This window comes from Scyliorhinus canicula, chromosome 13, assembly GCF_902713615.1.
Source record: "Scyliorhinus canicula chromosome 13, sScyCan1.1, whole genome shotgun sequence".
Taxonomy (NCBI): domain Eukaryota; kingdom Metazoa; phylum Chordata; class Chondrichthyes; order Carcharhiniformes; family Scyliorhinidae; genus Scyliorhinus; species Scyliorhinus canicula.
Window position 1 is genome coordinate 12,259,377 of NC_052158.1, and position 72,089 is coordinate 12,331,465.

The 72,089-nt window shown below is 45.5% G+C and overlaps 2 protein-coding genes across 8 annotated transcripts in view; one reads left to right on the forward strand and one right to left on the reverse strand.

Annotated features, from left to right (window-relative positions):
• Nucleotides 1-5,353, forward strand: part of LOC119976709 (zinc-binding protein A33-like) — a 9,645-nt gene extending 4,292 nt beyond the window's left edge. For all 3 annotated transcript variants that reach the window (XM_038817420.1, XM_038817419.1, XM_038817421.1), the window contains exon 7: nucleotides 3,290-5,353. In XM_038817420.1, the coding sequence (XP_038673348.1) occupies nucleotides 3,290-3,834 (545 nt within the window). In that variant the 3' untranslated portion in view covers nucleotides 3,835-5,353. The remainder of the gene's footprint in view (nucleotides 1-3,289) is intronic.
• A 13,007-nt stretch (nucleotides 5,354-18,360) lies between these two features.
• Nucleotides 18,361-49,470, reverse strand: LOC119976551 (zinc-binding protein A33-like). Of its 5 annotated transcripts, none has more exons than XM_038817126.1 (9): nucleotides 49,421-49,470; nucleotides 48,732-48,841; nucleotides 46,821-47,340; nucleotides 46,610-46,705; nucleotides 46,265-46,498; nucleotides 44,414-44,436; nucleotides 44,198-44,310; nucleotides 20,139-20,258; nucleotides 18,361-19,884 (listed from the first exon to the last, which is right to left on the reverse strand). In XM_038817126.1, the coding sequence occupies exons 3-9, from the start codon at nucleotides 47,304-47,306 to the stop codon at nucleotides 19,331-19,333; spliced, it is 1,626 nt and encodes a 541-aa protein (XP_038673054.1). In that variant the 5' UTR covers nucleotides 47,307-47,340; nucleotides 48,732-48,841; nucleotides 49,421-49,470; the 3' UTR covers nucleotides 18,361-19,330. The 5 variants fall into 5 exon arrangements, with proteins under 5 accessions (XP_038673054.1, XP_038673053.1, XP_038673055.1 ...); XM_038817125.1 differs by having other exon boundaries at nucleotides 48,711-48,841; XM_038817127.1 differs by lacking the exons at nucleotides 48,732-48,841; nucleotides 49,421-49,470 and adding an exon at nucleotides 48,444-48,462.
• Between the last annotated feature and the right edge of the window lie 22,619 nt (nucleotides 49,471-72,089).

Below are 72,089 nucleotides of genomic sequence, written 5' to 3' on the forward strand. Positions count from 1 at the left end.
CGTTTTCAAACCTGTATTTTTAACTTAATACAGGCAATTAAAGGACCACCGTGCAAAACACTCGGTAAGTAGAAGAGCATAGGAGACAGGGGAAGCAATGGAGGTGCAGTGGCCAAGTGTGGGCTATAGATCGCTACACACTAAAACAAGGAATCTGTAATGAAATATAAACGAACCTTTCTAGAACTGGGAAATAATTAACTTACTGACTCAAAGTAAGTATCTCTGCTACAATGAAAATATAAAGCCATGGAATAATGCAATAGTATAGTACAGAAGGAGGCCATTCGGCCCATTTCTCAGTGCACAATCGTTAAAAGAACCATTCAATGAATTGACCTTCACTGCCTCAATCGCATAAAATGTTTCCCCGCCAATTTATTTAATTTTTAAAAATAAATTTAGAGTACCCAATTATTTTTTTCCAATTAAGGGGCAATTTAGCGTAGCCAATACACATAACCTCCACCTCTTTGGGTTATGGGGGTAAGGTCCACGCAGATATGGGTTGAAGACCTTCCAAGTTCAGGATGGAATAGGGATTTCATTGTCAGAGGAGCGAATTATTTTTTCCAGGTGGGATCCTGGACGTGCAGGCAGACACAAAAGGTCCAAGGTGGCCTATTTCAAAATCTTTATTATAATATTTCTGTGAATCACCAAACGGAGGGAAACAGGTTTGAAACGGCCCTAAAATAGCTGTACACTCCCTATTTCTGGTCGAGTTACATCTGGCGCCAAATTTCCAGGCACATTTTACCGGGAGTCTGCCGGAAAATGAGAGTCCTCTGATGTACCTGAATGTTTGGCTCAATCAGTGGAGTTAATTGAACGGAGCTTACGCACTGCGTCCAGTTACTGTCTGTGCGGAGTCTGCACGTCCTCCCCGTGTGTGTGGGTTTCCTCCGGGTGCTCCGGTTTCCTCCCACAGTCCAAAGATGTGCGGTTAGGTGGATTGGCCAGGCTAAATTGCCCGTAGTGTCCTAAAAAGTAAGGTTGGGGGGAGGGGGGGGGGGGGGGTTGTTGGGTTACGGGTATAGGGTGGATACGTGGGTTTGAGTAGGGTGATCATGGCTCGGCACAACATCGAGGGCCGAAGGGCCTGTTCTGTGCTGTACTCTTTTAAGTTCTAGTTACATCGATGTGGTGCAGTGAGAGTCTCCAATACTGTGAGCATAGACTTTGTTTAGGTGTGATTAGAATTCCTCTTAGGGCTCCAGAAGAACACAGTGGACACAGGCTAACGAAGTCCACCTTTCCCTCCCCTCCCCAAACACCGCCTCCTATCGGCAAGCACGAGTGCTGGACTTGTCCATGCGTGGCTGGCCTGGAGAGGCTCCGGTCATGCGCGAACATCCAAGCAATGTGTGAACAGCGTTTGTGGCAAGTTGTTGAGGCCAAATGCCGGAAATAGTTTATATTCCCGGCCAGTGGAAGCATAGGAACGGCTTTCAACGAGATCATGGTTGATTGCCTACCTCTGCGCCATTTTCCAATACCTATATCCCATGATACCTTTAAGATCCAGAAATCAATCCCTCAAACAAACATCATCCATGACTGACACTCCAAAGCCCTCCAGAAGGGAGAATTTCAAAGATTCACCTCACCCTACCCCACCAACTCAGTATAGAAATTCATCCTCAACTAAATCCATTATTCTTGCAAGGAGGCACGTATTCCACCCATGCCCGTCCGTTCCACGCCTGCAGTTGAAATCTACAGCAAATTGCTATTTTGAGACAGCAAAAAGCTGTTCCCTTGAGCAACAATCCAACCTCAACCGATGCATACAACACAGAGAGCTGGGCGAACCTCAATTTGTCCAACACGCAAATCGGGCAGCAAAATGTTTACATCCGTGACAGGCCACCGTCCGCAGTTTTTTTTTGCATTGGTAGCAATGTAACTGAATATCCCATTGGGTCTCCGAGCAGTCTGCAGATGTGATATTGGCCGCCCCCGGTCCAATAAAACTTTTGTCCCTTTCCTGGTTATTCACCCAGGAACAGTATATGTTTGGAAAGTGACACATTTGCCTGTAAAACAGCCCCGGCCGCATTTGCAGAAGAATTAGAACGGTTTGTGTTGTCACCGCGGATTGAAGGGAATACAAATGAAATTAAATGAAAATGAAATGAAAATGAAAATCGCTTATTGCCACCAGTAGGCTCCAATGAAGTTAATGTGAAAAGCCCCTAGTCGCCACATTCCGGCGCCTGTACGGGGAGGCTGGTACAGGAATCGAACCGTGCTGCTGGCCAGCGATTTAGCCCAGTGAGCTAAAGCGGCCCCAATTGGTCCTTATGGAAAGCAGCCATAAGATTTAACATACGCTCAGAGTTATTTTGATACTTAACAATAGAATCATAGAATCATCCCCGCGCAGAAAGAGGCCATTCAGCCGATCGGAGCAGCGCCCGACAAAAATAAGAAAATATATATTAGCCCTTCATTTTAACGCCACTTTCCTGGTCCGTGGTCCTGCCCGTTATAGCTCTTCAGATGCAGATCTAGGTACCTGTTAAATGGGCATAGTTTCAGCTTCAATCACCAATTTAGACAATGCATTCTAGACCCCGGCGCCCCTCTGTGTGACAAAATAAATTCCTCACGTCCTCTCGAATCATTCTACCAATTATCTAAAACCTCCTGGTAATTGACATGATGTGGAGATGCCGGCGTTAGACTGGGGTGAGCACGGTAAGAAGTCTTACAACACCAGGTTAAAGCCCAACAAGTTTGTTTGGATCACTCGCTTTCGGAGCACTGCTCCTCAGGCATTCACCTGAGGAAGGAGCAGTGCTCCGAAAGCTAGTGATTCGGAACAAACCTGTTGGACTTTAACCTGGTGTTGTAATTACTGTGGTAATTGACAGCGAGGGAAAACAGGCCTTTCCAGTCTACACTGTCGAGGCCTCTCAGAATTTTGTTCTGCATATTAGTCTGTTCCTTAGATTCCTCCACTCCAAGGAAAACAACCCTGACCTAGCCAAGGCCTTCTTTACGCTACCACTCGTGAATAATCTATTACACATCAAATTCAAATTATTTCCCTAAAGAAAAAGTAACCGTTATTTGAAAACATATAACTGCTCATTTACTTTGCTTCTGGGCATCAGGTAGTTGTGGAAGGTCAGAATGTTCCATTTAGAATGCGCTCCCCAGTCGCCCACTGTAGATTGAAGAAGGGAGCAAATAGAAGAACAAAAATACATTGTGCTTTGCACAATAAACCCAGTTCTCTGCTTAAATCGTTGACGAAATGTTTTCTTTCACCTTCGCTCAGCTCCCGCCGCCCTGACCATGGACCCGAGCACAGCCCATCCCCTGCTCGTCCTGTCCGAGGACCGAACCAGTGTGAAATTCGGAGAGAAATCGCGCTCCGCCCCGGATGCCACGGAACCTTCCGAACGCGAACTGAGTGTCCTGGGATCCGTAGGATTCACGTCGGGGCGACACTACTGGGAGGTTATCGTGGGAAGTAAAACATCGTGGGAAGTGGGCGTGGTCAAAGACACCTTCCGAAAAAGGGGCTCAAGGGCGGCACAAGATGGAGGATGCTGGATACTTGGCATGAAAAATGGAAACGAGTATTGGGCTTCTACAGCCAATCCCACACGTGTTGTCTTAAACGCGAAGCCCAAGAAAGTCGGGGTGTATCTGGACTATGAGGGTGGACAGCTGTCGTTCTACAACGCGAACAACATGTCCACCCTCTTTACTTTCATTGACTCATTTAGTGGCAAAATGTACCCTTACTTCAGCCCTGGTTCCAACGAGGACCGGAAAAACACAGATCCTCTAATCATCATGCAACTGAAAACCCTTTAACAGCCAATGTCGTTATTTTTACTTCATAAGACCGCATTGTAGACGCTTTTTATTCTCAAGGTTTGTTTTGTGTGCGTGCAGCAATCTCAATTGTAAATTCGTTTCCAGTCAGTTTGGAAGGAATAGGCTCAGTGCCCATGTCTCCAGGCCACGTTCCAAATCACCCTCTGTGCGATCATGTCAATGGGTATTTCCAAACAGTCGCTCAGCGCTTCACAACAGAACTTGATCTTAACCCATGCAAAACCCCATTCCCTTACACACAGAGCAAATCGGAATTTCCTCCTCTGTCTTCTGCTGACTATGACGTGTGTATTTGTATTGCTTTGCTCCAGTCTTCCCATTATTACATCGTCACTGATAGTTCATTCATGTCTTTCTCCACACTTTTCTATTGAGCAGTTTAGGCCGACACTCTCTCGAGTTTAGAAGAATGAGCGGAGACCTAATTGAGATGTATAAGATGATCAGATTTATTGATCAAGTAGACATGAAGCTGGTGTTTCCTCATGTGGAGCATTCCAGAACGAGAAGTCATAGTTTCAGGAGAAACACAAATGCTTCTCTGAAAGGGTCGTGAATCTGGGGTATCCACTGCTCCAGATGCCGGGGCTGAGTAAATCTAAGGAGGAGATGGACAGATGTTTCATTAGTAATGGGTTGAAGAGTTATCGAGAACGGGCAGTAAAGTGGATTTCAGGCCGAGATGAGATCAGCTATCTTCTTATTGAATGGTGAGCGGGCTCGAGAATTGCCTATATTCCTGCTCGTAGTTCTTACATTGTATGTTCTTGTTTAATCCTAGAATCTCTCCGGGTCTCCCGCTTTGAGCATCTTCATTTCCCTTTCAATCCTTCTCTCGTGCGTTAATGCCTTCTTTAGTTATCTTTGGCGATGGCGTGAGACAGATTATTTAGGGAGACATAGTAACTGCGGGAGCATGCACATTTGCATCTATGTATAGCGATAGTAGAAGCTCCATGAAACTAGGAATCTCTCACCCGCTCTTACCGCCTGCCATTGGAGTGTGCGAGCGGGATCAGCAGGGTCATGTTCAAACTGCTTAGCCACGTTATCAAAGCACTCTCCTGGGGAACTGGAAGCCAGAGCTGCTTAGTAAGTTCGCACAGGATGCAAAAATTGTGGACTTGGGAATAGTGAAGAGGATTGTCAGAGGATGCAGCAGGATGTAAACAGGTTGGACTCTTGGGCGGAGAAATGGCAGATGGAGTTTAACCCGGACAAGTGTGATGTAATGGCCTTGGAAGGTCCAATGCATGTAGGATTTACACAATAATTGGTAGAACTCTTGCAAATACTGGCAGGCAGAGAGATCTGGGTTTGCACATCCACTGATCACTGAAAGTGTGAACGCAGGTGGATAAGGTGGTCAAGAAGGCATACAGCATGCTGGTCTTCATGGTCGGGACATTGAATATAAAATGTGACAAGTCATGCTGCAGCTGTACTTAACCTTAGTTAGGCCTCATTTGGAATATTGTGCATACTTCTGGTCGCCACACTACCAGAAGAATGTGGATGCTTTGGAGAGGGTACAGAAGCCGTTTACTAGGATGTTGCCTGGTTTGGAGGGCATTAGCTATGAGGAACAGTTAGACGAACTCGATCTGTTCTCCCTGGAATAATAGAGGTTGAGAGGTGACCTGATAGATGTCTGCAAGATTCTGTGTGGCATAGACAGAATGGATAGCCAGATGCTCTTTCCTAGAGTAGGAGAGTCAAGTGCTAGGGGACATAGGTTTAAAGTGCGCGGGGGAAAGTTTAGAATTGATGTGGGATACAGGTCTTTTACATAGAGGGTGGTAAATATATGGAACACTGCCTGGGGTTGTGGTGGGAGCGGGTACGATAGCAGAATTTAAGAGGCATCTCGACAAATATACCAATTGGGTGGAAATGGAAGGATACCGGCTGCGTAAGAGCAAGCGGTTTTACTTTAGGCAGGTACCATGGTCAGCGCAGGTTTGGAGGGCCGAAGGGCCTGTTCCTGAGCTGTATTGTTCTTTGTTCAGGCTCAGAGACTGAGAGGCCACTCCTCTGAGCCATGAGGCCCCATTCACCTGCCTACACGTTCTCCCAAATGTGTCCTTTCCCTCCAGTGAGACTTCTCTTTCCATGAGCGATTTCACTCAAACTCTACAGCCCAATAGGGCAATTTCCGGTGACAGCTGGAAAACTGTGGAGAGCGCGGCTGGCGTTTCAGCTGCTACGCTTCTGGTACATCTCATCTTTCAGCAATAAAAAGCACCGAGCCTGCCTCCCGATTTTTGGTTTTATTGGGTTTGTTTTATTTTACCGAATGCCGGGACTTGCTGACGTTAAAACCAAATCTCCGACATTACACAGTCAGATGTTCGCAATATGGAAAAACTTGACATTCTTCCTTCCAAGATTTTAAAGGTGGTGCTCAAGAGTTTCCATGTGCACAGGCCAATAGCAGTGACACTAATTTCGGAATTCTAGCGATTGACATCCTGGGCCGATAATGTAGGCGCACAGCATCATTGCCAATGGCCAAGACGTGCTTCAAGTTACCGTTGAGTTGTTGCACGGATAGATTTATCGGACTTTATCTGGTAGCTGTGTTCATAAAGCATTGATAAAGATTGAAAAATTGATTATCTCCATATTTCCACCCGAAAAGACCAAATATGTCATTTTGAAGTAGAAAGGATGACCTTCAATCTGTGCCAAGTGGTACTCGGGGGAAATATCCAATTGGAAAGATGTCTAAGATCTGACTGGGAGTGGTTGTGGCGATGGAAGAGATCAGAAGCATTGTCAAAAGTGTCTGGTTGAACATTTAACTGGAACGTCATTTCCGGCATATATAGATGAGATAATGGTGGCGGTGGGAAGGACAATTTCGACCCTCACTTGCCCAACGTGGAAGTATCGCGCTGGATTGCAACACTGCTTTCACCCCCCCCCCCCCCTCCCCAATCAAAATCAACTCGCTCTTGAAGCCTTTATAAGTGTGTGGTGGTTGGGGGGGGGGGGGGGGGGGCGGTCAGATGGCCTTTTGTCAAAGTGCTGCCCGCATCAATAAATCACTTTTACCACGAACAAAATTATTCAGGCATTTCAATCCGGCGAACTATCAGTTGGCTCGAAAACCCAAATGGATAAGAGAATGCTTTACCGCGCAAGTCAGCCGAGAAACCAAACCGAGTGACACATGTACAATGCACTTATTGTGGCCTTTACCTCCTTGGACTTTTCTCAAGGGGATACATGTTTGTAGATAATGCGGATACACACAATATCCAGAAACCCCATAATGCAGAGCAAGCGTTCTGATTAAGAGAGTGATCTATCTGAATTTCTCTGATAGCATTACTGAATGATGTTATTTCAAAAAAAGGTCGATTTATCGTTTAGTTTTATCGTACCATTAGCTGCTTGTGATTGTATTGACAACAATAAAAAATATCTTATATCACATTATTCAATATAGCTTATGAATGTTTCTGGTGTTTTTTTCCTAATTGGTCGTATAAATGTTTTTTTAAACTTTAGATTGAGATACTGAAAATGATGCGCTATTTTCATAAATTAATCTAGGAAATCGACTTGCTTTATCAGCCTGTCACCGAAAGGAATGACATTAAGATCTCCGTCAAAATTAAAAGGAGGTTAGAAGAACCCTTGTCTTCATTCATCGGCTTAGTTGTCACTGGTGGGGCTAGCATCTATCGCCCAACCCCGAAGTTGGTGGTGAGCCCCTTCTTGATCCACTGCAGTCAATGTGGTGTCGGTCCACCCACAGGGTTGATCGAGACGAATTCCCATGATTTTGAGCTTCTGATAGCGAAATAAAACATAATGTTTCATTTTTGCAGGCTTCGCCGCGGCTTTAATACAACCGAGTGGTTTGCTAGGTTATGTCCACGGGCAGTTAAGAGCCAACCACATTGCTGTGTGGGTCTGGTGCCACGTGTTAGGCAAGAGTTTCTATTTTTCTACGGCAATTGATGACTAGTTCTTAAGAATGTTTTTTACTTGCCAGTTTTATTAATAGAATTTAAATTTAATTTGTTGCTGTGGGATTTAAACCATCATCCCCGTAGCTGTAGCGGGGGATCGGGGTGGGAGGAGGGGGTGGGGAGGTGGAGGGGTGGGGTGGGGGCTCTGAATTACTAGTTAGGTGTCATTACCATTGCCAACGTCTGCCCCATCTATATAAATAGGGGTGGAGGCAGAATGCATCTGTTTAAATTGAAGGGTTGACAGGGAGGAAGTTTGCAGATTTCAGCTGGACAAAGTGAATAAAATCAAATCAGATTGTCAGCAATGTCGACATTGCTAAAGTAACTACTTTCTAATCTGTATAGCTCTGTGCTTTCGCATGAGTAGCACAATCCAGTACCTATATGTTAAATGTATTTCCTTTCTAAAATAACAAATTCCTTTCCATACATATCGGGATTTATGCGTCGTGTACTTTATTCCGAGATGGCAGTGGTTCAAGAAGGCAACTCACCACCACATTCTGAAGGGCAACTGGGGGTGGGCAATAAATGTTTTCAGGGCAGCAGGGTAGCATGGTGGTCAGCATAAATGCTTCACAGCTCCAGGGTCCCAGGTTCGATTCCCGGCTGGGTCACTGTCTGTGTGGAGTCTGCACGTCCTCCCCGTGTGTGCGTGGGTTTCCTCCGGGTGCTCCGGTTTCCTCCCACAGTCCAAAGATGTGCGGTGTTAGGTGGATTGGCCATGCTAAATTGCCCGTAGTGTCCTAATCAAAGTAAGGTTAAGGGGGATGTTGTTGGGTTACGGGTATAGGGTGGATACGTGGGTTTGAGTAGGGTGATCATGGCTCGGCACAACATTGAGGGCCGAAGGGCCTGTTCTGTGCTGTACTGTTCTATGTTCTATGTCCTAACTCACATCCCCTATTGTTTTTAAACACAGTGGTGAATTGGCTGTTAGCGACGTATCTTAGCTGTGTCCGACAGTCCAGGTTGACTTACATTCACTTTGCGTCGAATGGGACATTTTTGTGAGCGAAAGATTTCTCTATCTCGCTGAGCAGGAAACTTTTCATTCCTTACAATCTTAGCGCGGACAAGAGCAGCATTAAAGACGTTGTTTCGCGCCTCACCAACTCTCCTCCTAGTTGACGGCAGAAGGTGGTCAAGTTGAGTCGCATGAAATTGCTTTTATGAGGTTGTTGAGCGCTCATGGTGATACGCTTCCTGCGGCCATGGTAATATCATTGCCCTCCGCCCCACGTCCGCTCCAGCAAACCGGTCACTACCAGTTCTTATTTCTAACCGGAATTAACATGGGTGTGCGCGGTGCTGAGGTTGTTGAAGGGGGAGGATATGCAACAGCAGATGATGTACAATTTTCAAAATGGGTGCAGCTTGGAATGGTTAACTATTTAGAGCGTGCAGCAGGACACATGGGTATTGAGGGTCGTGGGTACAGCAAATGAGGCGAATATCGTACCACCTCAAACAGTTACTGGAACATCTTTTCAAGGTTGATAGTCATGGAAATTCATGTGTTCACGGAGAAACAGAGTTCTTCCTTCGGTCCTTGAAATAATCAATGCCCACTGTATTTCGTAGTGGCTCAAGCTACTGCATGGCATTTGACAAGAAGGAATAATTCCAGACGATTTCTACAACAGATTATTAAATGTGTAATAAATTCAGGTTTTTATGATGTCTGCAATTTGCAACAACCATCGACGCAAAAAGCCACTCTGGAGATATATTTCCCCCCTTAAGTGCAGGGTGAATTTAATGTCACAGTGCTTCACCGGATAGTGTTCCAGACCCTGAGTTAGAAGTTCCTAGATTCAGGTCCCAGTCCAGAAAGTTGAGCATATTTTCTAAACGGACACATCTAGTGCAATACACAGCTAGACCCTCGCTGCCAATGATGCTATATTTCGGCTCGGAGTGAAATCGACACCCCGGTTGTGTACTCAGGGAGGTATAGGGCGAAGATTCCCATGGCAGAAGACTAGCAGCGGGATGGACAGAAAGAGGAGGGGTCTCCCCAGCGTCCCAGGAAACATGTGCCAGGAGCCCCAGTTCGATTCCAACCCCAGGTAACTATCTGTGTGTAGTTTGCACATTCTTCCCATGTCTACCTGGGTTTCCTCCGGGGGACCGGTTTCCTACCACAGTCCAACTATGTGCAGGTTAGGTGGATCGTCCATGCTAAATTACCCCTTAGGGTAGGGTTTCAGGAATGGGACTAGGGTGATCTTTCAAAGCGTCAGTGCAGACTCAATGGGCCGCCTGGCCTCCTTCTGCACTGTAGGGTTTTTATATTGTGTCTTCTACCTAGACTTGGTTAATCCAAGGCAACACTGGCTCATCTCCCACATTCCCCTTCTGCAAGCACGGTGTCATCCAAAGTTCTCCCATCCATGACTTAATTCGCAGAAAATACCATCGCACCAGCAAAATATGGCACCTAGTCACAGAATGTGACATCATGTTAGATGACCAAAGGTTTGGCCAGAAAGTACCATTCTGCTATTGCCCCTGATCTCGCTGCTTCCCGCTCAAACAACATTAAATTTGAATATTTTCACAGTTGCTTCCCTGTTTATGCCATCTCCTCCAGCACAATCCTCCGAGGTTTCTGCACTCTTCTAATTCTGGCCTCTTATGGATTCTGAGTGATAATTGCTGCACCACTGTGGCCCTGATTTCAGTTACCCGGATTGCAAACTTTGAAATTCTCTCTCTACACCTCTCCGGCTCTTTACTTTGTTTAAGACCCTTCTTAAAATGTACTTATTTGACCAATCGTTTGGTTACCTGACCTCGTATCTTCTTATGTAGTTTGCTTTCATGCTTTGTTTTGTACCCTTTTGGAGTTTTCTTTTCTAATGTTCCAATGAACCGCCTTTGGATGTATCGTTGTGTTAAAGGCACTATAAACAACATGAATGCCTGTTGTTGCTGTTTACTATGCCTCTGCACCATTGGCTTCAGGCCCCAGACCAAACTTTAGCATTTGGATAGTGTGAATAGAGAGCAGGCTAATTCTCCGGATGCCATGGTCAATGATTTCCACCTAACTAACATCACGAAAGCTGATTTTATGTTAATTTCCACATTGGTGTTTATGGCTGCTTGCTACCTTGCTCTCTACATTATAACAGCGACTGCAAAATATACTGATTGAACTGCAATGAGCCATTAATGCCACCAAGGTGCCACAACAATGCAAATCTTTAATTTTCCATTTTAATGAAAGTCTATTGAAATCAGTTATTATCAGAAACCTCCAAGTTTGCGATTTTAGGCAATTTAATGTCCATGTAAGGTGGTTTTCCAGAAGCAGCACTCCCTAATTACTTTGTTGGGCCTCTTTCAAAAGCCAACTCTCAGGGTCGTTTTGCATGATAGAGTAATTAGATTTTAGTTGGCATGAGAGAACAAATCTAAGAGAGCAACTAATAAAACTAACTGACGTGTAATCTTTAATTTTACGTTTGACAGAAATACAAAATGAAGTTTTTAGATATGAACTTGGGAAAAGTAATAACAGCATGAACTTTACCACAATTCACTGGAGCACAGTTTTAGATGCATACAGGAAAATAATTATATAAAAACATGTTGGCTGCATCGACCTAAGAGTAAACAATGTTAGTGGAGAAAGAGCAGCGAGAATCAAAAAAGCCAGAGGAAACCATTTGCTTTATATCTGAAATAGTTGGAAAACTGATAGTGTCCGCTGTTCTGTGACATTTCCCTTCCTCTCCTTCAAAAGTACTTCATGTTCGATCGTCGCAAATGGTGCTCATAGATGAATCAACTGAATTTACTTTCCGTGCAGCTGATACATTGTACTAAAGTTACAAGGCCATCTCACTACTCTCAACAAACAACGTGTTCCCTTTCCAGAAAACAAAACACAAACCTCAGCATATTTTTTTTGGAAGAACATTTTGACCGTCGGTAAGTGCTGGTTTGCACATGTATTTATTATCTTCACACTGGCTTTACAACTTTGTTGCGATGCCCTTGAAATGAAGCGTTCCAGAGAGCTGTATTATCACTGAACCTTGAGGTTCATAACATTATTCTGATTAACAGGCAACAACGAGAGGACAGGACATCTGTTAATTTGGATCGCAACTCGTTGATTCCGCACAGGAACATCCTATGTTCTTCTATTTGTGCAGAACATTTTATTTTTTGGAATTTTCCCCTTCAAGCGCGTTTTCTTTTTATTTAAATCCGTTGTCAGCTGTGGTCACTCAGTAATTTAACAAAAAAGTATCTATGGTTAATTAACAGTTTGTTCCAGCTCTCTGACATCTCTGCACGCCTCAGCCTTGGCCTCCAACACATCTCAAATTGACATTGGCCTACCATTGAGGCTTTGTCCTCAGCCGCCTTCATGGAATCATGGAAGCAGAGAAAAGTTACAGCACAGAAGGAAAACATTCGGCCCATCTTGTCCATGCTAGCCCGGTGCCCTTTCTAATCCCACCTTCCTACACCCGGCCCATATCCTTGTAGCTTCGAGCACTTAAGGTGCAGATCCAAGAGCATTTAAAAAAAGTTGAGGGTCTCTGCCTTCACCACCGACTTGGCCAGTGAATTACCCTCTGCGTAAAAACATTCTTTCTCATGTCCCCTCTACACCTCTGTCACTAATCTTGAATCTATGCCTCCTGATTCTACAATTCCCCACCAAAGGAAACAATTGTTTCCTAACTTGGTCCTAAGGCCTGGGACCCTCCCACTAAATATTTCTGCCTTTCTGTCTCTCGTCCTCAATTTACCAGGCCCTTTATTATCAGTTTTTGTATGCGAGTCTCTTCAAGTGGTTTGGCAGAAATGTCATTCAATGTGGGGCAGTTCACGTTGTTATCTATCTTTGGGGGCCATAGCTGTGTTCTACAGTGCCCATCGGGTAATTAAATCCCATGATTCCATGAAGAACACCTAGCGCAACTGGCTGCCAACGTCATAGTCGAGTGCCCTGAATTGGTTTGCTCCGGCAACGTGGCAAAGCAACACGACGCTGCACCTTGGAGACCTGCAGCCTCACACATTTCAATCAGGCCAAATAAAGGCAGGAGTAGAATTGTGATACCTCTGCGTTGCATTTGCGCGTGTAGGATTTAGAAACTGCATGTGGGCCGAGGTTTCGGTTTAGATTTCTTGACTTAATAACTCTACCTACACTTTATGCAATCCTTTCAATGTTTGCAGAGGCAAGTCGCCATTTGTTAGCAATAGTTGACCAGGGTTCTCCACGCTTTCTGGGATCTCTCTCGTCCTTTTTTTCATTGAATAAAGCCTTTTAGTGAGAATGCCCACCTTCGCAACAGTGTGTGGTTCTGCAATAGGAAACGGGAACGATTAAAGAAACAGGGTTAGAAATTTTCCATAACCGATAATGCCAAACAACATTATCAAAATTGTCACTCAATATAAAATCCTGGTCATTCAGTACCGCTGATAATGGCAGGGCCATTCTGTGGCATCGCATGACGATATTCTACTCCTTAGCGTTGAGCCCCAATTCCAATTTTTTTTTATTTTCCTATAATTTGGCTAACAGTTTCATATTCTGAAACCCTTGGGATAGCATGCTCGGTCTACCTTCCGTAAACTTCAGTTCATCTAAACTGAAGTGTCCTTCCATGCGCCACGTCCCGCTCACCGTTCACCTCTGAGCTCGCCTTCAATGCTGGCTGCTGTCCTCGAAACACTGATTTCAAGATTATCACCCTCGACTTGAAATTTCTCCATGAACACACCAGCCTCTATCTCTGAAACCGCCATTCTTACAATCCCATCGAAAACTTCGTATTTCTCTAAATCTGGCATCCTATCGTTGTCCAATTTCCTTAGCTCCCCTATTAGAGATCATGCCTGCAGCCGCCGGGGCTGGAACCAATGGAATTCCACCTCTCCTTTCGCCAACCTATTTTAAATGCGTTGTAAAACGCAAATCTTTAGTGAGTCGCCTGACTGAATATCTCTTTATGTGCTTCAGTGTGAAATGTCTGATTATTCCCAAGTGAAGCTATTTGTAACACATAACCATGTTAAAAAGTATGACATAAAGGCCGGTTGTTGGGTTTTCTGTTATTACAATCCGAAAGCAGAAACATTATTCGTAGGCAAGTTATTAATGTGATGATAAACCTGACTTTCCAAAAAGGCATTGGAGCGCATCAGCTCCCTTTGAGTTTAAAATTAATTATTTTTTATTCAATTTTCTCGACTCATTTTGCCTATCCATGTCATGTTCACACTTCCCGCTCCTCCGGTAACAAAGGATTATATCCTTGGCTTTTCTGAATGACGCTGATACATTCCCATTAGATTCTCTGGTGGCTCATTGACCAGACTCATCCCACCAGAGAATACATTTTCGCGTATCCTATGGCATAAATGGATAATTATAAAACAATGAATACTTTAATAGACTAATATACTTAAATGGACGTTCAATCATTAGCTATTTTCTGGACGAAATCTCCAAGATCAAAATGTGCAGGGACATTTTATCATTGCCTCCAGTCAAGCAAAGGAAACCGCTATGTTCTGTTTCAAGGGCATCTAATTCTACCTCTGCCTTACCATAGTTCATTTTAATTGGTGAACGATCTCGGGCTTGGTTTGCAGAATTTTGTGACATGGGGTCACAGCACCGGAGGTGGGTTTCTCCTCAATAACCATACCTAAAGCCATGACTTGCAGGACATACCCGCCACAGCTGAAAACTGTCTGCTGTGAAAAGATCTGTTACATTGGCGCCTGTTGAATTCCGATATAATTTTCAACATGCATTGCAGCATCACCAAGGCACAAGTGACCAATGTGTTACTCGATACTCAATAAAACGAACTATAAAGAAGAATAGAGACTTAAAGGTTATCAAACACTTACCAATGAAAATGCAAAACGGACAAATTAAATTGGTTAGTATTTTATGATGTTTTGTTCCACCTGAGTTGGTTGGGAATAAAATAAGACATCTGGTGTAAAAGATTCAAATGGATGCGTAAAATTAACGCATTAGCTTGATTTCACAATACTGGGGTTCAAGATAGCGGCTCCACAATGCCTTCTGAAGGGCAATTAGCAATGGGCAATAACTGTTAGCCTCTCCAGCGGCCCTCGCATTCCGAGAACGGATTTTTAAAAAGTTATCCCCTAAAAGCGTTCACAACTCTTTATTTAGTTGCCGGAAACTTTCACTTTACATGTACCTGATGCTTCGGTTCAATCATCAGAAAGACACAATGGTGGGGAAAAAGCAATTGTTCAGTAAGTATCTGTGAATAGACGATATGGTCAATAATTCCTGTTTCAGATCATGGTTTTTTCTGGAGGAAACGTCTTGTGAATTAAAGCGAGATGCAAGTGGGCAACAGGCAACAGGATTGACACTGGACTTGGGCAATTAGAGGAGAGAAGGGGTATGAAGGAGCTCCCAAAATCACTGTGGTTGGATTTGTTTTTTTAACCAACCAAAGCCAATCTTGTTCCTTTGTTCATTTATTGAACGTTGCAAATATTTTCACAATCTGCCTCTTCGGCTCTCCCCAATTGGTCAGTGCATTACACACCCAAGAATAAAGGCTATGGCCCGCTCCATTCTCTCCCTAACAAAAGAGCTATTTCCACTTTTACTGCCAGGCCAAGGTCGATTGGTAAAGGATTGGCGCCAGGTGCGAACACTGCCAAATATTGACCTGTTTTCTATGAGCTTCAGTAAAGAATAAACTCAACCAGCATGTAACAAGTGAGGCTGAAAATGACCCTGCTAGTTTCTGGCGAGGCCAGCTGTATTAAAAGTACCTCAAAGTATAAAACAAATGTTGGGATGCTGCCTGAAAGAAAAAATGTGCTGCAAATTAGTCTCGCCACTGACTTGTTTATTTATTTTTGGATTTGTATTCATTGATTTTATTTATTGATTGAGGACTCGTGGGCTGAACAACCCCGTGTGCTTATCTGTACATATATTTATAGACGTTACAGAGACCAGCCAAGAAAAATATACTTCACTATACTCACAATATTTCCCAAGCTAATTGCCTCCCAAATTCTTTGGCTTTCCATGCCAGCGGTAACACGGTAATTAATCGCTGGAAAAACATTATAGAAACTGAAATTTTAATTTCCAATCAAAAGGGAATGGAGAGCATGCATAGCAACATCAATGTTCACCCAAATGGCAATAGAACAATCTGCGTTTAACGTAGACATAGAACATACAGTGCAGAAGGAGGCCATTCGGCCCATCGAGTCTGCACCGATCCACTTAAGCCCTCACTTCTACCCTATCCCCGTAATCCAATAACCCCTCCTAACCTTTTTGATCACTAAGGGTAATTTACCATGGCCAATCCACTTAACCTACACGTCTTTGGACTGTGGGAGGAAACCGGAGCATCCGGAGGAAACTCACTCAGACACGGGAAGCACGTGCAGACTCCACACAGACAGTGACCCAGCTGGGAATCGAACCTGGGGCCCTGGAGCTGTGAAGCCACAGTGCTATCCACTTGCGCTACCGTGCTGCCCAAAGATTTAAGAGTGATTTACTCTGATTGCTATCAACTGAAATATCCCTTGGGAATTTTCTATATCAATCATTCACAGCTGAAGATCAGCAGAATCCCCTGTTTTAAAATTACATCTTAAACATGAAGTAGATTCCCACCCTTGTCCGCATTCCTGCCTCTCCCCCCAATTTCAGGAGTCACCTTTCAAATTGGCTGAAATTTGCCGATTTTGAATTATATTAATACCAATTGCATCAGCATCAGACGGTGGATGGATTGGGCGGCTAACCCGCAACGTCAGCTGCACTCTGCGCGCCAAGGTGGAATATTTCACTTGGCAGCTGAGACTCCAGTGCAAAACTGAAGACGTGCCATTTAGCGAAAGTGACTTGCATTGCAATGGGGGCCCGTCAACCCGGCCTTCAGGAAATTCGGCTGGTTTTAAGATGCAATTACATTATGTGCGATGCATTAGGCAGCCAATGAGACTGAATATCAGTCGAAGCGTGGAAATAGTTAGCCGAAGAGATAGCATTCGTTATCCGAATCGCACATCTCAACTCCCGCCTTCCTTGACATATGTAGAAAACAGAATCTTGCCTCTATTTCACAGGAGCTGGTGATCTCGCCAAAACCCATTCTGGGGGAGACTCAAATACCAATTTCCCTTCCTAACACTTGCCCGATGCAATCAGTTCAAAAGAAGCTACGTTGCTGTATTCATTCGCGTTGTCTTTTTATTTTAACCTTTCTGTTACAAATTTCATAAATTGTACATCATCCAATCACAGGGAAAATTCAAACATCAGTTTAAAAGACTGAAGGGTCAACAGTTATCAGCCTTCCGTGCGGGTCATCATTCCGCCACCCACAGAGTCATGCTGGCTTACAGGATCTGAAGGCCCAAAGACATCCCATAATATAACACATGCCATCCCATAGTTAACATTACTGATGGAAACCTGGCTCCAAAGGAATATTGACGGGCCCCATGGCCACACGCACGGGTTACTAAACTACCCAAACTAGCCATAACTCAATTTGCTCAGTCGCAAATATTTTGGAACAAGGAGGTATTCACACTCTCATTCCTAACCCGTGCTGCCCGCAAGTGAGGAGACAGATGGGATTCGTCACAGCGTTGCTATTTCTCGAAGCCAAACAAACGCCTATAATGGATTTCCAAATGTCCAGATCTAAGACTGAGTGAAACCGGACTGCAGTGGACCAAGAACGCAACTCATCCACCGGCTTATCCAAGGGCAAGTAGGGATGGGCAATACCTGCTGGCCAACCCGCCGCCATCCACCTCCAGTGGACGAATACATTCTGTCAAAGCGCCCTCCGCCGGTGCTTTTCCATGGATTGAGCGGGAAAATCCTGCGCATGACCTCAGAGGAACCTGAGCAACTCTCAGTCTGCTCATTTAGATAACTAAAACAAGCTCACATCGGCTTGTAGAACTTTCAGTATTCTTTTTCCTGCATTGACGATGGTGCTCCGAGGAACCAGTGACTCCAGAGCCACAACAGGAAGATCTCCCCTCCCCCTCCCCAAATGAAGAACAGGGACAATCATGACAACAGTTAAGCGCGTGGGTATTTCCCCTAGGCTTGCAGAAGACATTTACGGCACAGAATGTGGCAATTTGGCCCATCTAGTCCATGTTGGCTCCACTTAAAGCAATCCAACAACCCCCCCCCCCCCCCCACCACCACCTCCCGTAACCCTGCAAGTTTATCTCCTTGAAATGTCTGAATTGTCATCCAAATCATCGATCTGCGCATTAAAAATCCATCTTCCATTCCCCATTAGGCTCGATATGCAGAGCCTTATATCTGTGTCCCCTCGGCAATGTACAATCCGCGAATGGCAAATCTTTCCTTGTCTACTTTATCCAGACCAATCACCCTATATCAAACTTCCCTTTTCGTACTCATGTTGCAAGAAACCAACCACCTTGAAACCAACACCCCCGTCCTACCTGCCCCCCCCCCCCCCCCCACATCCCTGTGACCATTCTGATACAACACTTATCCACCTTATCAAGGATCTTCTCATCCTTCCTGAAGTCTGGCCGTTCTGGGCGCAATACTCTGCTCGTGGTCTACACGAAGCTTTACACGGATTGAGCAAAATGCGCAGCTTTCGGGAATAAATACTCTTTCCAGGGATGTGGGCGACACTGGCAAAGCCATAATGTTCTGCCCATCCTTAAGTGCGCTTGAACTGAGTGGCTTGCTCGGCCATTGTAGAATCAACCACATGGTTGTTGGTCTGGATCATATATAGGTCAGACCTGTTAAGGACGGCAGATTTTCTTCCCGAAAAGACATTAGTGAACCAGATGGATGTTTACAACATGGTCATCATTAATGACACCAGCTTTAAATCAATATTGTTCCAGCTTCAAAGATGTGGTTTGAACCCGTGTCTTCAGAGGCCTGGACCTCTGGATTACTAGTCTAGTGGTAATGCCACTGCTGCTAGTGCTACCGCGCCTTTATTCACAAAGCCCGAGATCACAGATGTTCTGCTAACCACTTTATCGATATGCCCTACCACCGTGACAATCGTTTCTTAACAGGCACCATTTCCAGATCAGTGATTGAAACCGTTCTGGCCACAGTCCAACGGCACCAGTAAGAAAAGTGGAGAGAAGAGCCGCAAAACATGTCTTGGCTGCACTGAAGTGCCATTCTAGCACTGCCGTGGCCTCGCCAACTAGAATTACCCATCAATAAGGGGCATCGGATACATGCAAAGGTTGACCCAGTGGATGAGAACTTGGTGCAGTGCCGAACCCAGCAACGTGAAACTCTGTTAGACACTGATTAGAAACCAATCTACAAAACAACATATATTTTGCTCAGGTAAAAGAAAAAAGAACTAACGCCCGAGTGCAACAAAGGTAATCTGGCCCCTAAGAAAGGCACATCTTGTTGAAACAAAAGAAAAGTCATGTTATTCATCGTGACATTTGATTGGGAGGATTCTGAGCGGTTCCGAGTTTTCGCCGTCGTCATTGATACCGGGACTGAAGTAAGAGAAGAGTCTCTCACTGAAAGTGTCAATGAAAGTGTAGAGGTGGGACATGTTGTCCACATTGTAAAAGGACACCTGCCCACCCTCGTAGTCCAGGTACACCCCGATGGCCCTGGGTTTCCGAGGCACGGTCAAGCGCGTACGGGGCACGGTGGTAGCCTTATACTCGGTGCCGTTCCTCAGCCACACTATCCAGTAGCCCGTCTCCGGCGTCGCTGTGGTGTGGCCTTTGCGGCTGATGGACTCCTTGACCACGCCCAAATCCCACTCAGTCTTGGAGCCTACTTGCACCTCCCAGTAGTGCTTGCCAGAGGTAAATCCCTCGGAGCCCAGGACGCAGACGCAGGTGTCGAACCGCTCGGGCATCTCCTTGACCTCTTGCTTCACGTCCCCGTAGGTGACCACGGTCAGATCTTCGGACAGGACGAGCCGGGGATGGGCCGTGTTCGCGTTCAGCGTCAGAGACTTGGGAGCTGAGAAGACAAAAGAAAGCAGGGGGAAAGAAGCGCACGATCAGAAAAGGGGTCATTTCAAAGAACTCTGTTAATTTCAGGATAGATTCTACAAAAGTACATGCGGCGATTTAACGTTATAATTTGATGACGGCTCGAGGAGCAATCTCTAAAACCCCGAGGTTCTGGAGTGCAAAATCCCGTCAAGATAAGATAAAACGACATAGATCCCTGCTATCTATTACATTAGATGATATCGATATATAATTTATTACATTTTCTGTTATGCTCTTCCGTGCTATAAATAATGGAGCGTTTCCTTGGCGTGTCTTCGCTCGCATCAGTTCGGGAAGTAGGATTACTGGCTGGTTCTGAGCAGCCTGCATATTTATAATCTATAGAATAACGGAGCAAGAAATTAAAAAGAATCATGTATTATTGGCAAAGCATAATTCAGTTTCATGTTAATATCAGCGGCTTAAATGCACCCCCTCCCCCCCACCGCCGCCCCCACCATTCCCATAATCCCCCACATTCCGGTTCTAAATCAGGGTTTTATTTTTGGGGAGAAAGGGTTCAGAGAGGCGCTGGTCCCACTCCGAGACAAAGCAGGTGGACCAGAGTCAGACCGCCGGCCGGCCGACACGGATGGAGCTTTGTGGGCGCGCTTTCCAACCTCGTGCAGGCAGCTGACTGCTTGGTGCATGGGCGGAGCTCACAAACACTCAATGATCTTTATTGTCACAAGTAGACTCACATTAACACTGCAATGAGGTTACTGTGAAAAGCAATGCAATGGAAACACGCAGTTCCTCTGCTGGGAGACATTTCTCACTCTACGATCCCAAAGATTGGCCGAGCACATATGAAATGAAAATCGCTTGTCATGAGTAGGCTTCAATGAAGTTACTGTGAAAAGCCCCTAGTCGCCATATTCCGGCACCTGTTTGGGGAGGTTGGCACAGGAATTGAACCATGCTGCTGGCCTGCCTTGGTCTGCTTTAAAAGCCAGCGATTTAGCCCACTGTGCTATACTACATGTTTCATAGAGGGTCAGAGCTCTATAGGTACTGTGAAAGTAGAATGGGTCCAGTCTGTGTGCCAAATGTTGTGGCGTCTCTCATTGTAATCCCTCCTGGGGCAACCAATAATGTATTCGACCATCTGCGTATACATATTGGAAAGTAGGGCATTCCACATCATTAGGAAATCTTTTTTTTATTTGCTTAGAACTTTAAAAAAATAAATTTAGAGTACCCAATCATTTCCCCCTCCCCAATTAAAGGGCAATTTAGTGCGGCCAATCCACCTATCCTGCACTTCTTTAGTTTGTGGCATGAAGCCCACGCAGAGAACATGCGAACTCCACACGGGCAGTGACTCAGGGCCGGGATTCGAATCCGGGACCTTAGCGCCGCAATCCCAGTACTGACCACTACACCATGTGCCGCCCCTTCGATAGGAAATCTAAGTGAAATTTCGTACATACCAAGGCTCCCGACGGGCATCATATGGTTGGTAAAATATATATTGCATGCATATACCACACTAGTGCAAGGGGTAGGCTATTTGTATATCATGTGGCATCTAAAGTAGCGGCATCTAAACCTGTGGCATCCAAACCAGTGACAGCCAACCAAAAGGACAAGTTTTACCGCAATAAGTCGCAAAACCAGAGGCTCATCAGATGTATTGGAAAGAGAGGAGGGAGCGAGGTTGCTGTGGAGTGGACTGCTTAACTACTGGCTTTGTCTCTGGAACTGCTTATTTAATCCCATGAGCTTCACCTCTCGAGCTTAAAGACACACAATTCCTGAACATTCTGCAAAAGGCAAGTCAGCTTTACTGGGTGGGGAAGTGACGGATATTTTAAGGTTTCCTTCACCGTTAATAGAATCAGGTTTTGATAAACCGGGTGAGCGATGTGTAAACATTGATAGGTTGATAGGATTGAGCAGGATGTTCTTGCTGTGGAGGGAGAGCAGCGAAGGTTTACGAGGCTGATTCCTGTGATGGCAGGATTGTTACATGAGGAGAGACTAAATCGGTTATGATTATATTCATTGGAGTTTGGAAGAATGAGAGGGGATCTCATAGAAACTGACAAAATTCTAACATGATTAGACAGGGGAGATTCAGAAAGAATGTTTCCGATGGTAGGGATTACAGAACTAGGTATCACAGTTTGAGAATAAGGGGTAAACCTTTTAGGACTGAGGTGAGGAGAAATTACTTCACCCAGAGTGGTGAATCTGTGGAATTCGCTACCACAGAAAGTAGTTCAGGACAAAACATTGTGTAATTTCAAGAAGGAATTAGATACAGCCCTTGGGGCTATTGGGATCAAGGGATATGGGGGTGGGGGGTGGAGTCAGGCATGATTAGCCACGATCATAATGAATGACCGAGCAGGCACAAAGGGCCGAATAGCCTCCAACTACCTCTATTTTCTTTGTGTGTTTCTACGTATTTCTTATCTCGCCTCTGGAAGCAGTAACTGGCGCTGGTGAGTAGCTGATTGGCTATTAGCACCCCACTAAATTCCTTACGAATGAGTCCATGGATGAGTATGTTGCCCTATCTACAGAAAGCCCCCTCTTGATAGTCAGGCAACTGCAGGCTAATTTTCTGTCTCCACATCCCAGTGCCATCCAAGTAAATGGCAGAATCCAACCGCTAACCAAATTAGGCTAATGGTTTTTCCAGCCTGGGACTGCAAGGGTTAATACCACATGAATGAGAATCACTGAAAAACTAATCTAGCGTGTTAAAATCAGAATCCAAATATGCAGGCGAAGATGGATAATGAAAACCTCAGAGGATCAAGGAGGGTAACATTACACGGCAAACAATTCAATATCGAATGGCCTGAATAACGGGTGGGCTGTCCAGTTGCGCCAGTTCTCCTCCCCCACAAAAGCTGCAAGTTCATCCAGAGGATTCATGAGAAGAATGTTCACCTGCTCTGCAAATGGAAAAGAGTTAGAACCGCCATGTGTTTCCAAAGTGCTGCCTTTCGTTCAAGCAATGTTCCCGCTGCACATTGATTGCTGCGAAACTATCACCGCATTGGAAATAAAAGCAATTTTTTTGGGGGTTTGGCGAAGTAGGCTGAATTTTCCCTTGATCCAGTACCCGGCTTTGAGGTGCTTTAGGGGGAACAATGATAATTGCAATTGCATAAGCTGAATCAATATAGAGATCTATCTCAAAGAATCCTGCAGATGTTGAAGACTCATGTTCAGAATTTACAGCACTGCCACTCCCTCTTATTTATATGAATCTATTTCACATCACCCTTGAAATCTTTAATTTCACCACCAATCCAAACATGATTTAGTAAATAGGCAGATACTAAATTGAAGATTAACTGCAGTTGCTACACCTGAAGGTTAATTTCACTTTGTCTACACGTAATTACAGCTGTCCTGTGCTGTAGAAATTCTGAATTATCCTTTTTGCTCACCCATAAAGCCCTGTGATACAGTCCAGAGGAAGCCTTCAGCACCATTGTCAATTGATGAATTCTGCAGCACATCAGAATGATGGAGGGCCTATGGCGAAATACAGGGATGGTTGCAAAGGGACGAAGGAAGTGCTTCCATCCCCATGGCCTGAGTACCAAAAGAGAGTCATAATAATACCATAAGATGTCGGAGCAGAAGTGACCAATCGGCCCATCTAGTCTGCTAAACCATTCAATGAGATTATGATTGATCTGTTATGATAATCCTCAATTCGCCTTATCCACATAACCCATGATTCCCTCACTGATTAAAAATCTGTCTGTTTTAGCCTTAAACATACTTAACGATCCAACCTCTTCAGCTCTCTGCAGGAAACAATCCCACAGATTCATTATCCTCAGAGAAGAAATTACTCCTCATCTCTTCTTTTTTGGGCGATGCTTTATGATCTCTGGTCCTCGACTCTCCCACAGGGGAAAATAACCTCTCAGCATCTAACCTGTCAAGCCCTCTGAGAACCCAAAATGTCTGCTGCCTCTCAATCTTCCAAATTCCAATGAATCCAGGCCAAACCTACTCAACCTCTCCACATAAGAAAATTCCTCCATACCTAGGATAAACCTAGTGAATCTTCTCCAATGTCAGTATATCTTTCTTAAACTGAGGGGACAATCAGTTCCCAATATTCCAGGGGTGATCCGTATACTGCTTGGATCGTTTTAGCAAGACTTTCCTTTATTTATAGAACATAGAACAGTACAGCACAGAACAGGCCCTTCGGCCCTCGATGTTGTGCCGAGCAATGATCACCCTACTCAAACCCACAAATCCACCCTGTACCCGTAACCCAACAACCCCCCCCCCCCCCATTAACCTTACCTTTTAGGACACTATGGGCAATTTATCATGGCCAATCCACCTAACCCGCACATCTTTGGACTGTGGGAGGAAACCGGAGCACCCGGAGGAAACCCACGCACACATGGGGAGGACGTGCAGACTCCGCACAGACAGTGACCCAGCCGGGAATCGAACCTGGGACCCTGGAGCTGTGAAGCATTTATGCTAACCACCATGCTACCGTGCTGCCCTCCATTCCCTTTGAAATAAAAGCCAACATTCCATTTGCCTTCTCTTTGACCTACTGAACCTACACGCCAGTTTTCTGTGGTTTATGCATGAGGACCCCCATGTCCCTCAGTGCTGCAGAATTCTTCAGTCTTTCTCCATTTAAATAGTATTCAGCTCTTTTAGTTTTCCTACCAAAGAGCATAATCCACATTTTTCCAAATTATATTCCATATTCCAGCTTTTTGCCCACACACTTAACGTGTCTGCATCCCTCTGTAGACTCTTTGTGTCTTCCTCACTACCTGCCTTCCCACTATCTTTGTGTCAGTTGCATACTTGGCCATAGTCTTAAATATATTATGAATAAGCGCAACACCAGCATTGATCCTTGTGGAACATTGCTAGGTACAGGCTGTCATCATGAAAATGCTCCTCTCATCTCAACTGTCTGTCTGCTATCAGTTAGCCAATCGTCTATCCATATTCATTTTTTAAAATTTAGAGTACCCAATTATTTTTTCCAATTAAGGGGCAATTTAGCCTGGCCAATCCACCTATTCTGCACATCTTTTGGGTTGTGGGGGCGAAACCCACGCAGACACGGGGAGAACGTGCAAACTCCACACAGTGACCCAGGGCCAGCATTCGAACCTGGGTCCTCAGTGCCATAGGCAACAATGCTAACCACTATGCCACCGTGCTGCCCCGTCTATCCATATTCATATACTAACCACAAATTGTGGGCCTTTTTCGTATTAAATAGGCTTTTGAGCTGTACCTTATCAAAACATTTTTGTAAATCCAAGTATATTACATCTACTAGTTCGCCTTTATGGATCCTGCTTGTTACCATCGAAAATAATTGTCATAATTCTGTCGACATGCCCTTTTTGAAGCCATGTTGATGGCTTGATTATATTACTTAATTCACAATGCTTTGCTACTAAATCCTATATAATGGACCCCGTTAACATATTCCAAATGACAAATGTTAAACCAGCTGACTAAATTTGCCTCTTTTTTGCCTCTCCTCTTTCTGAATAAGGGTGTTACATTGACAGTTTTCCAACCCTCTGGGACATTTCAAAAATAATTTAAGGATTTTGGGAAGTTTTCTACCAGTGCTCCCAATATCTCTAGCTACTTTGTTTAATCTCCTAGGATGCAAAACATCAAGTCCAGGAAACTTGTTAGGTTTTTAAGCTCCATTTGTTTCTCTATCACTTTTATATCGGAATTGAAACGTTACCACTGTTTCTCTCTCCACATATGTTGCCAGACCTGCTGCGTTTTGCCAGCATATCCTGTCTTATTATATGAAATAAGACCTTGTAGGAAGGGCAAACAATGTGAAGCGGGACAGCCTACCATGGACTGTCATAGAGCCGGACTGACAAATGAGGATTAACAGTAAATAAAGTCACTTCATATCTTACTATTCTCTCCTCGTACCTTCAACCTCACCCTTTCCCTCCCATCCACAACCCACCGCATCCATGTTCACGATTTCTCTCCATTCCCGCTATTTGGCCGCCTCATGTCATAATGCAATGACTAAATGTTGCAAGTGCATACTTAAAATAAGCCTCTGCCCTCGGGTGCATTAACTTAGAAAAGCAACACTCAACAAAAGATGGACAACTATTCACTCTATTTACCATTACACCTGACTGTCTGGCTCACCCACGTAATTGGCTGTAAAGCGCTATATAAATGCAATCATTTTCTACCTCCAGGAAGAAGAAGGCGGCGCACAACCGCCAACAAACAAATGCAAGGCAGAAAAGCAAGAGTGAACGTGCGACAGATAGAGAGAGGGACGAGAGAGGGTGGGGATGCGTTTGGACGCTATGTTGCCAGAGAAGATTCGCTGTGTATGCGTGAGGATGATATACACATGACCATTCTCCATTTCAATTAGGTAACCCAAGTGATTTAATGTCACCGCTAAGTCAAGTCAAGGCTATCGAGTTCCGAAGATGCTTACAGTTTCCCTTTACGGAAATGAATATCCCTGAACCGCTATTCACAGTGCCAGAGTATCAGGCCAGAGACATTCTATTAGTGTTGGAGATTGGGACGAGAGCCCAATTTATATTGGCAATTCTTTTAGGAACGTTAAAGCTCTTCCTGCACTCTTTCTTAGCCCTTAGCCTGATGGTAGTTATTTCATAGAATTTACAGTGCAGGAGGCGGCCATTCGACCCATCGAGTCTGCACCGGCTCTTGGAAAGGTTAACACCTCCACCCTATCCCCATAACTCAGTAACCCCACCCAACACTAAGGGCAATTTTGGACACTAAGGGCAATTTATCATGGCCAATCCACCTAACCTGCAATCTTTGGACTGTGGGAGGAAACCGGAAAACCCGGAGGAAACCCACACACACACAGGGAGGATGTGCAGACTCCGCACAGACAGTGACCCAAGCTGGAATCGAACCTGGGACCCTGGAGCTGTGAAGCGATTGTGCTATCCACAATGCTACCGTGCTGCCCTTATACAGAAAATGCCAGTTATACTGAAAATGATTCCGTTTAATGGCCCGCCCCTCCCCCCAAATATGCTCTTCACCCCCCTCCCCCCCCCCAAACCTGGCGAATCTGAGGGGGGCGAAAGCAAGTTTTACACTCCTAGATTTTACTCTCCACTGAAAAAAGTCGCAAAATCGTCCAGTGATACGATGTTGTCAGTTTACCGCCGGCTGGGTTAAAATTACAATCGATGAACGCCTTTGCTTTGAAGTCCATCCGAGCAGCTACAACCATATTCTCATCAGATTTCCTACTCTGACTTCCGGTGAGGATGATGTGCTGAGCTGACGCACATCAGGTGGCATTCCTCCAGAACATAGTCAAATCGGCACCTTTCGCCCACATTAACCCTAAAATTCTGTCCTAACTCACCCACAATTTGAAAGGGAAAGGATAGAATCATCATGCCAGCAAACGGGAGCGGAGGGAAAGGCCATGAACAGTGGATGGGTCATCAGACCCACGAGGTGAGGGGGTCCCCGGTCACCCTAGCGAGATGTGGAGATGCCGGCGTTGTACTTGGGTGAGCACAGTAAGAAGTCTTACAACACCAGGTTAAACAACAAATGTTTGTTTCAAACATTAGCTTTCGGAGCACTGCTCCTTCCTCAGGTGAATGAGGAGCATGTTCCAGAAACATATATATAGACAAATTCAAAGATGCTAGACAATGCTTAGAATGCAAGCATTGGCAGGTAATTAAATCTTTGCAGATCCAAAGATAGGGATAACCCCAGGTTAAAGAGGTGTGAATTGTCTCAAGCCAGGACAGTTGGTAGGATTTTTAGCCCAGGCCAGATGGTGGGGGATGAACGTAATGCGACATGAACCCTAGAGAGAGGGAGACTGATGACCTGAACAACGACCTTCACGCCCCTCAACCCCTCCCCCAACCTGGAGATGGATAGAAGACCTTCCTGACGAAGGAACTTACATTGATGGACCAGAGCAACAGTCGTGGACCAGGAGAATAGGTCCTGGCACCAGAATATCTGGAGCGTGGGCCTGCCAGAGAGGATCGAGGGCAGGGAAGCGACGGGCTATGTAACCCATGCTGGGCAACCTAATGAGGAGGGAAAGCTTCCCAAATCCGCTGGAGATCGACTAGGTACAAAGATCGCTCCAACCAAAGCCCAAAGCGGCTGAATAACCAAGAGCAATATTGTGAAACTGCATTGCTATCAGGATCATGAGATAGCAAGGCGGATGAAGGTGAGAAGCTGGGGAGGACATAGAATCTGAGTCTACCAGGACACGGGGGCACACTTGGCAAAGTGCAGGGCTGAGTTCAACCAGGCAAAATGGGCACTGTGCAGGAGCGCAGTGAGAATTGGAATGCTGGTCCCAGTCAGGCTCTGGGTCACGATCAAAAATAAGAAACATGATTTCAACACCCTGGCAGATGCAGATGGGTTTGCTCAGATGAACGGTCTGGACAGGAGGCAGGCAAGACAATGCTGAGGGCGAAGTAGGAGAGGAAAGGGGGGGATGGTTGCACACTATTTTTCTACAGGACTGTACTGCCTCACTTTGAACAGAAATGTCAGACTACATGGAAGGGCGAGCATGGTAGAACACAGAAGAAGGTGCAGAAGAGACAGGGAACAGATATTTAGCGGGCATGGGAAAGGGGTAAGATCGCCCTGGGAGGGGAGCCACAACACAGGGAAAGCTAGCGCAGGAAGTATGAAAGAAGGGGGGTCACAATGCATTACCAGACAGGGAGGAAGCATCTGGCGTGAGGGGGAGGGGAGGAGGTGGATCATGGGGCAGGGATGGGAGTAAGCGGGGAGTTGGGGAGGGGGACACAGGGGGAGTATGGGGATCAGAGGGTACAGAGAAGGGAACATAGTGGGAATACAAGGATAAGAAAGGGATGGGTCTCACATTGGCTTCAGTATCATAATATTTAATCATCTTTATTGTCACAAGTATGCTTACATTAACACTGCAAAGAAGTTACTGTGAAATGCGCCTAGTCAAAACATTCCAGCACCTGTTTGGGTACGCTGAGGGGGAATTCAGAATGTCCAAATACCTAACAGCACATCTTTCGGGACTTGTGGGAGAAATCCGGAGCACCCAGAGGAAACCAAGGCAGACACGGGGAGAACGTGCAGACTCCGCACAGACAGTGTCCCAAGCTGGGAATCGAACCCGGGACCCTGGAGCTGTGAAGCAACAGTGGGACCCACTGTGCTACCATGCTGCCCTGGTAAGGTGCAGGTTGAAGGAACAAGATGGCACCACAAGCAGCCACCTTGGAGGGTCCCTAAACAAGGGGAGACCCAAGCATGCGGAGGTGTGCCCACGTGGTGTACACACAGTTGGCAGCCATGGTGAATGCCAACCAGGCAAAGGAAAACATCGGAGTGCAGGGGCCTGGCCTCATGGCGAGAACGGTGACCAGAGTCATTTTGGACGGCCCCCTAACAAAGGGAAACTCGGGGGTGCAGGGGTGCATCCACCAGATAAGTATGGTTGATCCCGCAGGAAGGGGAGAACAGAACCCACCACCAGGATAGTCACCTGGAATGACAGGGGACTTAAATGCCTGGTAAAAAGATCCAGAGTCTTCACCCATTTGAAAAGTTTGAAAGCTGACATAATCTTCCTCCAAGAGATACATTTGAGGGAGAAGGACCGACTGCGGGTAAGGAAGGGCTGGGTGGGACAGACCTACCATTCCTGCTGTGGGACGAGAGCTAGGGGTGTAGCTATCCTGATTAGTGAGAAGAAGGTGTTTACGGTGACAAGGATGGTTATGGACACAGGTGGATGGTACGTGAAGGCCAGTGATGCCCCAGACGGGGCACCGGTAGTCCTTGTAGATGAGTACATGTCGAACTGGGACGGCATGAATTTCACAGAGAAGACCAGGGCAGAAATCCCTGACTTCGACACACACCGACTGAACATGGGGGGAATATAACTGCGTACAGGACCCATTGACAGACCGATCGAACCCCAGAACTGTGATAAAGACAGACATAGGTCTGGAATTGGGAGCATTCATGGAGCAGATGGGGGCATTGGGCCCATGGCTGTTCCTAATCCCTGGTGAGATGGAATTCTCATTCTGTTCACCGGTGCACAAGGTATACACCCAGGTCAACCTCTTTACAGTGGGAAAATCGGTGCTTCCAGACATAGTAAGAGTGAAATACTCCGCGATAGTCAACTCTGACCATGCTCCGCATTACATGGATGTAATGGAGATGGGCCGTGTCCAATGACCCACTTGGAGGTTGAACACAGACCTCTTGGCCGACAAGGTCTTCCATCAGAAAACATCACAGGCCAGAGGCGAATACATCATTAACACCCACAGTAATAATAACCCTTATTATTGTCACAAGTAGGCTTCCATTAACACTGCAATGAAATTACTATGAAAGGCCCCTCGTCACCACACTCTGACATCTGTTCTGGTTCAGAGAGAGAGAATTCAAAATCTCCAATTCACCGAACAGCACGTCTTTTGGGACTTGTAGGAAGAAACCAGAGCACCCGGAGGAAACCCACGAAGACACGGGTAGAACGTGCAGACTACACACAGACAGTGACACAAGCCGGGAATTGAACCCCGCTCCCTGTCACTGTGAAGGGACAGTGCTAACCACTGTGCTACAATGCCACCCAGAATGGGTAAGTCTCACCTTCCATGTTCTGGGAGATACTGAAGGTAGCGATTAAGGGAGCGATTGCATCCTACAAGGTACGTAGAGATAGTGAAGAGAGGGCGGCCAGGCAGGAACTTATCAACTCCAGTCTGGAGGTCTACAGAAGGTACTCTAAGACCCCGACTGTAGAACTTCTGGTGGAGAGGAAAAAGCTACAAACAGACTTTAACCTGCTATTAACTAGGAAGTCAGTGCACCAACTCCGCCAGACACAGGGGACTTTTTATAAGCATGGAGAGAAGGCTAGCCACCTGTTAGCTCACCAGCTGAGAAAGCAGGCAGCAATGAGGGGGGATAGCGCAGATGAAGGACTGCAGAGGTGGGTTGGTAGCCCGACCAAAAAAAGTCAACCAAGCACCTGAGGCCTTCTGCCAGGAATTTTACACCTCTGAGCCCCTAGACAGGGACAAGAGGATGAAATGGTTCCCCAAAGGACTGTAAATGCTTTGTCGAGGATGATAGGCGAAGGGAGGTAGAAGCACCAACAGGACTGGGAGAGGTCATGACAGCATTAACTCCATTGAGACAGGGAAGGTGCCGGGACCTGCAGCTGCAGGGGATGTCCACAGACACGCTAGCGAGAGGCACCCTGCCTCCCACACAGGCCACCATATCGCTGATACCCAAGAAAGACAAAGACCCAATGGAATTTGGATTACACAGTCACATTTCACTAGTCAATGTGGACATAAAGATACTTGCAAAGGTCGTGTCCAAGAGATTGGAAGACTGTGTACTAGAGGTGGTTGCACAGGACAAGATGGGCTTTGCCAAGGGTAGACGGCTAACTGTGACCATCAGACGCTGCTGAATGTGATACTAACCCCATCCGGGAGGAGACCACCAGATGTGATTATCTCCCTGGACTCAGAAAAGGCCTTCGACAGAGTTGAATGGAAGTACCTCTCGACGTGCTAGAGCGGTTTGGGCTAGCGACAGGATTTGCCTCGTGGGTGAAGCTCCTGTACAATGGCCCAAAGGCGAGCATTCGGACCAGCACCACCAGCTCTTAGTATTCCAGTTGCACAGAGACTCCAGGCAGGGATGCCCAGTCCCCGTTCCTGTTCACCCTGGCAATTGAATCCCTGGCGATTGCTCTGCAAGACACGAAAGGTTGGAAGAGTATCTGAAGAGGAGACAGAGACCACAGATTCTCACTCAGCAGATGGCTTGCTCCTCTATATCTCGGACCGGTGTAATGGCTTGAAGGAAGTTATAAAGCTCCTGGAAGAGTTTGGGCCTTCTCGGGCTATAAACTGAACCTGGACAAGAGCAAGGCATTTCTGGGGAACTCGAATGGGGGAGTGACGGAGCTGGATGACCTACCATTCAAAATAGCCCAGAGCAAATTCCGCTACTGGGGATTCGAATAGTCCACAACTGGACATGGATCCACAAATGGAATCCGGTGGAGGAAGTTAAGAAGGACCGACAGAGGAGGGATGTGCTCCCACTCACCCCTGGTGGGGAGGGTGCAGACGATCAAGATGAATATACTGCCAAGGTTTCTCTTGCTGTTAGATCCCTACCGAGCTTCGTCCCCAAGGCCTGTTTCTAAGGAATAGATAAAATGTTCATGGTGTTTATGTGAGGGGTTGAAGAATCCACCAAACTACACTGCAGAGGGTAATGAACATGGGCGGTCTGGCCCTTCTGAACCTGCAATACCGCCGGGCGGCCACAGTCGAAAGAGTAAGAGGATGAGCAACGAATGGGTCAAAATGAGAAGTCCTCCTACACGGGAATGACCCTCTGACCCCTTGCCATGTCAGTACTCCCATCCAGCCTGGCAAAATACGCATCTAGCCCATGGTAGCAGCTATGTTAAAAACTTGGAACCAGATGAGACAGCATTTCAGTTTAACAGAGGTGTACACCAAGGGCCCTCATCTGTGCTAAACACAAATTCCCACCAGCCATGCTAGATGCCATTTTTATGAAGTGGAGACAGGACAGGAGGGATGCCAGTAATTAGGGACTTCTACATGGAGGACACATTTGCAACCCTGGATGAGCTGACAGAAAGACTGGAGCTATCGAATGGACAGCAGCTCCACCGTTTACAAATCAACAATATTCTCCACAAGGAGATGATGAGGTAGCCTAGAGCTCTAAGAGATACAATGCTGGAGGGACTGCTGGAGGTGGACAGGATGGAGAAGGGGAACTGTGGGGACATTTATAGACAACTGTTAGAAAGGGTGAAGACACCACTAGGTGGAGCAAGACAGAAATGGGAGGATGAACTTGGTACCGAGGTAGGGTGTGGACTCTGGAGGGAAACATTGAGCAGGGCCAACTCCACCTCTTCCTGCACAAGGCTCAGCCTCAGCAGTTCAAAGTGGTGTACAGACAGCACTTAACCAGAACCCGAATGAACAGGTTCTTCCCGGAGGAGAAGGACAAGTGTGAACGCTGCCATGGAGGCCCGGCCAACCAGACCCACACGTTCTGGGCCTGCTCCAGACTTGTCGAGTTTTGGACAGCCTTGTTCGAGGCGATGCCCAAGGTTGTGGGGGTGAGGATGGAGCCATGCCCGACAGTGGCAGTCTTCGGGGTTTCGGACCAGAACTTCACATTGGGATGAGGGCCGACACCCTTGGTTCTGTTTCCCTAATCACATGCTGGAGAATCTCCTCGGCTGGCGATCAACAGCACCACGCACAACTGCAGACTGGTAGGCCAGCCTGTCAGAATTTCTCCATCTGGAGAAGATCAATATACAATCTGAGGTTCGGACGATGACTTCTATAAAGCGTGGGGGCTATTCATCACTTACTCCGAGTCCTGTTCGAGGCCAATAGTGGATAGGAAGGGAGGGCCGGTAGGGAGGGGCAGTGAGGGCAGGCTGGACCATACAGAATAGTTAGTAACAAGGAGGGGAGGCAAGGGAGGAACCCTGGGGAACATCAGAATGGGATATGGTGGGACGGGCAGCAAAGTGGCACAGTGGAACAGTGGAACAGTGGCACAGTTCCTCCCTTGCCTCCCCTCCTTGTTACTAACTATTCTGTATGGTCCAGCCTGCGCTCACTGCCCCTCCCTACCGGCCCTCCCTTCCTATCCACTATTGGCCTCGAACAGGACTCGGAGTAAGTGATGAATAGCCCCCACGCTTTATAGAAGTCATCGTCCAAACCTCAGATTGTATATTGATCTTCTCCAGATGGAGAAATTTGGGGCAGCAGGGTAGCATGGTGGTTAGCATAAATGCTTCACAGCTCCAGGGTCCCAGGTTCGATTCCCAGCTGGGTCACTGTCTGTGTCGAGTCTGCACGTCCTCCCCCTGTGTGCGTGGGTTTCCTCCGGGTGCTCCGGTTTCCTCCCACAGTCCAAAGATGTGCGGGTTAGGTGGATTGGCCATGCTAAATTGCCCGTAGTGTCCTAATAAAAGTAAGGTTAAGGGGGGGTTGTTGGGTTACAGGTGTAGGGTGCATACGTGGGTTTGAGTAGGGTGATCATGGCTCGGCACAACATTGAGGGCCGAAGGGCCTGTTCTGTGCTGTGCTGTACTGTTCTATGTTCTATGGTTTAGCCCTGCTGCCTCACGACACCAAGGTTCCAGGTTCAATCCCGACTCTGGGTCACTGTCCGTGTGGAGTTTGCATATTCTCCCCGTGTTTGCATGGGTTTCACCCCCACAGCCCAAAGATGTACAAGGCAGGTGGATTGGCCATACTAAATTGCCCCTTAATTGGAAAAAATGAATTGGGTACACTAAATTTTTATATAAAAATGGATGGGACATGGGAAGAGATCGGGGAGGGGGCCAACAAAGCCATAGAGGCAAAAGTAACAAATTCAAAATGAAAGAGAGCCTACGATGGAAGAAAAGGCCCATTGTTCGGAGCCCGAACAATAAAAGGGGAGGGTCACTGGGGGGAGGGGCAAGGGGAAGGCCAATGAAGGAAACATGTAAATTGTACATACCAACCGTCTTGCTCACCTAATGTACAGTGTATAGATGTAAAAGTTCAATAGAAATATTTTTTAATGAAGTAACAAAACACATGGGGTCTGGGGGGGGGGGGGGGGGGTAGGGGCGTTAAGGTGGTAGGATCTTGTGCGTTATTTCCAATGTTTGGCTTTTGTAAATTATATCTGGACTACACATACTTGTTTATTTTGTATTGTATAAAATGAAAAACCTGAATAAAATCTTTTAAGAAAATAACTTCCTACTCTGAATCGCAAATGGGTTTGGCAAATACTTTCTGAGATTAGGCCATCCTTTGCCCTGTTGACTACATAGCGATCTTCAACCCCATCTCAAACCGAGGCTAATCTTCCTTCAATAGGCCCCTGCAATTTTACTTTTGGTAAATCATAGGAAATAGGAGCAGGAGTTGTCCCCTCAGTCCCTTGAGCCTGTCCCGCCCCACCATTCAATGAGATAATGACTGATCTGTAACCTAACTCAATGTACGTGCCTTTGGCCCAAATCTCTTAATATCTTTGCTCAACAAACATCTATCCATTTCAAATTTAAAATTAATAACTGAGGGAAGAAATGCTTCCTAACAACTCTCGTGAATTGTCGAACCCTAATGTTTAGATTATGTCCCCTAGTTTTAGAATCTCCTACCTGAGGAAATAGCTTATCTTTATCTACCCTGATTTTCATTGTTAATAAATTGAATATAGAACATAGAACAGTACAGCACAGAACAGGCCCTTCGGCCCTCAATGTTGTGCCGAGCCAAGATCACCCTACTCAAACCCACGTATCCACCCTATACCCGTAACCCAACAACCCCCCCTTAACCTTACTTTTATTAGGACACTACGGGCAATTTAGCATGGCCAATCCACCTAACCCGCACATCTTTGGACTGTGGGAGGAAACCGGAGCACCCGGAGGAAACCCACGCACACAGGGGGAGGACGTGCAGACTCCACACAGACAGTGACCCAGCCGGGAATCGAACCTGGGACCCTGGAGCTGTGAAGCATTTATGCTAACCACCATGCTACCCTGCTGCCCCAAATACTTTGATCAGATCACCCTTTAGCCTTCTAAATTATAGCGAAAACTGGTCTAAGAGTAACCTCACCTCGTAATTCAACCCTTGTAATCTGGGTATCAACTGTGTAAACCTATGTTATCCATGCAAGGCCAAAATATCCTTCTTAAAGTATGGTGCCCAGAACTATGCTCAGTCATTCAGATCAAACTAGGGCTTTGTATAGCTACAGAATAACCCCGTTGTCTTTCAATTCCAATCTTCCAGATATAAAGGCTAGCATTCCATTAGCCTTTTGGTTATTTTCTGTACTTGTTCCTTGCATTTTAAAGATTTATGTACCTGAACCGCCAAGTCACTTTGGACATCCACTGTACCTAATCTCTTTCCATTTAGGAAGTACTCTGCTCTATCCTTTTTGGGTTCAAAATGGATAATCTCATAGTTCTTTCCATTTAATTACATATGCCTATTTTGTCCATTCACCTAGTCTGCCAATATATCTCAGCAATTTTATGCTATCATCTAGGTTGTCTACAATGCCACCTAACTTTGCATCATCAGCAATATTGGATATACGACTTTCTCTGCCGTTATCCAAGTAATGAATGAATAGTGTCAATTGAGGCCCCAGCACAGATCCATGTGGTACACCATTAGTTACTTTCTGCCAATTAGAGTAGTTGCACATTATCCCTGCCCCTGTGTCGCCTGCCACACAACCAATTTCCTAACCATGTCGATAATTAGCCCTCAACTCTGTGGCCTTCTACCATTATCAACCAGCCCTTATGTGGGACTTAATCAAATGCCTTCTTTAGGTCCATATAAATAACATCCATAGACATTCCCCTTTGACCTTAGTCACCTCTTCAAAAAATTCTATAAGATTAGTCATGGATGACCTTCCCTTCACAAATCCATGCTGGCTCTCCCTGATCGATCGACATTTTTCAAGGTGTCCAGTTATCCCTCCCCTGATTATAGACTCCAGCAATTTCCCCACCGCAGATGCTAGGTTAACTAATCTGTAAATGTCTGGTTCCCCCCTTTCACCCTTGTGAAAAAGTAGAATGAAATGTACAATTTTCCAATTCATAGGGACTTCTCGTGAATCTAGGAATCTCTGAAAGATATAGTTAGTGCATCTACAATGTGCTCCCCTACTTCACTTCGCACCTGTGGATGGCAACTGTCAGGTCCTATGAATCTGTTAATTTCCAAATTAGTGTTGCTGTACATACATTAATTGTATTACCTTATTGTCCTCTATCAACTATTAATTTTTTGGGGGGACTTGTGGCAAGTTGTCATCCTGCTCAACTCCAATTACTGAGGCAAATTAATTGTTCAACATTTCTGCCATTTCCCCATTATCACTGACAATATCTCAATTTCCAGCTTTAAGTGCGCCTAAATTGCTCTTCATTACCAATTTTCCCTTTATATAACTAACACCCTCACTGGCTGAGGTTATTCATCAAGGCCGCTGCCTTTTCAACCTTTCCCCTTGCCTGAGGTGGGATGATCCTCAGGTTAAATCACCACCAGTCAGCACATCCCTCAAAAGTGGAAAACAGCCTATGGTTATCTGGGACTATGGCGACTTTACCATATTTACCTTTCTGGCAATAACACTTCCTCTTATTGATTTAGATTTCCCTTTCACGTTTCCTTTCATAATCCCTTTTAGTAGCTCTTATCAGCGGCTTTGTGACGCTTTCTCATATTTGTACCTATCCCATTCGTCGGGATCTGTGCTATGTTATGCATTTTTGTAAGCCCTTACTTTGACTTTTATGCGGTCCCTAACCTCTTTAGTTGATCATGGCTGGGTTTGTTTTTTGAACTGGCGTCTCTTCCTATCAGGGGTACATACTTTCTCTGTATCTCTTTAAATGTCTGTTTAAATATTCTCCACTGATCATCAGTCGTTTGACCCATTACCAAATCTTCCCAGTTTACCGTGGACAGTCTGTCTTATCCCATTAAGGTTCACCTTACCCGGGTCTAAAATTCTAACATCGGAAACGTGTTTTTGACTTTCAAACGCCACACTGAATTCAGTCACGCTATGATCACTATTTGACAAATGTTCACGCAGAGTTAGTCTGCTAATTAAAGTGGGCTCATCACTCATAACTAAATCTAATATTGCCTGCCACTTTGTTGCATCAAGGACATATTGCTGCAGAGAGATATCCTGGACACATTCCAGAAATTCACTAGCTTTCTGATAGGTGCTTGTCTGCCTCTCCCAATCTATGTCTAAGGTGAACTTCTCTATTTATACTACTCTGCCTTTGCTTGCCTAATTTCTGCATTTATACATCCTGGAACCTCAGAACTGCGAACGGGGGGTCGATACACAACACCCATTACAGTTTCAGACTGTTTTTGTTCCTCAGTTCCACCATATGGCATCCACTGGATGATGTCCCCTCATGATATCCTCCTTCGCCATTGAAGTGAGTCACGGGAAATCTATCCGAAATATCTGCAGCCCTTGCCACAACTATCAACTCTCCGCGGCCACCGCAGCAACACCTTAATGAGGGGTGGGAAATAGCGCCCCCTACTCAGTCCGCGATGGCAATCAGGGCTTTGGGGTCAAAGTTCAGCAGGTTAGCGGTGGAGTTACGTGGCCGGGCGCTAGCCCAAACCCAGCCGCTAACCTGCCACCATGTAGACAATTCAGCCAATCAGGTTCTTCGGCGTCTGAAAAGAAAAAAGATAGGTTAAAGTTTTGGGTAGCGGCCGGAATCTCCAAGATAAGGGAACCCTACTAATGCTGATCATATTTAATTGAGGGGAGCATTAGGCAAAGATCACGAATGACGTTTTCTAGTTTCAGTGGGAAGGAGGGTTTAAAACCTTCAGACAGGTTCCCCGGGAATTTGGAGAAAAAGGAAAGTGGCACGATCGAGCATACCTTTTCCATTCCTTCCCCTCTGGAGTGAGTAGTGGAGGGCGAGATGAAATTTCGGAGTGGGTGTAAAGTACCGCTAACAGTTCAAGCCTATTATGCAGGCTCCTCAATGACTCATGCATTGGGTTTAGGAATGGTATAGAATGGTAGTCATTGACCAAACTAGTATCGCCAATGTTGTGGCTTCTGGTGCAATTATATTTTGCCCACCTGGTTTTCGCCACGAGTGCAAGATCCTTGCTCAACAGATGAATCTGGCACACATCATTGGAAACGAAAACAAGAGCAATAACGGTCCAAACAGCTCTTCTCAAACCATTGTCAAATGGCCAAAGCAATATGCCTTCAGTTCGTACAGAGTCATTCTGGCACAGGAAAAGATTATTTGGTCCATCGAGTCCATGCCAACTCTCTACAGTCAGTTAAATTCCCCGTTCTATTTCCATGGCCCTTGCATGTTTATTTCTCTTACGTGATGTATAATATTCTCTGGAAATTCTTGTTCCAGTCTGCTTCCACCACCCTCAAAGACAATGGTCATTGCCACTCGCTGCCGAAAGTGTTTATCTCACATCCACACTGCATCTCTTGCCCAACACATTAAATCTGGATGACCTAGTCCTTGCACTGTCGGCCATTGGGTAGAGCTTTTTTTGTCTACCTTATCATATTTTTATGATGCCTCTATCAAATCTTCCTTCAATTCCCCTTTGCTCTAAGGAGAACAATCGCAGGTTCTCCAACTTAACCTTTATTAATATAATCTTAAACGATCGGCGAAGCTGAATCCAAGACAGAGACCAGTTCTTTATCGAGAGTTTATTAACTTGTAAAGTCTCGAGCCTTGTATTTCCCTAGTCTCCCAGCTATCCCCTACGTCTATGTACACGCATGCAATTAATACCCATTACCTGTTTCTCTTACATTTGACAACGCAATTGATATTAAGAAACCTTGAACATCTAGTTGATGGTACATTAACAAACCTGTAGCTAAATAAATCCTCATCCTTGAACTATTGGGGTAAATCTCTTCCTTGGCTCTCATGGATACACAACCAAACTAAAGTACAGTGACTCGAACTGGATGCATTGCTTTGGATGTGGTCTAACAGCAGTTGTATAACGCTTCGACATTACTACTCTGATTTACACCCAATACTTAGTCACTGATCCCGATACCACAACTGGTTTGCTGACATCTCGCTTAATATTTCCCACTACATTGACGCAGGGCCTAATGTCGCTGTGTCTCGGGCGCCCTCTGCAGAAATGTGCCTCTCTTGCCTTTCCCTATCCCACTTACCAAAATATATCACCACACCCGGAAGTAATTTCTATCTGCCACTTGTCTTCTCATTCCGCGAGCTGACCCGTAGTCTTTTGCAGTAGGCTGGTATCAGTCATTTACCACACCACCAAGTTTGGTAATCATCAGCATATTTGAAAAATAAAATGCCTTCCAATATCCAAGTTATTTATTTATATCGGCACAGCAAGTCCGTATTTGCTCAGTATATTCAGCTAACCCGTGGAGCGGAGGGGATGATTTCAGTTGAAGCCAGCAGAAAACATGCGGTGTTCGAACCCTAACCCTTATGCGCCCGATTTATTTCAAGGCAAACCAATAGGGCAGGCTTTCAAATCCAGAATGGTCGTAAACTGTCGTTGCCAACCCTTCTCTCTCCGGAATTGCGTTGGACAGGTTAACAGGCAACAGGAAGTTAACGCCACATGGATAACCCAGTGGTAAATTTAAAATGGATCCAGCAAAAAGGATTATATATATTTGTATACAGGAATAATGTCCGGAACCGCCGGAACATTTAAACTAAAAACAACCATTCTTGGCTTCCATCCCCAAGCTCCTTAAAACCGTTCCTGATTTGTCTTCTAAAGTAATTCTAAATAACCTTATTACAAACCAATTGAACAATGTTCTATAATCTATTACTCCCATGATCCGAGCAAGATTGATTATTTTCATTCCAATTTGACTGCGTATTTTTCTCGCGCCTGTGTCCTTAAATTCTCTCTTTTTTTCGAGCGGTTGGCACTATCCCCTTCGTTTCCCAGTGCCCCTCACTCTCTAATCCGCACATTAAAGCTCAAACAAGCCACAAGGCCCAGCTCAAAGTAGGCGACAGCAACTCGATAACTGGGGGGAGAAAGTTTGGGCGGGGTGAAAATCTGGCGGCAGATTCTCCATCATCCATCCATTCCTGCTACAAGGCCATTGAAGTCCATAATCACTTTGATCTACTTTCACTCTTTATTCAACCTTATAAGTTATGGTATATAGTTTAACTGCCTCCTTGTTAAACTATTTAAAGCCTGGGACTAGTTATCTATTGTCCCCCTCCAATGTTCATTTTGTTCAGTCCAAGCAAGGACATGCTGATCTTAAACATTCCAATTCTGGAAGCGTCTACCAAACCTTAATCCATGGGTTTATTCGCTGCCCTGAAAAAAACTTTAATTAAAAAACTTACATAAAAAAATATATATTAGTAGCCTTTTTTGTTTAGGAAAGCTTACAATCGATCTTTACTATTTTCTCTGCATAATTCCCTTCTAGCCTCTCCTTCCCAGATAAAGAGAAAGTCCCCATGGCTCGTATCGCAAAGCGAGCGATATTACAGGATGCGCCCGCCTCTCTTTCCGCCCACCTCATTCTCCGCCCACTATTCCATTGACATAATAAAGGGAATAAGATCTTGAGGTGGCGCCAACAGCAGATAGAGCTGATGATGGGAGAACCGAACAGGGCGAATGAAAAGGAGTATGAAGGAAAACTAACAGGGCAACAATCATCAGAGAACAACTTTGAGACGTTCACTGAGCACTGACGGAGCCGTGCGACGTTAGTTTTATCTCCATCCCAATTTTGTTCTTAATACGTGTCCCAAATTAGACCAATTTTCGGTGGGGTGCATAGCTGGCGTTCGGGGCCTTATGGGTTTCCCGCCTGGTATAAAGCGGGCTCTATCGGATTCATCACTCATTTCACCACTCGCTGATTTTTAATTTCATGAAATGCGATGGGGAGACAATTTAGGCGCCGTGGCGATGACATTTAGGTCAATATCGCCCCAAGACACCACCACAATGTTGAAAATAGCTCTAGCGAGAGAAACAAATGTACAGTCAATACCAATGACTCGCCCAACTGTCAATTAACAATGGTCTAAGAAATGATTAACACCTCCATCCCGCATGGTCAAGATTATGAAATGAATGAAATGAAAATCGCTTATTGTCACTAGTAGGCTTCAATGAAGTTACTGTGAAAAGCCCCTAGTCGCCACATTCCGGCGCCTGTCTGGGGAGGCTGGTACGGGAATCGAACCGTGCTGCTGGCCTGCTTGGTCTGCTTTAAAAGCCAGCGATTTAGCCAAGTGAGCTAAACCTTTGTCCATAGCAACTCTGCGGGGTTGCACCTACACCGCATTGACTGCAGCAGTTCAAGAAGACGTGTCACCACCAACATGAGTTCATAGGTTCATAAGATATCGGAGCTGAATTAGGCCTTTTGGCCCATCGAGCCTGCTCCGCCTTTCGATCATGGCTGATCCATTCCTGGCCTTAACTCTACCATTCTGCCCATTCTCCATAACCTTCAACCCATTAGAAATCTGTCCAACTCCTCTTTAAATGTACTCACTTGTCCCAGTATCCACCGCACTCTGAGGTAGCGAATTCCACAGATTCACAACTCTTTGGGAGAAGTAGTTTCTCCTCATCTCTGCTTTAAACTTGCTACCTTTTATCCTGAGATAATTACCTCCCATTCTCAAAAGCCCCACAAGAGGAATCATCCGCTCCACATCTACTTTATCCATACATGTTACCATCTTGTATACCTCAATTTGATCTCCCCTAATTCTTGGAAACGCGAGAGAGTGTAAATGAAATGAAAATGAAAATGAAAATCGCGTATTGTCACGAGTAGGCTTCAATGAAGTTACTGTGAAAAGCCCCTAGTCGCCACATTCCGGCGCCTGTTCGGGGAGGCTGTTACGGGAATAAACTGTTCAATCTCTCTTCATACAAACCCAGAATCAACCTCCTCTGAACTGCGTCCAATGCCACTACATCTTTCCACAAATAAGGCGACCACAACTGTGCACAACACCCCAGGTGTGGTCTCACCAATGCCATGCAGAGTTGCAACGACATTGATGCTGTGCAATAAATTCCATTCCTGACAGCTGTACCCATATCCGATGAACGAACATTAAAAGGACATGCACTGTTTAGGATTTGCTCACCGACATTCTGGCCAGTCCCAATCAGGGCAACAATCATCTTCGAGCCACCGCTGAACAGGTGGGCCCAGCTTTTCAAATGAGCCTGGAGGAGAATTATTCTCATAGTTGAGTCATAGAATCATCGAATCCGGACACTGCACAAGGAGGCTACTCCGCCCATCGAGTCTGCACCGAACATTTTGAATGAGCGACCGATTTACACTCCCCCGCCCACGCCGCCCTGTACCCATAACCCCATAGCCTAGCCTGCACATCAAGGGGCCAATTCACCTAACCCTCACATCTTTGGACTGTGGGAGGAAACCGGAACACCTGAGGAAACCCACGCATCTGATGAAAACGGGTAGGACATACAAACTTCATACAGACAGTGACCCAAGGCGCTGTGAGGCGGCAGTGCTAACCACTGTGCCTCCGAGCAGGAGTCTTGGGAACATGTTTCATTTATACTCACCCTACCTGCAATTCCAACTGCAGATTACCAAATGTTTTCTGTTCTGTTAGTATTCAATAATGTGAGAAAACTGATTGAGTACCGCCCCAACGTTAGCATAAAAGTTGTGTTATCTCCAGATCCTCATGAGGGATAATTCAGTGTCACCTACTAGTTTGTTGGTGCAGCATTTAGGCGACTGCTACGCTGACAATTGCGGAATATTTTAATGGAAACGCAAAGTTAAACAACCACCCAGAAACCGATTTTGTATTGTATCTCCACTGCCACATAACGAAGAACAAGTTACCCAGAGAAGTGAAAGGTTCTTCCGGCCTTTAGGACAGAAAGAAACATCAACAGCACATATTCAATTTGCAGAACAGCGCGTCACAGGGATCCGCTTTCAATCTGCAGCCCAATCATTTGAGAATAAAGGATTTCACCCCGTGTACTCCACCATTCACTCACCCCTTCCTTCCTGCAGTCAGCCATTGAAACATTCAAGGTTGTCAGTTAGCCACTGCTTACTAACGAGCTTCCTGGCCTCTCACTCTTTTGAATCTCTGTAGCCGCCTGCCCCATAGTTCCGGATCTCTAGTTTAGCTATGTATCAATTGTAGTTTAACGTTTGAACGCTCTGACCCTGAAACACAATGTGGCCACCAGGTGACGCCCACCCGGTAGGAACCCACAAATTTAGTCCCTTCGCCATCCATTCAGATCATGGCTGACCTGTAACCGAACTCCATATAGCCAGCTGCATAGTTTGAGCACCAGACTGACGTTAGTCCAAGACAAACGGCCGGACTTACAGTTTTCCACCCTTTAAGCGCGCTTTTCCGCAAAGGTAAGGCGGTAGACGGCTGGTAGCGCTACTGGATTTTAGAGCATTCTCCCTGTTTAAATCTAAGCGCCCCAGGTTGGTCAGGTGATTATACTTACTGAGGATGTTTTTTGGGTACAAAAAGACTTCCTTACCAGGGATTATTACGTCTATTACTTGTTTCCAAACTCTATACTGGACAGGCCCTTGGAATACTCCGATAGGCAGATTGCCTTCTGTTATAGTAGGCTGATAATCGTCTTCAGCACTGAAGGAAGTATAAAAGAGTTTAACATTGCAACATGCAAAGAAAACACTTTCAATGTCTTCCTTAATTGTTCTACGGAATTTCTGTGAAGAACGTGCCATACCTCTTCTCGTCGAGCGGCGGTTCCTAAAAGTAAAATAAAACTGGGATTTAAACTCACAGAATAAGATGCATCAGATAGAAAAACACACACGCGGTGAAGTATGGGAATCGATTCAAAAGTGGTCAACTCTCTAATTTCATTGAATTCAGCCAGATCATTTGCAATAACCTCGTGTAAAGCCGTCTTTGCATATGTCTCAAAACAACTTGGCTTTGGCTTATCCCACTAAACCAAAGGCAGGGGGAAATGAACTCATCTGACGCTGTGGTGTCGCAAGAGGTCATTATCGGTCGAGCCCACAGATTTCAAGATAGAACATACAGTGCAGAAGGAGGCCATTCGGCCCATCGAGTCTGCGCCAACCCGTTTAAGGCCTCACTTCCACCCTATCTCCTTAATCCAATAATCCCTCCTAATTTTTTTGGTCACTAAGAGCAGTTTAGCATGGCCAATCCACCTAACATGCACGTCTGAGGAAACCCACACACACAAGGAGAGAACGTGCAGACTCCGCACAGTGACCCAAGTCGGGAATCGAACCCGGGACCCTGGCGCTGTGAAGCCACATTGCTAACCCCTGGTGATACCGTGCTGTCCAAGATGTTAAAACAATATGGAGTAGGGGGATATTGCAGGAAAATGGTGTCGATTTAAAAGAAAGCCAGGACCTAATTGAATAGCGGAGTGGGCTCGAAGGGCTGACTGGCCTGTCCTCCTGATCCAATTTCTTCTGTTGAGCATCGAGGCGGCCGGGTATCGCGCAGACGCTCAATTACAAAAATAAAACAAAATAATCGGGTCGAACAGAGGAGAAATGATTTTGGACAATTCTCGAGACAATGGAAGAAATCCATCAGCCTGCGGCGGAGGAAGGGAATTGCAATTTCGCGCCTCCTCCTCCAAACCCGCCACCAATTCCCCGCCACCCCTCCACCTTCAACTCAACCCACGACGACCCCCCCCCCCCCCCCCCCCCCCAGCCGTCACTCTCTTACCTACCACGACTCTCTCCCCACCCCCTCGCCACTCACTCTCCTACCACTCCACCACATCCGATTTGGACTCTTGGGCAGAATCAACAGGTTCTGCCTAAACAAGACAGTTGGTGCAAAAGAGGGAGTGAAAACAGGCGGATGTATGCAACAAGCCAAACCCGCTGTCCCCGGCACTCACCCCATATACGCTTCCATTAATTTCTCCGTATTGTACTCATGGGGTCCCGGGATGTGGGTTTCGCTGGCTAGGCCACCATTTATTGCCTATCCCCGATTGCATCCGCCTCTGGAGACCCTCCAGTCCCTGTGGTGTCGGTCAACCCACACTTCGGGAGAGAGTTCCTCGATTTTAAGCCTCAATTTTGAACTGCATATTCTGTGGCACCTACACGCCCATCCCCTTCCCACCCAGGACCCCACACGGCCACTGCCTCTTCTTTCATTTCACCCCCTCCCCCTCCACCCATGTGAGTTCTGACGCATGCGGCCTTGTCTTTCATCGAAAAAGCCTTCAGGTTCCACAGGCTCACCACTGAATGTATTGTACCTGGGGAGGAGGGGGGTGGGGTAAGGCGGGGTAAACAGTCCTGAGGGCTCTGCCCCATTTGCAAAGCTGCTCCTGTTTTCCTCTCCACATCCTGGGGATGCGGCGGTGTGTTCTGCTTCGAGTGAAGGGGATGAATCGGGCGTTTTCAAAAACAGAAACGGCTGTGAAAATTGAGCCTGTGATCTTCCGACCTGCGGAAGCTCTTACGAGGTAAATTGAGGTGGGAGTGGCGGTGGCGGTGGGCGGGGGGAGGGGATGGGAGGACCGAAGGAGTGAGCGGGGTCGGCGGGCCAGCAATGGCCAGCTCACCTTCAGCATGGTATAGATGTCCTGATAGTCCAAGCGTTTCTGCACGTTGGACAACACGTGCTGAGTGCGGTTCAAATTGTCTTGGATTTTCCGAAGGTTGATCTCCATCTTGCTCAAGACTTCGCTTTCCTGCGTGGAGAGGTCAGTGAACATGTTCTGCTGCTTCTCTTCCAGGACGCTACGCATTTTGGTGAACTCGCTGGTGATGTGGGTCTGCAACTTGCTCGATTGGTCCTACAACAACAATGACACAATAATAAAGTGTGATCGTTACCAAACAATGTGAAGATTCAGGCGGTAGGTTAGCCCAGAGTCAATTGGCTCGGGAGACACTGAGACAGCTACCTTGATCTCTGTGATCTTTTCCTGTTGTTTAACTTCGAAATCTTGGTAATAGCTTTTCTTCTGCTTTAGGTTGTTGAGGCTCACTCTCATCTTTTCCTGCAATGAAAACCGACATTCTTAGCGGGATCGTGCATCAGCCACTTGGCCTTTCAGGAAATTGACAAGTTAAGGGGGCCTGAGCTCGTTTGACTTTGGTCCCCTGCTCGCTTACCTTGTAAATCTCGACCGCCTCGTTGATCAGCATGAAGTTGTGCGCTTTGTGACTCCGTCCGTCTCTCCTATCCAGGCACATCACACAGATCAGTTTCCTGTCAGTTTCACAGAAGAGCTTCAGCTCCTCCTCGTGTTCGATGCAGTAAGGCTTGGTCCCCTTCAGTTTCAGATTCAGGGTGTGATTCCGGCTCTTCTTCACCAGCTTGCCCAGCGCGCGGTTGGACTTCAGAGTTTTGTCCTGGAAGACCTGGCCGCACTCTGGGCACGTCTCCCGGTTCTGGTTGTCCCAGAACTTCAGGATGCACAGCCGGCAGAAATCGTGGCCGCAGTCCAGGATGACCGGGTCCGAGAAGAGCTGGAGGCAGAGGGGGCAGTTTAGCTCATCTTCCAAATTCAGGGTGGTATGGCCAGAAGCCATTGTCGGCGGCGGCGGCGATTCCTGCTTCTGGGGACATCCACCTTCTTTCAGTCCGCAATTCTGCATTCGCTGTTCCCCGAGGCGGTATCAGAAGTCAGAGCTGTTGGGTGGTGCCATTCATTAAGATTGTCGGGCAAAGAAATGCACTTTATCGCGCGATTTTCCCGAGCGCGTGCGCTGCATAAAGCAGCTGGTATTCCAGAAGCTACCAGCGGCTATCGTTCTGTCCATATATGGAATGAAAAATAGTCTCTCCAACACCAGCATATCCGGGGCGGAGCGGGATGTGCATATCCACATCCATGCATACATATAGAAGGGATTGAATTATACCCGGCCCCATTCTTTTCTGTTCTTTACGCTCGCCAGCTTGGAGTTTGAAGTCGAACAAAGCGAGATGGCCCGGGTGTGGTGGAGGGGGAATCCGGGGGGAGGGGGGGGGGGGGGTGGAGGAGGTCAGGGAACAGAGGAGAGAAGGGACTGGGAAATCGGAGAACTGAGAGGTGGAAAGGCCAGACTATGTTTCCCAGGCGCTCCGCTAACCTCCCGCTGTTACGTTTTAAGGAAGCGATGGAACAGGCCGATTGCGCCGGGTTTTGCGGGTGGGGATTCCACCGATCCTCCGCTGCCGTTGCCGCGGGAATAGTCACCGTGGAATTTCAGGGGAGGTGATAGCCAACATTTGCTGGATTCACGATGGGCGAGCCCCTCCCCTTCCTTACAACCTCTGGCCCTCCCTCCCGCATTATCTCCGCCTCTTCCCACGCACACAACGCGCACACACAGGCACAATACACACATACGGGCACCACACAGACACACACACAGACAGAGACACATACGGACACCACACAGACTCATACACAGACACACGTACGCAGAGACACATACAGACATCACACACTCCCCCTCTTTCTCCCACACACCCGCATACACATACATACATTCACATTCAGACACACAGACATGTACACACACACAACATACACACACAGACACAGACATAAACAACGACGCAAACAATGTCTCTCACACAAAGATACATACGCAAGCACACACATACACATAGGGACACAGACAGACGCGCGCTCACATCTATGCACGCACACATGTACACAGGGGCACAGAAACAGACTCACACTCAGAACCCACAGTCCCTCCCCCACATAGACACTCATTCATACACACAGAGAATTGTCTAACCTGTGATTATTCATCAGAATATTGATTATTACAGATCTGTACAGCACAAAAAAGGCCATTCGTGCCGACCTTGTCTCTGTTGCCTCTTTGAAAGAACCCTTCAATTCAGTCCCACTGGACCCCTCGACTCGGATTATTTTTCTCCAGAATTTAGCAACTGACCTTTCGATTTACCATTCAATCTGTTTCCGGCACTCTTTCAAAGAGCTCATTTCGAATCGCAGTAACGGACCGAGCACAAGCAAGTGAGAATAATTATAATCTTACCGTTGGCTCTTTGCCAATTACCTTAACCCGGGCGAGTGGAAAGTGTTTGCTTAGCAACAGATTAAACGTATTCGAACCCCCTTGTTGAATCTCCCCACTCTCCTCGAGGGCGAAGATAAATTGGTCTTTATCTGCCAAAATTAAATGTAAATTGTGACGTTAATAAAAACAGCATCAGATAGCTTGTAACCTCCTATAGAGCGGTACGCAGAGAGGCCATTTCACTGACTATAGGTGTCTCATCCACACAGGCGGCCGAATGCATTCTCACAGCCGCCTCTCAAAGTGCTTCACACTTGACCCAGATTTCGCCCTCCCGCTTGTGTTGAACTCCTCCTCAGACACTCATTGTGTACTTGACAATTCTTTGAGCGAAGACATTTCTGTTAGCATCCTTGAGAACTTAACATGGAGCCACCAGCTCACCAAATATCCGATTCAAATCATCCGACCGCTCATTTTTCAAGGAGATATTAAGTCTCCTCAGCGTTCTTTGCTTCAGTGGACATGGTCCACTTGACCAGTAACTTCTCCGTTAACCTGATATAATCCGAGCAGTTCATTTTCCTTCTCTTCAATATCCAATCTAAAATGGGGTAGTCATAACATTTCTTCTTTTTTTAATCTTTGTGCACATGCTTCATAGCTCCCCGATCGCCTTGCATTATTGAAATCCATTGAACCTATTGGCTTCCAGAATTAGAATTCACCTTTTAAGTTAATTGTGTGCCGGAGCCTCCCGCTGAACTTCACACGCCAGGTTTACACGTCCTTGAGGTCATGCTCAAATTTCAAATTGTTCTTCCCAAACTCCCTCGCTCACACGTGGACCAATTAAGTTACGGCCGCCTCTCGTCCTTCTATCCCATTTATTGGACCCGTGCCATCCCAAAAGGGGCTTACCCCAAACCTCGCTATCTTCTCAACCTTTGGGTGTGGTCAATCAAATGGAGCAACAAGGCTATCACTGGGATAATGTTCGGTTGTGCTTAAAATGAGCCAGCATGAAAAGGATGGCACGAATGGCCTATCTCTACCTATCAGTTGAGATAGGTTTTTATACAATTCTCAGCCAGCTGGAGGGCATGGGAAAGGTAACCCAGTGGTGATTTCAAACCCTGCCCAAATCATTGGGACGAACGTTCAATTTTGTGCTCATACACCTACTTGGTGGCATGGGCTCGATGGGCCGAATGGTCCCCGACTCGGGTCTTAAATGACTCCATGACTCTCTCTCCACTGGATATCGGTTCTTGCCGTCCTCGTCCCCCAACGCCTATCCGCCACCCCCAAAATTAACTTGTCTTTTGTCGGCGAAATGCCAACACGTCTGCGCCTTCCCTGTGTTCCTGGACATTTTTGATTTGAATTTCCGGCGCTCACAGTTTTCATGTTCTCTTTTTATTCGGCACCTTGGCGGAGTTTTGACGCAGCCTCTTTTTTTTAACGGGCGTGAATTAAATGGCAGGTAAACAATTCAGAGAAACTGACTAATTTGAAGGTCACCCGAATACAAGAAGAGAATGTTCATTGAGGTTAGTTCTGGGGAATATCTCGGGAACTGTCTGTGAATGCCGGGGAGGTTAGTGAACTAATTCTGTACAATTGAAAGTGAATCCTCAATCACGGTATTGCAGCAAGAATTTTCAGTTTGCTGACACCGTGAATCTCCGACTTTATTGAAACATGGTTACTAATCCGGGGAGGTCAACTGGTTACGTTGGACCTGAGTTTGGCCTTCCGGTTTCAAAGTCAATGTTCCAGCATCGAATGGCAAATTGAACTATGCGGTTCTTGGTAACATTGTGTTACATTATGTCGACGCTGAGCAAGCAAACTGAGTAGATCAACGGGTGTGAGCGTTCAGTGTGGCAGGGAGCTCAGTATACACTCTTTCAAACGACCCTGGATCGGGCCTGGTGGCTGGGCTCAGGAACTTGAAACTAGCCACAGGAAAGCAGAAAGGCCCTTCAGATATCGTATTAGAACATCGAACATGACAGCGCAGTACAGGCCCTTCGGCCCACGATGTTGCGCCGACCTGTGAAACCCCTCTGAAGCCCACCTACACTATTCCCTCATCGTCCATATGTCTATCCAATGACCATTTGAATGCCCTTAATGTTGGCGAGTCCACTACTGTTGCAGGCAGGGAATTCCACGCCCATACTACTCTCTGTAAAGAACTTACCTCTGACATCTGTCCTATATCTATCTCCCCTCAATTTAAAGCTATGTCCCCTTGTGTAAGACATCACCATTTGAGGAAAAAGGCTCTCACTGTCCACCCTATCTAATCCTCTGATCATCTTGTATGCCTCAATTAAGTCACCTCTTAACCTTCTTCTCTCTAACAAAAATAGCCTCGAGTGCCTCAGCCTTCCCTCCATACCAGGCAACATTCTGGTAAATCTCCTCTGCACCCTTTCCAATGCTTCCACATCCTTCCTATAATGCAGTGACCAGAATTGCACGCAACACAACAAATGCGGCCGCACCAGAGTTTTATACAACTGCAACATGACCTCATGGTTCTGAAACTCAACCCCTCTACCAATAAAAGGTAACATACCATACAACTTCTTAACAACCCTCTCAACCTGGGTGGCAACCTTCAGGGATCTATGTACCTGGACACCGAGATCTCTCTGCTCATCCACACTACCAAGAATCTTACCATTAGCCCAGTACTCTGTCTTCCTGTTATTCCTTCCAAAATGAATCACCTCACACTTTTCTGTATTAAACTCCATTTGCCACCTGTCAGCCCAGCTCTGCAGCTTATCTATGTCTCTGTAACTTGTAACATCCTTCTGCGCTGTCCACAACTCCACCGACTTTAGTGTCATCGGCAAATTTACTCACCCATCCTTCTACGCCCTCCTCCAGGTCATTTATAAAAATGACAAACAGCAGTGGCCCCAAAACAGTACACCACTAGTAACTGGACTCCAGTCTGAACATTTCCCATCAACCACCACTTCTATCAGCTAACCAATTTCTGATCCAACCTGCTAAATCACCCTGAATCCCATGCCTCCGTATTTTCTGCAATAGCCTACCATGGGGAACCTTATCAAATGCTTTACTGAAATCCATATACACCACATCAACTGCTTTACCCTCATCCACCTGTTTGGTCACCTTCTCAAAGAAAGCTTGGGTAATTTCACGTGAAGAAATAGTTAGGTCTACAAATGGGCCTGGAGAAACCTGAGATGGGATCGAATCCCACTTCTATTCAATATGCTTTTTAACAAAAAAAACATTCACAGGATGGCTAGGCCAGCATTCCTTCCATATCCCTAATGCCCCTTGGGACGTGGCACTGGGCAGGCTATCTGACCCGCTGTTGTCCCTGCGGTGTAGGTGCACCCACAGTGCTGTTAGGGCGGGAGTTGCAGGATTTACACCCAGTGACAATGAAAGAGTGGTAATGTATTTCCAAGTCAGGATGGCGGGTGGGTTGTATTCACTGTGTGCTGTTCAGGACCGGATCCACCCTGTTCCCTGCCCTGCTCCCACAGCCGCACATCGCCACCCGGACCCAATTTTACAGCCTCCACCAGGAGCGTTGTTAATTGGGCCCCGAGGAGAAGGGACGGGGGGGGGGGGGGGGGGTAGGTTCGTTGTGCTCTGCGGTAGGAGCCGAGTCAGTGTCTTCGGGAGAGAAGGGAGGGTGACAACAGACTGACTCTTAAAGGGGCTAAATCACAAAGGGTGGATGGAAACCGGAGGGATAGCAGCCGTTCAAAAGGCAGCGCACCACTACCTTCTCAAGGGCAGTCGGGGATGTGACAAAGTGCTGACCTGGCTAAGGAACACAAATAAATCAAAGGAAACTCTCTCCAATTTAAAACAGCATAATTATTACACACTGATGTTTTTTTTTAAAGTTCAAACATTTGAAGGGATTTCACTCTCCTTGGAATTGATAATTCAAAGTCTCGAATTTCATTAAGTTCACTTCAGTGGAAGTCGTCACCAGGATGTGCCACGATACCCAATTAGTTGAATGACAACAGTGATGGCAATTTCTCAGAAAGACACAGGAGCCTTCACTTGACCGCGTTTTAAGAATCCACTGGACATCTGGACCCGGATCCCATCAAAGAATAAAGAAAATACTGGGGCTGTTTAGCACAGGGCTAAATTGCTGGCTTTGAAAGCAGACCAAGCAGGCCAACAGCATGGTTCGATTCCCGTAACAGCCTCCCCGGACAGGCGCTGGGATGTGGCGACTAGGGGCTTTTCACAGTAACTTCATGTGAAGCCTACGTGTGACAATAAGCGATTTTCATTTCATTTCATTTTCAAATATACATTTCCCAGCTTGTCTCATAAACTTGACTGATTTCATCACTCAACAATTTCAGTCTTTGAGATCATTGGCAGTTTCTCGAGTGCTTCCTGGTTATGCCCTTGAGTGAAGTGTGGGAATGAAACTGTGGTGGGGGGGTTGGCATTGCCTTTACAGAATATAGTACGAAGTCTTACAACACCAGGTTAAAATCCAACAGGTTTATTTGGAATCAGTAGCTTTCGGAGCGCAGCTCCTTCATCAGGCAACTCACCTGATGAAGGAGCAGTGCTCCGAAAGCTCGTGATTCCAAATAAAACTGTTGGACTTGAACCTGGTGTTGCAAGGCTTCTTACTCTGCTCACCCCAGTCCAATCCCAGCATCTCCACATCATGTTTATAGAATATGACTGATGTCCGACATAGGAATCTGGAGACTCCCCGTCTGATTTCCATTTTGTCCAGGCACCCTTTAACCAGTCAGCGAAAAAATAGCCATGAACCGCAAGTGTTGGGTTAGAGTTTTGTTGTTGCTGCTGTCAACCTCCGGAGCACCGAGTCATTTCCCTTACTAGCCAAAGTCTACAGGAAAACCTGTCCGAAGATTTGAACTGAACCAAAATCTCGCCGATCCTCCAACGTGTACGTTCCTTTTGACAAAGTTGATTTATGCTGTGGTTTAATTGACCCATCTGCCCGGCTAACTTGGCTTGCTGGCACACCACAAACGCAAGGTGTGAGGCGGAATGATTCAATATGAAGTTACTTTGGCCAAATCTTAACTCATCCTCAATCAATTCTAGAGGCGACAACAGTGTAGCAATAATCTCACCAAGACTAATAATCCGGTGGGAGGTGGGCGGGGCCGGTTAATGCTCTGGGGACACCGGCTCGATTCTCACCCGCAGGAGCTGGTGGAATGTAAATTCAATAAATAAAACCATGAAATTGTCAACCAAGTCTCAGAGTTGGTGAGTATACAATAATGGTGATTTTGCTTTGTTCACAACTCCATTGGTTCTCTTTTTGGAAGCAAACCTGCCGCCCTTATCTTTTCTACACGTGACTCCAGAGCCACACGATGTCACTAGCGCTTTTCTGAGCTCTGTAATCGCCTATAAAGCCAGGTTAGTTAGGGTGCATAAAGAACGCGCTCGCAGCGTCCACAATCTTAATAATGAGTAAGGAAAAAGGGTAAATTTCCAGCCTCCACCTTTGGATTTAACCTGGGTTACGGCCATCTATCACAATTTGTACATCAGGGGTGAGTACTGCCTCCTATCGGGCAGGAAGTACACAGGGACGTAACGACTCAATTCATCGTCACAATGGAATGAAGAGGAAAAGCTGCACTCATGGTGCTTAACACCAAACAAAATACCAAGAAGTTCCGTTTGATTGGCACCACTTCCAACCAGCAGATGGTGGAATTTGAATTCACCAAAAATCTCCAATGCACCGCTGTCCTAACGTGGTCTGGTCACTTAGCAAGTCATTCAGTTCTATCAAACCGTGAGTGGACAATGTGGCGAGGATCTAGGCCAAAGAAAAGGCAATAGCAAACTCAGCCCTGTCCATCCAGCCAAGGTCTGCTTCTGGGGCTTGTGCCAAAATTGGGAGAGCTGTCTCACAGGCGAGTCAGCAACAGCCTGATGCAATACTCGAGTGATCATAACTTACAGATAATGTTCCAAACACCACCATCACTATTCTACAGGTATGCCCTGTCTCACCCGCAGGGCAGACCCAGCAGAGGTGGCAGCACAGTGGTATATAGTCATGAGGGAGTCACTCTAGGAGTGTACAATATCGACTCTGGACCCCATGATGTTTTTCATGGCACCAGGTTAAACATGGGCAAGGAAACATGTTGCTGATTGCCATGCACCACCACCACAACCTCACCCTCAATCCTCCCAACCCCCCTCCCCATCCCCAGCCGACACAAATATCCCTATACTCCAAGATAAGGGAGCCCAGAACATCAGTGCAATGTTAAGGCTGAAACATTCACAACACTATTCAGCCTAAAGTTCAGAGTAGATTATCCCTCTCTGCCTCTTCCGCAGCTTTCTAGCTTGACAGATGTCAGTCTTCTACCACTTTAATTCACCCCACATGATATCATGAAAGGACTAAGGCACAGGATACTGCAAAGGCCATGGGCCCTGACAATATTAGACCATAAGACCATAAGACATAGGAGCAGAATTAGGCCACTCAGCCCATCGAGTCTGCTCTGCCATTCAATCACGGCTGATATTTTCTCATCCCCATTCTCCTGCCTTCTCCCCACAACCCCTGACCACCTTTTTAATCAAAAACCTATCTATCTCTGTCTCAAAGACATTCAGTGATGTAGCCTCTCGAGCCTTCTGCGGCAAAGAATTCCACAGATTCACCACCCTCTGGCTGAAGAAATTCCTCCTCATCTCTGTTTTAAAGGATCGTCCCTTTAGTCTGAGATGGTGTCCTCTGGTTCTAGTTCTTCCTACAAGTGGCAAGATCTTCTCCACATCCACTCTATCCAGGCCTCACAGTATGCTATAAGTTTCAGTAGATCCCCTCTCATCCTCCTAAACTCCAACGAGTGCAGACCTAGAGTCCTCAACCGTTCCTCATATGACAAGTTCTTCATTCCAGGGGTCATTCTTGTGAACCTCCTTTGGACCCGTTCCAAGGCCAGCACATCCTTCCTTAGATACGGGGCCCAAAACTGCTCACAATACTCCAAATGGGGTCTGACCACAGCCTTACACAGCCTCAGAAGCACTTTCCTGGCCCTGTATTCTAGCCCTCATGGCATGAATGCTAACATTACATTTGCCTTCTTAACTGCCGACTGAATTCTGGCAACAGTACTGAAGACCTGAGCTCCTGAGCTTGCAGCACCTGAGAAAGATATCCCAGCATCCCAGATATCCACTGGCATCTACCCAACAATGTGAAAATTTGCCCAGGTATGTCCTGTACATAAAACGCAGGACAATGAAAACTCTGCTTGATTGCTACCCCTTCCATAAACATCCCCTCCCTCCAGCACTGACAGTAGTTGTGTGTACCATCTACAAGACGCACCACAGAAACTTACCAAAGCTCCTTCCATATCACCTTCCAAAAGCACGACCTCTACCATCAAGAAGGACAAGGACAGCCAACACTATGGAACACCGCCACCTGGAAGGCACTCTCCAAAGCACTGAGAATCCTTATTTGGGATAGTACTATTGTTCCTGCACTGTCGTGGGGTCAGAATCCTGGAACTCACTTCCTCCCCCCAGCAACATTATGGGTGTAGCTACAGCTCATGAACTGCAGCACTGCTTTCTCAATGGTAATTTGGGGATAGGCAACTTTAATTCACATGAGCAAGGAGACCTAGGCAGCGAGGTCTAAATTCCATTGAATGAAAAAACTACAGGCATGTCCCAACCATAGGTTGCACTGCAGCTGTTCAGCAAGGTTTCATCAACAATACTCACCCAGATGTACAGAAAGGTGCTTGAGAATGTTATCTTTGTATGGTTACCCTAACACTTGACACATGTGGTATGTTGGACAGAATTTAACTGCATAGAGTCATAGTCATAGCGAAATACAGCACAGAACAGGCCCTTCGGCCCACGATGTTGTGCCGAACTTTTGTCCTAGGTTAATCATAGATCATAGAATTTTGGACATTAAGGGCAATTTAGCATGGCCAATCCACCCAACCTGCACATCTTTGGACTGTGGGAGGAAACCGGAGCACCCGGAGGAAACCCACGCACACACAGGGAGGATGTCCAGACTCCACACAGACAGTGAACCAAGCCGAAATTGAACCTGGGACCTTGGAGCTGTGAAGCAATTGTGCTATCCACAATGCTACCACACTGCCCTTAAGAAAAAAATAATCTACACTCCATTATTCTACCATAATCCATGTACCTATCCAACAGCCGCTTGAAGGTCCCTAACGTTTCCGACTCAACTACTTCCACAGGCAGTGCATTCCATGCTCCCAATACTCTCTGGGTAAAGAACCTATCTCTGACATCCCCTCTATATCTTGCACCATTCACCTTAAATTTATGTCCCCTTGTAATGGTTTGTTCCACCCGGGGAAAAAGTATCTGATTGTCTACTCTATCTATTCCCCTGATCATCTTATAAACCTCTATCAAGTCGCCGCTCATCCTTCTCCGTTCTAATGAGAAAAGGCCTAGCACCCTCAACCTTTCCTCGTAAGACCTACTCTCCATTTCAGGCAACATCCTGGTAAATCTCCTTTGCACCTTTTCCAAAGCTTCCACATCCTTCCTAAAATGAGGTGACCAGAACTGCACACAGTACTCCAAATGTGGCCTTACCAAGGTTTTGTACAGCTGCATCATCACCTCACGGCTCTTAAATTCAATCCCTCTGCTAATGAATGCTAGCACACCATAGGCCTTCTTCACAGCTCTATCCACTTGAGTGGCAACTTTCAAAGATCTATGAACATAGACCCCAAGATCTCTCTGCTCCTCTACATTGCCAACAACCCTACCGTTAACCCTGTATTCCGCATTCATATTTGTTCTTCCAAAATGGACAACCTCACACTTGTCAGGGTTAAACTCCATCTGCCACTTCTTAGCCCAGCTCTGCATCCTATCTATGTCTCTTTGCAGCCGACAACAGCCCTCCTCACTATCCACAACTCCACCAATCTTTGTATCATCTGCAAATTTACTGACCCACCCTTCAACTCCCTCATCTAAGTCATTAATGAAAATCACAAACAGCAGAGGACGCAGAACTGATCCCTGTGGTATGCCACTGGTTACTGGGCTCCAGGCTGAATATTTGCCATTCACCACCACTCTCTGACTTCTATCGGTTAGCCAGTTCATTATCCAACTGGCCAAATTTCCCACTATCCCATGCTCCTTACATAAGCCGACCATGGAGATCCTTATCAAATGCCTTACTAAAATCCACATGCTTGGTCACCTCCTCAAAGAAGTCAATAAGACTTGTAAGGAAAGACCTACCCCTCACAAATCCGTGCTGACTATCCCTAATCGAGCAGTGTCTTTCCAGATGCTCATAAATCCTATCCCTCAGTACCCTTTCCATTACTTTGCCTACCACCGAAGTAAGACTACCTGGCCTATAATTCCTAGGGTTATCCCTATTCCCTTTTTTGAACAGGGGCACGACATTCACCACTCTCCAATCCCCTGGCACCACCCCTGTTGACAGTGAGGACAAAAAGATCATTGCCAACGGCTCTGCAATTTCATTTCTTGCTTCCCATAGAATCCTTGGATATATCCCGTCAGGCCCGGGGGACTTGTCTATCCTCAAGTTTTTCAAAACGCCCAACACATTTTCCTTCCTAACAAGTATCTCCTCAAGCTTATCAGTCTGTTTCACACTGTCCTCTGCATCTTCATATAGTCCACGCCAATAGACGTGTTTTTGTATTTCAGCTTGGGTTCCCCTAACTACCAAATATCCATCCATTGGGATTTTATGAGCCACCCTTAAAATTTCATTCCAATATCTAGATGGAATTATGGCCTGGTGGACTATGGCCCAACTCTCATCTATAGGGTCTTGGGGCAATCTCTATTTCCTCATTACTACACTATCCTTGAGGTAATACACTCTGGAATGTGTTCAGCCTCAGTTTCAGAATAAACTGTCCAGAAGTTAATTCTGGATCCACCAGCTGTAAGGGGACCACTCAAACTAATTCAAGAAAAATCAGTGAAACACAATTCTGAAACTTCTCTCCTGAATTATGTAACAAAGTTCAAAGAAAGGTTAACCCAGGCATGTGAGTTATCCTCGGAACATTTAAAAGTATTTCCACAATGAAAGCAAATGCAGGTAAAGGGACAAAAGCTATAGCTTTGTGGCTAAAGAGAAAGTGTGAATGTTGTTGCCGGTCTCAACCCAACCATTGAAGGCACAATTCATTGGACTTTAGCAGATTAAAAAGAAACTGAATTATGTAAACGACGTAGCGTACACGTGATAGGAGGAAAGATCAGCATGTGTGCCATGTAAGCATGCTAAAATGTTACTTTAACAGCGAGAATTTTCAAAAGGAAGTGCAAGTAACTGAAGTCAAGGAGGAATAGAGAGAAGGGGATTTGTCAGTGTTATCAGAAGACGTATCAAAAAATGAAAATTCTGAAATTGACCATCCCGTGATTATATTGCTAAATGAGGAAGAGATTAAGAATTTAAACATAATATTAAGTCACCTTCTAGAGAATTGTCAAAAGCTGTGACTGACGCATAAGTCAATTTGTAGGAAGAGATCGGGGAGAACCACTGTAGCTATACATGATGTTAATATGGGGGATTCAGTTTCAATAAGCAAACAGCCATATAGATTAAATCCAGTGAAACTGGCTCAGGTTCAGAAAGAAATTGAATTTATGATTCAAAATGACACAATAGAACCTAGTTACAATTATTCGAGTTCACCTTATCGTCGAGGCCAAAACTGGATGGATTGCAAAGACTGTATTGATTACCACAAAGTGAAAGCAATATCAAAGGCAAATTCGCATTCTATTCCACAAATGGAAGATTGAAATTGGGCAGACAATATTTATTTAGAAAATTGACTTATTTCAAGGAAATTGGCAAGTTCCATTATCGGAAAGGGCAAAATAATATCTGCTTTTGTGACCACAGATGGTCTATCTCAATGCAAGATGGTGCTTTTTGGCATAAAAAATACCCCAGTTAAATTTCAAAGACTGACAGACGATATGATTGAAGGAATGAACTATTGTGCAGTCTATAGTGATGTCCTAATAGTGTTCAGCCTGATGTGGGAATAACAGCCAAAGCATTTGAAGGAACTATTTGATTGACTGCAAGAGACCAATTTGGTTCTGAGTTTGGCTAAAAGTGAATTTGCAAAGGCAAAAGTCACATATTAAATCACACTGTGGCCATAGTTAAGTCGCTGCACGGGATGCAAAGGTTAAAGCTATTGTTGAGTTACCACTGCCTCAACAGTAAGTATTGCAATGTATTAGAACATAGAACATAGAACAGTACAGCACAGAACAGGCCCTTCGGCCCTCAATGTTGTGCCGAGCCATGATCACCCTACTCAAACCCACGTATCCACCCTATACCCATAACCCAACAACCCCCCCCCCCCCCTCCCTTAACCTTACTTTAATTAGGACACTACGGGCAATTTAGCATGGCCAATCCACCTAACCCGCACATCTTTGGACTGTGGGAGGAAACCGGAGCACCCGGAGGAAACCCACGCACACAGGGGGAGGACGTGCAGACTCCACACAGACAGTGACCCAGCCGGGAATCGAACCTGGGACCCTGGAGCTGTGAAGCATTTATGCTAACCACCATGCTACCCTGCTGCCCATATTGGCATGAGTTAATTTTATTGGAAATTTCTGCCAAATTCCAGCAGTGTAGTCACTCCATAAACTGGTTTGTTCAAGAAGAAAATAAGGTTTGAATGAACACAGGAGTGACAACTAAATTTGACAACTAAAGAGCTGTGCTAATTCCTGTATCTGTTCTAGCAGCACCTGATTATATGAAACAGGTTAAAATGGGTGTCAATGTTTTTTATTCATTCTTGGGCTGTGGGTATTGATGGTTGGACAAGTATTTTGCTCAAATTGCTCTGGAACTGTGGTTTGCTTGGCCATTTCAGAGGGCAGTTATGAGTGAACTGCATTGTTGTGGGTCTGGGATCACATGTAGGCAGGATGGCAGTTTTCCATTAAAGGACATTCATTGGCATGGTCGTTAGTTTTATGGTGATCATTCGACTTTTTAATTCCAGACATTTTTTTTCTTGAATTTTCAAATTTCACCATCTGCTGTGGTAGGATTTGAGGCTCTTGCTCCCTGGGTTCCTAGTCCAGTGACAGTGCCACAACACCGTCACCTCCCCAGTGATATAGGAGTTGGTGCTGTTTTACTGCAGGAAGAGAAAAATGGAACTGAGAGACCAATGAGTTATTGTTCATATAATTTGAGTGTGCATCAGAAGAAATATCCAACTGTGGAAAAGGAGACTTTAAGTTGGTTCTGGCTCTGCAACATTTTGAAGTGTATGTTGCAAGCAACTATTCTGAGACAATTTTATATACTGACCATTATCCCTTGAGGTTTCTGGAGAAATTTTGGGCCAAAAACTCCAGATTGTTCTGATGGAGTTCATTGTCTCGACCATTCAATTTGAAAATAATACATTAGGCTGGATGGAAGAATTTCATCGTGGATGTATTATCAACAGTTTCAGTTCAGAAGGACTTGGATGTCAAAATTGGAAGTGAACTTTATTCTTGCCAAATACTTGTGTGTATTTTCATTCTTGGTGAATGTACATTATATAGCCCATATATAAGTATAGTGATGGATAAGAGTGGGTTAAGAAAAATGCTGTTAGAAATGTAACATTTCATTTTTGTCTTCGGGAGATGTGGTGAAATGTGTATATTTTTTGTATGCTATGTATATATTCTGTGCAGATAAGGAAAACCCCCCAGTTTTTGTGTGTCTAGGGCTAATCAAAATAGAGTTTTTGGGGGTCATTTTCTGTAGAGTCTAAGAAAGAATGAAAGAGTAAAGTGTTAGCTCTTTGCATTCGTAATAAGGCCTTGTGGTGGGTTTTAGTTTAAAGGTAAACAGAGTAGGTTTGAAATTTACATTTAGGGTTAAGTGCAGAATTTTTTGTGTAAATATTGTATTTCAAAAGAGGTTTGAAGGTGGCAAGGGACCTTGGCATCTTATAAGAGAATCGTCAATAAACAGGGGCAGACATTTTGAATGCTATTCATTCAAAATAGAAGTAATATAGAAACATTGAAGCTTTTAATATTTAGTGAATCTAAGTTTAAAGGGATTTGTGAAGACTATGGGAAGCGAATATGAAAGAAGGGGGAGTAATTCTGAGAATGGGTTTTAAGTTGGAGGGAGATGTAGGAGAAGCTCACTGAAAACAAGTTTCTTTGAGTTGGAGTTGCTGTTGGGTTTGTCACTGGAGGCCCACTCCTTTTTTTTAACTGTGAAAAGTTTTTGATTGAAGAACACAACTTAGTCTAAGGTCAAGGGAATGTCTGTCCTGCGGAACAGTTTGTTTTGAATCTGCCTTTGGAAAACCAAATCAGCGTGTTTCGGTACTGGGAAGTTGTAGATTAGATTTCTCTTTGCGGTGGAAGTCAATTTCTTGATTTGGGCGAAGATTCCAGGATTTTATAGTTCAGAAACTATTGTGGCTCTTGCCAAAAGATAGTTTATTTGTATACCTTTTGTAATGCATTTTTGGTGATTAGTTTGTAAGATCTTTTCTAACTGTGCATCTTTTATCTTGTGTGTTTCAGTTTGCTCTTTCCTTTTAATAAATATTTTTAATTCTTCAAATTTTAATTGTTATCACTGGAATTCTGTGCTTTTGTGTTCAGTAGCTATCACTCCACATTTGTATAATATAAAATAAATGAGCAGCACAGTGGCACAGTGGTTAGCACTGCTACCTCAATGAGCCTAGGTCCCAGGTTCGATCCCGGCTCTGGGTCACTGTCTGTGTGGAGTTTGCACAATGTCCCCGTGTTTGCGTGCGTTTCACTCCCACAACCCAAAGATGTGTAGGGTAGGTGTATTGGCAATGCTAAGTTGCCCCTTAATTGGAAAAAATGAATTGGGTACTCTAAATTAAAAAAAAGAACAAAGTAATAATACAAAACGAAAATGACGATTGGCTGATTTCAACTTGCAATTTAATTTGCTCAGTATTAACACCAGATGAGGTCATAACACCTCAACACTATCTAGGACAAAACAGCCTGCTTGATTGACACCTCATCCACAAACATTCACTCCCTCCAACACTGATGAACAGTGACAGCAATGTGTATCATCTACAAGATGCACTGCTGGAACTCACCAAGGCTCCTTAGACAGTACCTTCCAAACCCACAACCTCTACTCTCTAGACGAACAAGGGCAGCAGGTACATGGGACCACCACCACCTGGACGTTCCTCTCCAAACCATTCACCATCCTGATTGGAAATGTATCAGTGTTCCTTCACTATTACTGGGTCAAAATCTTAGAACTCTCTCCCTCACAGCACTGAGGGTGTACCTACACCACACAGACTGTAGCATTTCAAGAAGCCCGCTCCACATCACCTTCCCAAGGGCAATTAGTGAGGAGCAATAAATACTGGGCGAGCCATCGATCCCCACATCCCTAGAGTGAATTAAAAAATCTACAAACCTAATATAAAAAATGTTGTCTGTAAAATAAATCTCACCATCTCCCCTTTAGTTGCTTTCTTTTGTCTCTCAATTATCTTAAATCTCAATGCTCTGGTTACTGATTCTTCTACCTCAGGAAAGAGGCTCCTTTTTTATGCTTTTGAAAATGATTATGAACATCAACATTAATCCCTCTTAAATTCCCTCTTAGCTTTCTCTGACCAGCAGCCCCCCGCACCCGCCGGACACACACACCTACCACCACCCTCAGCTTCTCCTGCCTCAACTAAATACATTTTAGATCTTTTTTTCACATTCGAGTGGATAGGGTTGCCAACTATGATTAAATGTATTCCCAGAGTTATTATCACATGACTTTTCCCATGCGAGAGCCATTGGTCAGCCAGGGCGGCACGGTAGCACAGTGGTTAGCACTATTGCTAACAAAGCTATGGACCCCGGTTAAATTACCGGCTTGTTTGTGCGGAGTCTGCATGCTCTACGTGGGTTTCCTCTGGGTGCTCCGATTTCCTCCCACAAGTCCCGAAAGATGTGTTTGTTAGGTGAATTGGACATTCTGAATTCTCTCTCTGTACCCGAACAGGCGCCGGATGTGACGACTAGAGGATATTCACAGTAACTTCATTGCAGTGTTAATGTAAGGCTACTTGTGACACTAATGAAGATTATTATTATTGTTATTATTATTAACACATCTATCCTTGTGATGCATTGCCTTGCTACACCAATCGGAAAGGAAAGGGACTCGTTACCCAACTGGATGATGCTTGACTGTCAGCCAAACACCCCATTCCCACCCCCACCTGCCCTCGTCGCATTTTTAATATCTTTAGATCCGGAAAAGAGTCTTGTTTAAAGAATTTTTAGAAAACAATCTTTTATCCCGATGAATTTGATCTTTAATTCCTGGAGATTCCAGGCCAATCCTTGAGGGTTGGCAACCCTGAACAGCATTGGGATTTGGGCAGATGGCAGATCTCGTAATAAAACTAGTTTGCTTTCAGAACAATTGGGAAAATTCAGACAGGATTGCCTGCCAAGAACAGTCCATTCATCTCAGCCGATCCACGGCTTTCCCTGTGGCCAAATGGTATACTGAACTGGCAAACCACAAACTTTGAACAATGCTCTGGTGTTGAGGGCAGCACGGTAGCATGGTGGTTAGCATAAATGCTTCACAGCTCCAGGGTCCCAGGTTCGGTTCCCAGCTGGGTCACTGTCTGTGCGGAGTCTGCACGTCCTCCCCGTGTGTGCGTGGGTTTCCTCCGGGTGCTCCGGTTTCCTCCCACAGTCCAAAGATGTGCGGGTTAGGTGGATTGGCCATGCTAAATTGCCCGTAGTGTCCTAAAAGGTAAGGTTAATGGGGGGGCTGTTGGGTTACGGGCATAGGGTGGATACGTGGGTTTGAGTAGGGTGATCATTGCTCGGCACAACATCGAGGGCCAAAGGGCCTGTTCTGTGCTGTACTGTTCTATGTTCTATGTTCCAGGCTCAATCCCACCATGGCGGATGATTTCAATTAAAGATCATCAGCGCGCACCAAACATTTGCTCCACAAGCAGAAAATAATTTGTCCTTCAAACCACCCAGGCCTTGTCCCCAACCAACCGTGAATTGCCATTGCTTTCCAGCAGGGGTCATGCGGAGATATTGGAGTGGTTCATAGTTGACATCGGTAACCACAGGCCAGGCATCCAATAACGTCAGTAACTATATTTACTGTGGGGTTACAGGGATAGGGCGGGGGATGTGGGCCTAGGGAAGGTGCTCTTTCAGAGGGTCGGTGAAGATTCAAAGGGTCAAATGACCTCATTCTACACTGTATGGATTCTATAGACTCTATGAGAAATGCTGGGCAGTTTGAAAAAGTCAGTCTCCAGCAGCAAACATTGCGTGTGCTCTTGAGTGACATCGCTATTGAGTAACTAGTTAACCACTCCTTGACCAACATGCAGTCGAACATAGAAATGATGGAATAATTCCTTTATTAATGTATTAATAGTACCCTGTCTAACACAATCATATAATTAAGCATTCCTAATTTGGAAATATATCACCGTTCCTTCACTGTCGCTGGGTCAAAATCCTGGAACCCCCTTCTGAACAGCACTGTGTCTTCACCTTTAGTAATAATAATAACAATAATAATAATCTTTAATAGTTTCACAAGCATTCCTAATTTGGAAATATATCACCGTTCCTTCACTGTCGCTGGGTCAAAATCCTGGAACCCCCTTCTGAACAGCACTGTGTCTTCACCTTTAGTAATAATAATAACAATAATAATAATCTTTAATAGTGTCACAAGTAGTCTTACATTAACTCTGCAATGAAGTTACTGTGAAAATCTCCTAGTTGCCATACTCCGGCACCTGTTCGGGTACACTGAGGTAGAATTCAGAACGTCCAATTCACCTAACAAGCACTTCCTTCGGGACTCATGGGAGGAAACTGGAGCATCTGGAGGGAACCCAGACACAGGAGAACCTGCAGACTTTGCACAGACAGTGACCCAAGCTGTGAATCGAACTCGGGTCCCTGGCGCTGTGAAGCAACAATCATTTCACATGACTGCAGTAGTTCAAGAAAGAATCTCACCACTATCTTCTCAAGGGCAATTAGGAGTGGGCAATAAATGCTGGCCTAGCCAGAGATGCTCACGTCCTGTGAAAAAATAAAGGAGCACAGAATCTCGGCCGCTGAGTATAATCAGTGAGGAAGCTCTCAACACACTCAATGAATGGTGTGAGAAAAGTCTGCAGTTAAATACTAATGAATGTAATGCCATGTTAGTGGGCTTTAGTATAAATAAGCACATGCTCCTGTCACAAGTCTCCCTGGAGGTAGCAGAGACAGCATTCAAAGGGCCTCAATTGGTATGCATTTCTCCCGGTTAGGAGTTTAGAACGGTAGTTTAGCTAATAATCAAGTGTGTTTAGCTTATGGTGGAGAAACAGATTATAGACAATTGGGAAGATCCCTGAGATACATATATATGTTAACGTAACATATATTGAAGGAAGTTGATGTGGGCAGACAGCCGAAGGCATAACCAAAGAACAAAAAAGGTCTAATTGATGAGACCCTGAGACCGAAGGGAGGCAATCACCATCTAACAGTCTCAGAGAGGCCAGTTTCTAGCCACCAAGCCTGAAGGCCAAGTTTACAGCAAACAATCTTCTAAATCTTAGAGACAGACAGTGCAGAAAACCTTTGTAACAGAAGTTTTAAAATATCAGTGCTAAATCAGGAAAAAGACAGTCCCAGATTTTAATATCATTCCTGTATTGTGTATTAACTATAGCTGGTTATTCAATTTAGATGTTGTTTGGAGAACAGGGGAAATCTTACAAAGTTCAGGTATCATAGATATAGTTTGGAGCAAAGGATAGGTTTTATAGAAACTATGGGCAGCACGGTAGCATTGTGGATTGCACAATTGCTTCACAGCTCCAGGGTCCCAGGTTCAATTCCGGTTCGGGTCACTGTCTGTGCGGAGTCTGCACATCCTCCCCGTGTGTGCGTGGGTTTCCTCCGGGTGCTCCGATTTCCTCCTACAGCACAAAGATGTGCAGGTTAGGTGGATTGGCCATGATAAATTGCCCTTAGTGTCCAAAATTGCCCTTAGTGTTGGGTGGGATTAATGGGTTACGGGGATAGGGTGGAGGTGTTGACCTTGAGTAGGGTGCTCTTTCCAAGAGCCGGTGCAGACTCAATGGGCCGAATGGCCTCCTTCTGCACTGTAAATTCTATGTGTTTAATAATTATGCACCTTAATTGCATGAGAATACAATAATCCTGTTTGTGTGTATTTGTCTTTTCTTTACTTTAATAAATAGTCTTTAATAATTGATACATGATGGCTGGGCTATTTATTCTCACAGGAGTTTCACTTGTCTCCTCACAGAAATGCAAAATAAAACTATACACCCCCACGAACTCATGATCCAAGTTGCGATACCCTTGCAAATAACATCAGCGTGCTTCGTGACATTCTCCAGCACCACCGCAGCCTCCTCCCCTCCCCACACCCTGACAGAGGCAATGACAATTCATGGTTGGTTGGGGACAACCTTGATAATCTTGGATATACACATTCAAGCTGACTTGAAATGGAATGATCAAGTGCACAGTCTGCTAAACTAGAATCAAATAAACGGACGTTCATCCTCAGCTACTCCATCGCTTTCAGGCTCCCTAACCATCACATATCGTTGGTCTACCCTTGGTCAAATAAGTTATGGCTGTGGGTCACCCTGGCCTCACACAAACCACCCAGAACAAAAGAATATCAACTTTTTTTTTGAGCCCTTATCACCAGTCATACGATAATGCCCTTCATGTCACAAAGCTGTCAATATTTGTATTAAGTTTGGAAAATCCTTTAATCCAAAATTGAATACCACCACCAGGCCCAGAGCAATTGAGTCAAACTCAGATATTGGACTACATTAGTCCCCTGAAGATGCAGGACAGAAAGGTACTGATGGAGTCCTAATCCTCACATGGTTTGAATCCTCAACAAAGTACTTAAATGACAAAATGTATATGTACTTCTACTTCAGTACCCATAATCAAGATATGGAGTATTGGTTTCCAATTGTAATATAATGTTAATTCAACATTCTTTTTAATATTCCACCCACCAGCCTCCCATTACCAGCTTCATGTGCTTGTCTATTTTTGTTACTACATAATTGTTACATGTTTCCATATTTTAGGTTGATTAATTAATGGGGTTGCACGGTTGAACAGTGGTTATCCCGCTGCCTCACAGCGGCAGGGGCGCGGGTTCAATTCCCGGCTTGCGTCACTGTCTGTGCAGAGTCTGCACGTTCTCCCTGTGTCTGCGTGGGTTTCCTCCAGGTGCTCCGGTTTCCTCCCGCAGTTCAAAGGTGTACGTATTAGGTGGATTGGCCATGATAAATGACCTCTTAGTGTTTAGGGATGTTTGGTTATGAGGTTACGGGGATAAGGGGGAGTTGGTAAGGGTCAGTACAGACTCGATGGGCTGAATTACCTCCTTCTGCACTGTAGGAATTCTATGATTCTATGTACAGGCAGACATTAATAAACATGCAAAATGCACGAATAATTGGCAAATGAAGTTCAAACCAGGTAAACTTTTGGTGGGAAGAATAGGGAGGTCACTTATTTCTTGGAATGCGGAAGCTTCAATGGGGTAAAGCAATAAAGGGATGATCCGAGTGTAAATAAAGTTTGCACTACAGCTAAGCAAGGTCATTATATAAAAGCAAAATAGACACTAGGATTCATTTTTAGAGGGACTGAATTGAGAAGTAGGGAGGCCATGGTAACCCCATATCAAACCTTTCAAGCATCCGCAGTAATTTGCTTTTATCCATATCAAACCTTGGTTAGAAATGTGAGATGATGCATTTTGGAGAATATGGGGAGACAATATAAAATAAGGGGTAAAATTCTTAAGGGGGTGCAGGAACAGAGGGGCTGGGTGTATATGTCCATAAGACATTAAAGGTGCGGAATGAAGTTAATAAAACATATGGGGCTGGATTCTCCGGTTGGCAATGCCAAAATTGCGTTTGCCGATCGGCCGGAAAATCCCCGTTCATGACCGAATCGGGGGCGGTGCCGCTTTTGCGATGCTCCGCCCTCTCCAAAGCAGCAATGGTGCGCCGTATCGATGACCTCAGAACATTGCCTCAGGCCCACCTCCGATGCTCCACCCCCGACTGGCTGAGTTGCGATGGTGTCGGTCGTTTGTGATCTTATCCGTCGGGAACTCAGCATGGGGGCTGCAGACTCAGTCACACGCTGCCACAGTCGGGGGAGGACCGATCTGCGGGCAGGGGTACTTTTGGGGGATAGTCCGGGGCGCACAAGCTGGCCAAATGGGGGCACTATTTTGCAGGCCGGGTCTGCAAGCGGCCGGTGCCATGTTGTATGGCGCGGCTATGCAGGCTGCCACAGTGCGCATACATGGCCACGGGCTCATCAATTCTCCAGGCCGTATAGGTAGCTAGAGCTGGGTGCTCTACACTGCCTTGATGCTACCTCCAGCCAAACGGAGGATCGTTGGCCGTTTTACGCCAATTTTCCTAAATAAAATGCCACCATTCCTACGCCGGCATGGGGACATAGCCTGAAAATCGAAGAATTCAGCCCATGGTATTCTGGGATTTATCAATAGGGACATTGAGAACAAGAGCAAGGAGGCTATGCTGAATTCATTCAAGACTCTAGTCAGACCTCAGTTGCAATATTGTGGACAGTTCTGGGTGGCACACTGTAGGAAAGGTGGGAATGCAGTAGAAAGAGTGCAGAAGAGTTTACAAAAATGCTTCCAGCGATAAGAAACTTCAGTTAAGAGGATAAATTGGAGAGATTGCGACTGTTCTTCTTGAACAGAATGAGGCTAAACTGAGATTGGATAGTTCAAAATCATGAGGGGGCATGACAGAGTAGATTGGGAAAATGACGGAGTAGATTCCGAAAAGGATCAAGAACAAGAGGATAAATTTAAAGTTATTTGCAAAAGAAGTAAAATCTGACGAGATAAATTTTTTTTTCACACAATTGCTATTTCAGGTCTAGAATGCACTGTCTGAAAATGTGGTGCACGCAGGCTCTATCAAAGCATTCGCGAGGGCATTCGGTGATTACTTGATTAGAAACAATATGCAGGGGTAAGGGGAGACTGGCACTAAGCCATGATGCTCTTTTGGAGATACGGTGCAGACATGATGCGCCAAATGGCCTCCTTCTGTGCTGTACCAATTCTGTGATTCTGTGATGGACCATAGTTAATAAAGTGTGTGCAAATCTTGTCACCACATTATGAAAATAATATAGAGGCAATGGAGAGGGTGCAGAGAAGAATTCAAAGTTGCTACCAGGAATTTGCGGATTTATATATCAGGAAAGGATGAACCGGTTGGGTCCATTTTCACTTGAAAAAGGTAATCTCATAGAGATATTTAAAATGATGTAAGTTTTTCATAGGGCAGATACAGAGAGACTGTTTCGCCTTCTGGGGGAACAGCGTAGTTACAGACAAACAGTAACATATGGTTACCAAACCATCACCTGAGGGGGAATGACACAGTGAAGGAGAAGGGAATAGATGGCTCCAATAGTGATTTTGGATAGGAACAATGAGTGGAACCTTCACATGTATACAAATGCTACCTTGAGTTAGTTGGGCCAAATGGTCTGTTTCTTTGCTGTAAATCCTATGTAATTCCGTATTTAATTTCAAACCACTTAGGTCCAATTAAGACTCTCGTATCAAAGTCCTCCACAACATCTCCACTTCCAAGCCTACGCCCCCACCACCCCCTCCCCTCCTAACACACCTTGTGTAATACCACAAATGTATTGAGCCACTGGAAAGATATGTAAAGAAAAGAGCAGCTCCCTGTTCAAATGCCTGCTATCACAAAGGTCACTTCCAATAAGGACAGGTAAGGAAAGCCGCTTTGTTCATCGCCTCACAGAAATCAACAATAACCTTTATTGATATCATATTATGAAAAGAATGTAGAGGCATTGGAGAGGGTGTAGAGGAGATTCACCAGAATGTTTCCTGAGCTATGAGGAGAGATTGTATAGGCTGGGTTTGTTTTCCCTGGAACAGAGGAGGCTGAAGGGGGGAATCTGACAAAGATATACAAAATTATGATAGGCATAGATATGGGAGATCGTAAGAATCTTTTCCCCATGGCAGAGGTGTCTAAGACCAGAGGGCATAGGTTTAAGATGAGGAGTAAGTGATTTAGAGAGGACACGAGGAAACATTTTTCACCCAAAGCGTGGTGGAAATATGGAACGCGCTGCCTGAGAGGGTCATGGAGGCAGGTTTTAACATTCGCAACATTATTGAAGCTGACAAGTCGTAGAATTTCATAGAATTTACAGTGCAGAAGGAGGCCATTCGGCCCATCGAGTCTGCACCGGCTACTGGAAAGAGCACCCTACCCAAGGTCAACACCTCCACCCTATCCCCATAACCCAGTAACCCTACACAACATTAAGGGCAATTTTGGCCACTAAGGGCAATTTAGCACGGCCAATCCACCTAACCTGCACATCTTTGGACTGTGGGAGGAAACGGAGCACCCAGAGGAAACCCACGCACATACGGGGAGGATGTGAAGACTCCGCACAGGCAGTGACCCAAGCCGGGATTCGAACCTGCTACTGGGCAAGAACTTAAATTGCCACGGCATAGTAGACTATGGATCAAGCGTTAGCAAATGGAATGAGCATAGATTGGCATTTGATAGTTGGCATAAACATGGTGGGCCGAAGGGTCTGTTTCTGTGCTGTATGACTCTCTATGATATTATCTCGAATTTACAGTGCAGAAGGAGGCCATTCGGCCCATCGAGTCTGCACTTATGTAAGCACTTACTGGTAAGAAAATATTTGATTAATATATCGATGATCCAAACTTTGGAAGAGATGCAGCACAGATTCACCAGAATTATACCTAGAACATAGAACATAGAACATAGAATGATACAGCACAGTACAGGCCCTTCGGCCCTCGATGTTGCACCGACATGGAAAAAAAAACTAAAGGCCATCTAACCTACACTATGCCCTTATCATCCATATGCTTATCCAATAAACTTTTAAATGCCCTCAATGTTGGCGAGTTCACTACTGTTGCAGGTAGGGCATTCCACGGCCTCACCACTCTTTGCGTAAAAAACCCACCTCTGACCTCTGTCCTATATCTATTACCCCTCAATTTAAGGCTATGTCCCCTCGTGCTAGCCACCTCCATCCGCGGGAGAAGGCTCTCGCTGTCCACCCTATCTAACCCTCTGA

Bases quoted from the DNA above. Each gene is read 5' to 3' on its own strand.
- LOC119976551 (XM_038817126.1), bottom strand. From the start codon at position 47,306: ATGCAGAATTGCGGACTGAAAGAAGGTGGATGTCCCCAGAAGCAGGAA. The intron at 46,706-46,820 runs GTAAGCGAGCAG...TTTTCATTGCAG, and splicing joins AGGCGGTCGAGATTTACAAG to GAAAAGATGAGAGTGAGCCT. The intron at 44,437-46,264 runs GTGAGCTGGCCA...TTTTACTTTTAG, and splicing joins ACATCTATACCATGCTGAAG to GAACCGCCGCTCGACGAGAA.